The sequence below is a fragment of the Harmonia axyridis genome, chromosome 2 (genome assembly GCF_914767665.1).
Source record: "Harmonia axyridis chromosome 2, icHarAxyr1.1, whole genome shotgun sequence".
Lineage (NCBI taxonomy): Eukaryota > Metazoa > Arthropoda > Insecta > Coleoptera > Coccinellidae > Harmonia > Harmonia axyridis.
Window position 1 is genome coordinate 9,707,871 of NC_059502.1, and position 60,948 is coordinate 9,768,818.

General features: G+C 36.6%; 1 protein-coding gene across 1 annotated transcript; it reads left to right on the forward strand.

The window, feature by feature from the left end:
- Positions 1 to 8,947: 8,947 nt before the first annotated feature.
- LOC123674094 (N-acetylgalactosamine kinase) lies at positions 8,948 to 51,747 on the forward strand. The gene is made up of 8 exons (XM_045608960.1): positions 8,948 to 9,227; positions 9,662 to 9,826; positions 11,312 to 11,510; positions 14,863 to 14,971; positions 29,428 to 29,585; positions 42,834 to 43,098; positions 48,071 to 48,212; positions 51,464 to 51,747. The coding sequence occupies exons 1-8, from the start codon at positions 9,052 to 9,054 to the stop codon at positions 51,699 to 51,701; spliced, it is 1,452 nt and encodes a 483-aa protein (XP_045464916.1). The 5' UTR covers positions 8,948 to 9,051; the 3' UTR covers positions 51,702 to 51,747.
- The last annotated feature ends 9,201 nt before the right edge of the window (positions 51,748 to 60,948 follow it).

Sequence of the window (60,948 nt, forward strand, 5' to 3'; positions counted from 1 at the left end):
TAAACCAGGTATTAATACTGGGAAGAGGAATGTTCGGTGAAGTAAGTTACGAGGTGATGACCAGTTGAGTTAGTAGAGTGTTCAAGGATGTTTTCAAGTACTGTACCACAATAAAGTTCTCGTCTGCCATCCATCAGTTTTAATAATCCCAACGAAAATGCGATTCCCCAAATGTCATTTTAATGACAGTTCAGTGTACCAAATTGAAGGCGATTGCTTACAAATTGAAGCTTTGATAAAGTGTTCATAATTTAGTTTGGTAGCTGCCTAAAGCTCAAATAATTCGACTTTTTGAAAATCAAAATGCATCGTGGAGAATGATATGGCAGAAAGTGAGGAAGGCTCACCTTACTTAAATCTTTCCAAACGTGGAAAAATGGACTATTATTTGGAGCAAATCAGTTAATTGAAAGTGCCAAGAAGTGAAATCGTCATTGAGAAAACCATTACGGCATTACGATGTTTCCTAAAATACAATAATTTCCAGAGAACTGAACGGAATAGATGTGGAATATCGTAAGAGAAAGAAATGTCCAAAATATTCGCCAAATCAGTTAGCTTGGTTTTTGGAAAAACTATTACCCCAAATGTATAAATTCTTCTTTCAGAAAATCAAAATTTTGAAGACAATTACTATCTTTTGCTGAAACTTTGTATATATGATTGAATCAATACACGAGTAAGTTAGCAAACTATTCAGCGATATAGCTTTCGACCAAGTGATTGTTTGAAGAGCAATATTCAAATATTACGTTCCCTGACAACTGACATAAAATATGATTATTTTGGAAGTCACTACGCCGGATAATAGCACAATCAAGATACATGTTTATTGTGTATTGTTTGACACGAAAGACTTCTTCAGCTTCCTTAATGGCCGAGGTCGACACTATCGCATTACTTTAGTTAATGATATATAAAGAACCCTCTCCGATAGTAATCCCTGGGGTCGGAAAGTAAATAGCTCAGTGCCAAAAATCATCGTAGCGAGTAATCACGTGATATATTGCAACATCTCGTGGTTAATTCTTGGGGTCGATGAAGACAGGGGAGTATTGTATCCCTCAATTTTTTTCGAGAACACCAAACACTTTGCCGAATAACTAAAATGAAGATAAATCCTTCGAAGAACAAAAATAATTTCTCAATATTCCATGGTTCTGTAAACGCTATCAATACAAAATTTGTTGAAGCTAGAAATTATAGAAACTACTCATAATTTCAACCCGATCGGATCTGTGTGATCACAGAAATGTTAAGTTGTAGCTGTTTTTTTTTCCAATATTCTTCTCGAATATTCCTGGATACTGGTTATGAGATCGGCTCGGAATTTGAAATTAGTATTTCATAGCAATCCCAATATCTCAACTCTGTATGTTCTGTGATTACTTTATTATATGAATTCAGTTAGTATAGCTATTTGTTTTACTAGGCAGCAAAGTAGTAGATTGACTGCCGCGGCTGATATTTCATTCAAGGCAGTCAATCTATTTTGCTGCCAAGTTCAACATATAATTTTTTCTTCGATTGTTTTTAATGGTATATGTAGGATATTGTATTTGCAACTTATAACAATTCCCACAATTTTTTATTTATCCTGTAGTGATAAATTAAAATGAATTTGATAGAAATCGCATTCGTTGGAATGGTTGGTTGCTATAGAAATGTATATGTCCATGATAATTATAGTTTGACAACTTATGAAATATCTGACAGTTTCTTGGAAAAATATCAGATATATTCATATCAGGGACAGGGTCCGTATGCTTGACAAGTGATCTTTTTGACCTACACGTTTCGAAAACGAGTGGTACACATGCGAGCGGTTTTCCAAAATGGTATTCTTGACAACCGTTCGTTCCATTAAACATACACATTCAAAAACGTGTACTCCCAAGAGCCGGCATCATTGTAAAATTCTACAGATGAGATGAAAAGTCATCAAATTATGTTCCGTCAATTTAAATTGAAAGAAAATTTCGGAGAGAAATTGTTCACTAATATATTCAAACATGTTCCAGCAAATCAAAAGAAGAATTCAAATAACTGATAGCGCGGATCTTCGAAAGAGTGAATTATCTAATCAATTCACTTACAAAGATGCATAAAGAAAATGGCCAGAAATTGATAACATACTTGTATGCCTGGTGAATGTAGAGATTGGAAGAAGAGAAACAGGCTGCAGGCCTCCTATGGAAATCGAATTATCCAAAATAGAAGTGAAAATAATAGATATTTTTGAAAAATTATCTATTGAGAGACATAAAGGGACTTAATTTTTTTTTCTTTATTAAATGTTCATATTATCAGCAGAAATGTTTATGTTATGTATTTGGTTGATTCACTTGTTATTTATTAGAATGTTTTTTACATAAATTTTCATGAAAATGTGTTCATGTTTATTGGAACAAGCGGAATAGTAATAATTCATTAAGAATTTACAAGTTACATTTTAGTTAATTGTGTTTCGTATTATTACTTGTGATGTTAATCTTATATTTCCGTATTTGTTTAAGAAAAGGGCGTGTTATATATTTATATTTATGTACAGTTGACAACTCTACAACGAGTATGCCATCTGTGACAAAAGACATAGAATCAGTGAACCCCCTGTTTTGGTATTAATAATCTAGAAGGTCTATGTGTAAGTACTCGTTGTCAAGACTACTAAAATAGATGTTTTTTAGAAGTCAATAGTTCGTGCATATTTCAATATATAACATAAAAAGTTACAGTGCTTATTTCTATTAATATTCATTGAAACACATAACAATAACAATAGTACTTTTTCGTCTTACATCAACTCAGAGCAATAAATATGACTTATGAATATATCTCTATGACATTCAAATTGTCAAAGAATCAAAACGAATGCCAAAAAACGCTCGCAGTAAACATCCACACTAAAAACGTGTACGTTTTCAAGTTCACGAGTCAAGAATACCAAAATGTGTGACATTCGAAAAGTTCGTATAGGTTTTGAAACATCATTTGTCGAGAATAGTGTCCCAGACATAGTGACTTAGAAGTACTTATTCCATCCAGAATAAGGAAGTTGGCAAAAAATATTGAATGTCAGAAAATGTCGAATGTTTTATTCCCATTGAGAATAATCATTTTGCTGCCTAGGCAGGAACTGTTCTACTTTGCTGATTGATGTCTGCAAAATTAATATTTGCTGTCAATCCGGGAAAAATTGATTTACTTTCAATGGAATATGGCTTAACCTTGAGTTACTAAGGTTTTCATCTGTCAAACAAAGTGTATGTGAAAACTACATTTCAAAAAATGAGATGTTTCATGAATTCACAATTGATGAACACTTCCATGCATGTTTCTAATTTTCAATAAAAGCTAGAAATTAGAAACATGCGTGGAAGTGTCCATCAACGGTTTCTTATGTGGTATCAAAATAGTAAATGCTCAGGACAGCATGTTTGATAGAACAGATTTTCGTCAATTCCAAGCAAAATTGCAGGTTTTCTGGGGTTGCCAAATAGCGAGACTTACTCTGGGCATTCATTTAGTAGAATTTCAGCTACTAAGTTAGCCAATAGTTGAGTCAACGTCCTTCCTGTAAATCAGATACAATTGGAGAAAGTTATGTCACAGACAGTCTGTCTAACTAATAGTTGTCATAGTTAACAATAGTTTTCATACATGGGGCATAATATCAAAAATATACGAAAATTCCACATTGATGAAAGTGAAACTTACTTCCCATTGTCAAAATAGTACCCAAGTTATCTCAGTAAGTAGTACTAACTAACTTACTTCAATCAAATGAATGTCATAACATGAAACTCACTATATATATAATATCAGTGGCGGAAAAAAGGTATCTTTATCAATTTGCATTTGAAACCTGTTTTATCGAAAACAATCGTTCTGCCACATTTAGATTTTTGTTCGTCCCTATTATTTAATTTGAAATCGAATATCATCACTAGACTACAAATAGACCTGAGTAGAGGCATGAGAATGGTTCTCAGATGTGGTAGAAGAACACCAATCAGGTCAATGTTAGAGGCACTAAATTTGATGACCGTCAGACAAAGAATCTATTTCAAAACGTTAGATTTCATATACAAAATTGAACATAAAATGTTACCAGATTATTTATCTGAGAAAATTAGATATGTTTCTGAGGTTCATCAGTAGGATACCAGAAATCAAAATAGTTTTTTTGTTGATACATTCAGCACTGAATTGACAATGGGTTCCACTCTGATTAGAGGTTTGATATATGTTATATGTTATAATAAATATGTTATATTATTATAATAAATATGTTATAATAAATTGCCTTATAAGTTAAGGAACTGCAACAAATATGTAACCTTCAGGAAATTGTTGATATCTTTTGTTAAGGAGCAGTATTTTTGAGAAATGTATGTTAATTTTATTATGGAGTTATAACTAGTAATTGTTACTAAATGAAGAAATATTATTATTCTCAAAAAAAAAAAAAGAGAGAAAAAATTCAAACGGCACTTTCCTACAATTTTCTTGCTGATCCGTCTCTGGAATCGCTCTTTCTGAGACATCAGCAAAGGCAACAACACATTCCAGACTCTCACGCTGTAAAATCGCTGCGGTTTGCGCTGTAAAATTTCGGAACCACAAGCCCCAAACATCGTCTGGCAAATCGCATAAGTCAGTATTGCGTTTCCGACGTTTGACGTATGTCCCGGGGCGCAGCAAATGTCCAGTTCCGGTTTAAAAATACGCGGTGGCGATATCGAAGCCGTGGCCCCCCCGATGGTTTCGGAGCCACTGTCGTGGGTCACTTGATTTACGATGATTGGTGTGTTGTTCGCTATTTGTGGTCCAGAGCAATTGAAAGTTTATTCTATGGGAAGAACAGGATTGAATTGGTCTTATTTATGGGGTGTTTCATTATTGATTATCTAGTCGATTATTGCACCCTGTTAGGCACTTTTCATTGAAAATGAGGTTCTAAAACACCCCCAAACATGATGACCAAGCTAGAAAAAATAAATTATCTAATGAATAAGAATATCTGAAGAAAATCTGAAATGAATTTTGCTTCTGGACTTTAGTGTTAATGAGCGGACACGACTGAGCTCTATCCTTCTGCAATTTTAAATATCCGGGATTGAGAAAATGTTCCCCTTAGCCTAGAGAGAGAAAGTCGACTGCGAGGGGAGTTTTTTTTCCTACTAATTTTCGAAAAATATGATATTAAGTGTAACTGGAATATTTTCTTCATTTATTGTAGATTGGTCTAAATATCAGAGTAATATACATAGATAGGGGGAGCATATGTCATTTTCAGTAAGCAAGTTTTGTCGCCAATATGAACTATCAAATTTGACATGAAGCGCGCGGAAATGAAAACATATCAGTGATACGATATTGCACTCAATTCGCGAGTTTCTCTATAAAGAACGCACTGCTTATTTCCCATAGTGAATAAATGTCATATTAACTGAGAATATATTGAAATAAATACCTCAATGTATCAGAAATTCAGAAAACAAACTTCAAGCGTTCCAAACAACGTGAAACTACCGGTGAAACTACCGATGACACTAGGAGAGAAATAGTTGCCAAACCTTGGATTTCAGCAGGTAGATACAGAAAATAATAAATATTCTGCTTATTATAAATTCAACAATAAGGAAAAATATCGGATTCCAAATATTCAAATTTGCATATTTAATCGGGAATCACTCAAATAAATATATTTCATTCTATATGATATAGATTCATAACGATATAGTAAAATTGTGGATTTGAAAATATATCACAATCCGACAACGTAATCTTACCATGTTGGGGACATGTAAGAATTGCTTAAAGCAATTGATTACTTCAGAAAGGGCAATTTTAGTTTAGAGTTGAAAAGCTTTTGAAACAGATGTGGGAAGCGATCTCAAAAAAAAATGTAGCCGACCATTAATTGTGTGAATAGATGGAGAATAGGTAGCAGAAGTACAGGAAGGGGAACAAAGTTAGAATTTTTGGATCAAATCGGTGAAACTCTACAAAAAAATAGTAATTTACGTAACAAGTCCGGAAAATAGGGTTTTTGTGGACGAATAGATAAAATTCCTGGACAAGCGTGAGCGAGTCCTGGAAGTCTGTAAGTCCAAAAAAACCATTTTCGGGCGTGTTGCGTACAATATTTTTTCGAAAATTATGTAAAATAACACTATCGCTGCTGCTTTCCATATTTTATTGCGATTGCGATCAAAAAACATGCAAATTTTTGACAACTAATTTCATAAGAACTGTCAGCCGTTATCTCGGTTGCTATGGATTCTATGATTCTTTTCCGGCCTAGTCCGTACTTTCCGGACTAGGCCGGGAAATGCTACTTTCTCAGAGAAAAAGCGTCCGGGAAGTGAGCACTTCTCGGACGGTTGCCGAAAAAATATATTTTCCCTAAAAACAGTTATGAGCATGGAATACCTCAAATATGCATTATAGAAAGTCTAAAAATTCAAAATGAACTTCAACGAAAATATCGAAGTTAGATGAACAAAGTCATGCGAATCTTTCACAATTTAGTCCTAACTAAATTCTAGGACAAGTTAAGCCAGGATTCTGACCGACATAAAACGCTGATTCAATACCAATATTTGAATTAGGTAGCGTCGTCCGACACTCTTCAAATCCCACAAAAAAAGCCTAGAGGTATTAAATCAGGAAATCTTGTAGGCCATAGGCTCTCCGCTTCTCGAGCAAATTATCATTCAGAAAGTCTGCCCAAAACTAGGATTTCCTCAACCAGCATGCAAAAATACATTCTCGATACTGCTGAGCATTTCGGTAACGAAGCTACAGCCACGTCCCGACCCCTATCCTCCTAAATCATTCCGGAATCCGCGGAGTCATCCTGGCATAGTCCCGTAACACCGGAATATACGCTCGGCAACATCGAAAACGACGTCGAACAATACAGGCGGCAAAAATCCAATCGGGGAACGCGCGTTCCAAATCCGGACAGCTCACGCGTCGCTTGTGACGGACGGAAGGAATGACGCGTCTGGACGGGCGTGAAATATGGCGGGGAGCGACGGACGGTCGCCAAATCCAGACGTCGTTTTGACTCGGCTAAGAGAGGGGGAGGTGTTCAAAGAAAAAAATGAGAAATTCGTGAAAAATATTAGAATTTACTAGACTATTTTGGCAATGTCATTACGTCAACGATCGAACGAAAAAGTCCCTTGAGAGTGCCAAACAATACTTTTACTGATTAAATAACAAATTTTATCTACTCCTATTGAATTATATATTGATTATATTCAACTGCTTCTGAGCAATTAATAGTATCTATTAACAAACGGCGTGAGTTATAATAACTCGCTACTATAACTCACTATAATAAATCGGAAAATATGGATCTGTGCTTCTATACTTCTCTGCTCTACTTCTTCTATTCGATTGATCGAAAGGGAACATTCCATTATTGTTTTTGAGGGGAGGAATGTCCGAGGGAATGTCACAATAATTTTGACGTTCTCAAATTAAGTTGATATCTAATTATTGTGAATGTTTTGCTGAAAACGATTAATTCAGATAGTGGAGATAAAATATTATTTAGGCATACATTTCCAAAAGACAAACAGCTAATGTTACCATAAAGAATTACTTACCCGAAAAAAATATAAAGGAGTTTGAAAAAATTTTCAACATTGGTGTAGCAGTAAGGTCATTAAGTCATCGTTTACAGGGAATGTTTTTTGGTATATTTTAATGCATTTCTATAAGCAACTATTAAGGTTTTTCAATATAGTTCTATGCTCGATTCTATGCCTGTACTTTCTGTACTGGATTCGAGCTAGCCTAAGCTAGTTCGATTGTGATTGGTGACACTAAGTTTCCATCTCTCTTGTACTCGGGATCGAGCACATATGTTTATTTCCCATTTCTTCTGTCGATATTCTAAGTCTGTATTTTTTTCTTAGTATTTATTGATATAGTCGTAGATAAAGGATAGTATTCAACTTGCGGTAATGATCATAACTCACTTGATGAATTACAGCACTCGCCTGCGGCTCGTGCTGCAAAACTTCATCTGCGTGAGTTATGACCTACATTACCGCTCGTTGAATAATATACTATTGATATTCTATTTCTGATGTTTCATTTTATTAGGCCAATTGAAAAGCCCCCGGTCTGATGAACAGATGGCGGTGCTAGTATTGAACCCATATGATTTTTAGTTAGTACCAATCTTCAAACGATACGTGTCAAAATTTGACAGCAGTCCAACCATTTGTTTGTGAGATATTGCGTTGTGAGTGTAATCGACAGTCAGCTAATAAGTGGACTGCACACGAAAAACCGAACCCAAAGCGAGGGAAATCACAACAGTCATCTGGCAAGGTTATGGCAATAGTATTCTAAATTCTATGCCAAAATCAAGTTGAATATTTTGTGAAGGGAAGGGCTATGAGAAAAAACAAAATGAATCTTCAACACCCTGTATCTCGAAAACAAAGTGTTTGGACCTATGCATGTTTGTTTATAGGACTTTTTTCAAATTATCCAAGGAATCTGTCATTTCATTCTGCCCCCTCCAATTAGAAACACCCTGCACAATATACATCAAGACAATCTCAAACAGCTCAGGAATACTTGAATTTGGGATTACCTATACTCATTTTACAACATTTTCATTAAAATCATTCAATAAGTCTATACAACAGAATGATTAGGTTGAAATTAACTTTATATACAATAAATTAATAAAGAATTAATCGAATATTCATGAGGAATTTCAGAAGATGAAAATTTAGATAGATTTTGTAGTACTGCTAGGGACATCTCGCGGTTGCACTCAAATCTTTTGCCAGAGCCATCTGACGTCGAAAGATTAAACGAAACTTTTACAGATTTCTTTATTTCAATATCAAGTAGAAACCTACCGATTGACAACTTATTTTTACTCATTGACTCATAAATTTCCTACCACAATTCTAGCTACTAAAAAACTTACGATAAGATAAGTTTTTTATACGACGCCTCAAAAGTATTGTGAAGGTTGTGACGTGTCTTAAAAAATAGCATTTCTATAAAATGACGGGAAAAATTGATGACTTGAACATTTTTAGAATTAGACGGGAATTGGAGATAAATTGTCAACCCGTCGATAGATCGGATCACCAACTTGATGATCGTTGTCTCAAACTACAACAATTTTTCAAAGAAAAGTTCAACAAAAATCCCGATTTGATTGTTAGTGTACCCGGCAGGTAAGCCATGAAAATAATTTTCAATTATCTACGTACCGTACTGTCAAGACAATTTTAGTTTTCTTCAAGTAGTTCGATAAATGGCCTAACTGGCAGATTTGAATGTTTTGTATACAAAGGAGGTAAACAAAGCTGTTTACTAGTCATTTTCCAACTGAAGTGTCATTGTCGAAAATGGTAATTTCCACGTAGGAGAGCGCTGTTCACTGGTGAAGAAAACTACGTTATGAATCTCTCGAAAACGATGTTCCCCGGTAGATGGCGCTATGTATATCAAAACTCAAATTCAAAATAATTTGTTCAAATCTTAGCCAACTGATCTTTCTCATTCCAAACTGTGAACATCAGGATAACCAATACGAAGAAAATCATAAAACTTTGAATACGAAAGAACTGACTGAAATAGAGCTCCATATTATGTAAATTTTTTTCAGAGTGAATCTGATTGGAGAGCATGTTGACTATAGTGGCTATGGCGTCCTACCAATGGCCCTTGAACAAAGAGTTCTTGTTGCTATTTGTGCAAATGGTACAGATAAAACCACATTGGTGAACATGGATGAGAGCTATGAAAAAGCGGAAATTGGAAGCACTTTCAGGTAGGTGCTCTTCAATTATGAAATAATCTGCTAAATAACTTATTTGAACTGACAAATTATCGACGTAAAAAAATGAAAACGTGTTTGAAATATAGAATATAATCAAGGATCCGATATTATTATTTTTCAATTTACTGATATAAAAACTACTATTTGAAAATTAAAACCGCTGAAGGAGCCGCCTGAGGAGATTTAATTATTAATAATCGAAGTAGACTTGATTGCATTTTGAATATTAAAAATGCAATCATTTTTTGTCTTTTAATTGGACTTGGAGGCTTTTCATAATTTCTGACAAAATCCATTTTATGACATTGTATATTTTATTTTGCCTTGAATAAAAATCGAGTATTCTTTGAATTCTTAGAACATGGTCCGGCAAAATATCTCATGACATAATAGAATATAAATATTGAGTTGTTCAGTTGTTGAATAAATACAGATATTTTCATTGTGAAAGATATATTTATGATTTTTCTAGATCCCATCTCCTTCTTTTCTATTTGTTTCGGACATAGGCAAGTTTCACTTTGTTAGTAGCATTTTTAAAAAGATGTATCGAAATTGGGTCGAATCATTTTCTAAGATTGTACAACCATGAATGTTTCCTTCTGGCTTGTCCTTTTCACCTTTGGCAACATAGTTACACATATTTCGGCAACATATTCACAAATATTTTGTGAAGTTGATACATTGGGTAAATGAATAACGAAAATCACATTTTATGATCTTTCATTGGAATAGAAAAATTCATTTCTCATAACTCTACTGAATTTTATGTCAGTTGATATTCTACCTGCAATAAAAAATTATATACCTATATTTCTTTTCCTTGAATTATGTTTGGCAGAAAATTCCAATGTCATAAAAGAACATAAACAAAAATTAATTTTTCTTTACTTCTGATGATTTCTTTATTTATTCTTCACATTTTTAATTTTTTTTCTCGCTCAGTCAACATAATTATTGTTAGTTGTATTATATTATAAGTCAATGCGACAGTCTGCCTACAATGTAGAGAATGAAATCTGATGAATTGCTAAATTATTGTATGAATGATAGGCACAATATCGCACTGAACAACTGCGAAAAAAATTATAAACTTTTTTGACTCCTAGCCACCAAGTACAAGAAATTTTAATCCTTCAATTGTAGGATTTGTTAAGTTATGGAACCTCATTAGTGACTGTTTCAGGGTACACTGTGTCTCATTATTCTCTCACAAATCTACTCTGAGTTAATCGATAATTTGCCTACAGTTAAATTTGTTAATTTAGCAGAGAAGTATTTTCAAGTGAGAATATTCGCCCGACTTTAGAAGAATGAAATGATAAGTTTGTTATTTTCTGATATGAATAGAATATATAAATAATTAATAAGAAAGAGAATGTTCGACTATATGAAATGAATTGGAATTGGAAACTTCTTACCTTCCTAAGTTTTCAATTGTTTAATATTTATTTTTTACACTGCGTTACATTACAGTGGCTGCACTACCCCATCATGGTACCACTATTTTCAGTGCGGTGTTCAAGGCGCTCTGAATTATTCTGAAAGTATGAAATACAAAGGGATGAATGCAGCAGTTTGGGGGAATATTCCTCCTTGTGCTGGACTTTCCAGCAGCAGTGCCCTAGTGAGCGCAGCAGCCGTCTGCATGTTTCTCATGAACGAACCAGTTGTGGTAATTATGAACCTATATTCTTCAGCTTTCTACTCCCAACTTTAGGGTTTTTGTTTTGTCGAATGCTCCTTCTAACAAACCATAAATTTTTGATGTTCTGGTCTTGAAACCATTTTCATAAGGCAGGTTTCAAGGAGATGCCCGATGTATGGGTACCACACGAGTTAACGCAAAAAAACCTTATGAACCGAATTTTCATCTGCGAATCGTTGATGAATCGCAACAAAATCCACTCATTTTTTAAAGCAGTTGGTGACTGGTGATGAAAAGTGGATCACTTACGACAACGTCAATTAAAAACGGTCGTGGTTGAAACTCGCCAGAAGCTATGTGAGCTTGGTTGGAAGGTTATTATGATCCTCCTTATAGTGCAGACCTGATACCAAGTAGTTACCATCTGTTCCTGTCTATGGCGAATAATTTTGCTGGTGAAAAATCCACTTCAACATAGGCTTTTGGAAATCGACTGTCTCAATTTTTTGCCAATAGGGACGAGGGCTTCTTTAAGAGAGGCGTAATAGTATATAACATTACTAGCAAGGTAAGAGGGTTTTTACTGGCGAATGGAGGATATAATTGACGAGCCGCAGGCGAGTCAGTTACCTCCTTGAGCCAGTAAATCCGTTACCTTGCGTGTATTGTTTTATATTTTATTTGTTCCTCATTTGTAAAAAGGTTAGATAAATTCCAAAAAAATCTCAATAATTTGTCTCAAATGTCGTAAGCTATCATAGACATGTCTATGTAAGCTATGGAAGCGTTGCCATGAACATGTCTGTTTATTTTTCTTTACATTTGTTTTGGCGAAAGCGAGAATGAATGTACCAAAAGAAATTATTGAGGCAGCCAGTAGTGTAGCTTCAAGTTTATTACCTGCAAAATCAGCTTCAAGGTACGAGCGAGAATACGACGACTTCAAAAAGTGGCAAAACAAAAATAGTGTGATTGGGGTAACTGAAGATGTTTTGTTGGTCTACTTGAATCAACTATCAGCTAGATTCAGCCCTAATACTTTATGGGCAAAATGGTCTATACTGAAAGCTGCTTGGAAATGAAAGGAAATGCCCCTGTTCGCAGGTTTGTTTTCCTTAAAAAAATTATTGAAAAATATGACGTTTAGCTGTCATTTGCAGATTTCAAAAGGTAATAGCGTTTCTGAAACGAAAAAATGATCGTTATACGCCAAAAAAGGCCAAGTTATTAAGTAAAGAAGAGGCTGAACAATTTCTTTCACATGCTCCTGATGACCAGTGGTTGCTGGCGAAAATTGTAACAATATTTGGGATTTTTGGATGTTGTCGATCTGACGAAATTCTCTCCTTAAACATGAATGATGTAGAAGATATGGGAAAATACGTTATTGTGACATTGCGGCAAACAAAAAATTTAACAACAAGAAGATTCACCATAACCGATGATGGCTGCAGCTTCAAGCCTTGCATGTTATACAGAAAATATGTAAATCTTCGGCCTCCTGGAACAGAAAGCCTAAGATTTTTTTTGACATACCGACATGGAAAGTGCAACATATATGACGATAAAATAAAATTTTCTAATGTTAATAATACTACTAACTTGTAAAAATTTTGCAAGTTAACTGTCAGTTTTACAAGTTAGTGACTTGATAAAATAAACTTTCTTGATTAATATTGTGTTTTTGGAAACTGACGTTTACAAATGAGAAACAAATAAAGATATTATCTACCTTTCAAATTGCAACAAGTTAATAAGTTATCGAACAAAACGGCCAATAATTGACCTAGTTTTTCATGCAAAAATAATGTTTTTTTTTTACTACACTTTATATGCTTATTACTTGAGAAATCTAAACTAACAAGACGTATCGATGCGAATACTGTATTTTTGCAGACGCCATTGGCGAATTGAGATCAGATCGAACGGAGTTTCATCCGATTCTTATCAATCGCTAAGTTTTTATGACCGGGGTTGAATTTTAGGGGTGTGGTGGGGAAGGAAGAAAGTCGTTAAACGAATTCATGCTCAGGAGGAGATAATGGGAGGTTTTCGTTGGCTGAGATCGCTCGTGAATGACGTAATTAAAGTGACTAGACTGAGTTATCGCTCTTAGCTTTATGGCTGAATGGTAGCAAATCTGTCCTTTCAGTAGACATAAATGGAGGTGGTTGGTCCATTAGGGTTTTCCGGTTGTTGTTTCTGTTTATTATTTGTCGTTATAACTATGACCCCGACGAGAAGAAGCTGAAAATGATAGATATGGAATGAGAGTCGAATTGAGGTTAAAGAAGATAAAACAGGAGCTTTTGAACACAAAGTTGAAATTTTAAGGGAATATATTTTTGATAGTTTAAAATGAGAAAAGCAATGATGTAAACTCATTCATTTATGAATGTGATTACTGAATCACATCTAACATATAAATTTTTTTTAAGGGCGTAATTAAAAGACTCTTGACTTCACTTCAATGCTTCACTCATTACGAACTATCAAAAGAATATTCCCTTGAAATTTCAGCTTTGTGGAGAGTCTTTCTTCTCAACAATAAAAATAGGTTGACGTTTGTTTTTCACCCCCCAAAAATTACTTAAATAACAAGATTCTAAAATTGTTGCCTTATGTTGTGGGTTCGAAACCTTTTTTTTTTGATATTTTCCAACTTTCGAAAGTTGATGACGCATCCTTAAGATGCCTTGACAGAACAGCAGTTACTTGCTTGATCGACATATCAAAGTATTGTTTAAGAAATTTCTAGTTTCATGAGAAAAGGTTAAGTTGAATGAACTAATACTACCAATTGAACATCTGATGGCATCTTCTTGTATCGACAATAGTATATTGTGCAACAAGTGGGGAAAGTCCAACTTTTCTCGTGAGTGTGGAAGTTTGTGGCACGAGCCTGAAAGGCGAGTGCCGCAAACACTAGAGTAGAAAAGGACTTTCTCCACATGTTGCACACTATACTTTTCCTACAACTGCACAAATTTCAATAATTCAAGTAATGGACTTGATTCAAATCAAAATGGCCTTCGTTGACAGTATGTGCTAATTTATTGCGTTTCTATAGAAACGACTCAAATGCCCAATTTCATTGGTCTACCAAGCGAGGTGTGGGCAAAGTGCCGTGGGGAATAATATTTCCCACAGTATGAGCAATACATAGTTTTGGAATTGAGTAAGCTATGAAGAATACGCTACTTTTCATAGCAGTTGTAGGAAAAAAGTATTTTCCCCAACGAATTTAAGCAAAATTTGCCATTCAGCTCTCGAAAAATCAACTATCGTTCCTAAGGTTTTTGTGTGCTTTTCTTGCATTTTAATATCACCTTCGCCATGTAATTTTTGATGTTGAAGTTGTAATTTTTTTTATCTATAGACAGCTCCAAGTAAAGAAAATATGGCCAACCTATGTGCAGCAGCAGAAAATCTTATTGGAACTCAAGGAGGTGGAATGGACCAAGCCATAGCATTCTTGGCCCAAAAAGGTAAGTAGACATCTATCTGATCTACCACATTCAACTGGTTTTTTCCTTCCAATTTTCATTAATATGAAGGAAAATACAGAATGGAGTTTATTATTCTGGTGATAAACAGTTGAATTTTTGAGCGGTATGTTCCACCAATATTAATTACCAAAGTATAAATCATAAACATGGATGATGCAAATGATAGACTCCAAATATGGTTGTCATGACATGTAGTTCCTACCTTCTCACAAATACGACACAAATTTGAATCTCCAATAGCCTACTTCAAAGCCCCTTTGCAACTAAGCATCAGAAAATTGGAGGTGTATTCAGTATTCACCAAGATAAATCCCAAAACGTATGCGACACATCAGAATACATGGCAAAGTCCCTTGATATCAGAATGTCAACTGAAGCGAAAAGCGGTTATTCTCCTTTTCTACGCGGGCGAAATATCGATATCCCCGTATTCAAACCGAGTGGCTCGGAAATACTGAGATTTGAATTTTTGATTCGTCGTATAAAATACCTCAGACAACTTAGTTCGAAATTGTGTTCGTTAATATGATGGCTCAATCGAATAAATTACATCGGACAACATTGTACCCAATTTCTTTGTCTACGGAATTGTGCTGAGTTGGCACAACTGTTACTATATTCATACAGAATTTGGGATATCTATAATTTAGTTTATTCACGTCGTTACCTCATTTTACTAGATTATACCTTGTGTGATCTGCTTATTCAACAATCAGTAAAAGTATTTAATAAGAAAATTATTTCAAACTTTGCATTGCACATGTTACATAAGCCCTAAAGTGCATCGAATGAAAAACCGTGGTGAAATTCAATCGAAAGTTAATTCCTCACTTCTACAAGTTTCTCGTCCAAAGCATTTTTGCGTTGGCTAGCGATGGTGAGGCATTCCGTCACCGTCCTCCTCCCCGCAGAATCTGGACTTCGTATTCTGTTCCACTCGTGCTATTTGAGGCAGCAATGCCCTGCAAGGAATCCAGTGAGGATGTATAACACATTTTAATATCTAGATACTTCTCAGGTCCCTTAGTATCAAAGTTTCGAAGAAACTTTTTGGAATGATCCAAACCAGGAAGATTCCGCCAGAGTGTTTCTCTTTCGGTTTTTTCCTTCTCCTGAAACTCTTTCCTGTAGGTACATTGTACATTTCCCTATACAAAAGAAATGAGCTGGGCCAATGAAAAGTGTTCCTTCTCTGACAAGCTTGTTGACTCTCCATTCCCTTTTATATCTGAGTAACCTGGAATCCAGACTAAACAGTCTCTTCGGTACACCAATATCATGTTAGAATTGATGATATGTGAGCTCAATGCTTTGATTGCAGCCTAACTGTCAGAGGTTATCGCTATATCATATTACTGATAGTTCCTTACTAGGTTCATTTCGACACATCTTTCGATCTGCAAGGCATTTTGAAAGCGGCCTAACTATAGAGAGCATTTGGTACCAGCCTCGAAGTGTATAACCTTCAAGCTTGAATTTCTCGACCCCAAAATTCGCTGCCTCCTAAATCTGCCGTTCGAGGCAAGAATCCCCACTTGCCCCATCCCTAGATCAATCAATCTTATTACAAAGCTGTGTCTATCAATATTGAAATTTGAAAACTAGTTCTATCGATGTACAATATTTCAACGCTCCTTTGAACCTACTTTTAAAATCCCCCTGTTCCTTGCAAAGAAGGGTGAACCTGAAGAATGGAAATGAACCCGGAAAATTCGGTTACTGATTTGTTTACCACGCCAAGATGGACCCGAGAAGTTGATTTTACGGCATAATACGTTTTACATTTAGGATGCTGAGGATGGATCTACGTCTTTGCGATAACAAGTACGAGTGGAGGTACATAAAATTCAAATGCCATGGGAATGAACGAAGACCAATACTTTTATTCGGAGTGGTTTCCGATAATGTTTTATAGACATTCGGCGTCCAGAAGAGTGAAACCCAGAGACGTGACCGATGATGTTAATGGAAAAATTGGTCCAGACCGGGTTTTGTGGCGATTGATTGATTGCTAATCCGAAGAATAGTTCGTTGACATTAGCCAGAGAAGTATTTTAAGAGCTTTCAGCAAAATGTTGAAAAATACATGATGTATTTTTTTCTAATGTTGAGCCGTAAATTCGAAAAACACAGACATTGATGGAAGTCATCGGTTCTAAGAACTAGCGCTCAAAAACCGCATCAAATAACCCTTCTGATTTTTTTTTAATGTCTTCAGCACATTTCTTCGAAGGTCCTTTGAAATGTTAGATGTAAAGGGTGTTTTTTTAGAGCTATAGAACTTTAAATGGCAATAAAACAACGATGACATGAATTTTTTTATCCGCAAGATAATCTTGTGGCATTATATTTTAAATATGATTTCTGGCATATGACCGCCACGGCTGGCTCGGATGTAGTCCAATCTGGACGTCCAATTTTCCAATAACACGGCGAATGTTGTCTTCCAAATGGTCAAGGGTTTGTTGCTTATCCTCATAGACCAATGACTTTACATAGCCCCACAGAAAGTAGTCTAGCGGTGTTAAATCACAAGATCTTGGAGGCCAATTCACAGGTCCAAAACGTGAAATTAGGCGGTCACCAAACGTGTCTCTCAATAAATCGATTGTGGCACGAGCTGTGTGACATGTTGCGCCGTCTTGTTGGAACCACAGCTCCTGGACATCATGGTTGTTCAATTCAGGAATGAAAAAATTAGTAATCATGGCTCTATACCGATCACCATTGACTTTAACGTTTTGGCCATCATCGTTTTTGAAGAAGTACGGACCAATGATTCCACCAGCCTATAAAGCACACCAAACAGTCAGTTTTTATGGATGTAACGGTGTTGACATACACTTGAGGATTAGCTTCACTCCAAATGTGGCAGTTTTTTTTGTTGACGTAGCCATTCAAACAGAAGTGGTTGGACGTAGTGCGCGATTCGTATTCCGCGCAGAACCATTATTTTCGAAATGAAATTGCACTATTTGCAAGCGTTGTTCAGGCGTGAGTCTATTCATGATAAATTGCCAAACTAAACTGAGAATAAATCACTTAACAGCTGTTAAATCGGTCTCCATCTTGAATAGTAATGCCAACTTAAAGTTATATACCTCGAAAAAAAACACCCGTTAGTAGTAGCGTACCTAGTAGATATTGAACAGGGAAAATAACTTAGTCAATTATCGTAATACCTTTTATGCAATTTTCAATTAATGATATTGAATTCTGGTGTTTGTCATCAGTATCCAATATATTTTAGAGACGAGGTTAATATTTGCATGAGTTTCAGAGTTGCAAATATTACTTGTATTTCCGCCATCCTTCGGTAAATCGATATGGCTCAATTTGTTAGGTTGAGGAAAATACACTCCTTCAACTTCAAAGAACCCATATTCGGCGGAACTATTGGGTTATGCTGCGGTATGCGTTACCCAATACTGTTTATTGACCGTATGTCAATACGTCTGTCGAAAAAAGTTTTCAGTCTTGTTTACGCCGCGGAAAGGGATATACGTATACATAAACAATCCTCAATTTCGAGCAGGGAGAAATTTGATAGATGTTTTCGTTATCTTGCTATTCCGATTCGACAATATCATTTCGTCTTTCCAAGGTTCGTCTCTGGGTTACAGTTAACATAAACTTTTTTCTCCGCGCTTGAAATGAATGACCATCTGTCTCCTCCATTTTTTCTGGAATTGAATAGGAATTGCAAATGAATAAAAACAAAATTATTCTCTTAGACAAAATGAATAATTTCAGTAAAAATAACAGAATAACATTTTGGCAATGATAAAAATCAATGGTTACTATAGATAACATAGGCATAGAGAAGGTGGAACAATGTATATTTGGGGCATATGATTAAAAATGGAGAAGAAAATCAAATATTGGAAATTGGGAGAAGAATACGCATAGCTTGGGCAGCCTTCGGCAAACTGAGTTTCATCTTTAAGGACAAAAATATTCCTCTATACTTAAAACGCAAAACCTACGACAGCTGTATATTACCAGTGGCAACATATGGTCTAGAAACTATGTCAATAACGAAAAAAGTGGCAGAACAACTGACAGTAAGTCAAAGGTCCATGTAAAGGATTATGCTGGGTATAAGTTTGAGGGACAGAATTCCGAACACCGAAATACGAAAAAAGACCAGAGTAACTGACATCATGAGTAGAATAGCGAAACTTAAGGGCAGTGGGTGGCATATTTCACAAGGCAGAGTTCGAAGAGATGGTCTTACAAAGTAACGTTTTGGAGACCTCGAAAGGCGAAAAAAGCATAGGAAGACCGAGAAGATGGATAGACGACATAGTCGGTGAGGCCGGCAAGCAATGGATGAGAACAGCAAAAGACAGAGAAGCATGGAAAAAACTGAAAGAGGCATATGTCCGACACTGGATGAAAGAGGGCTGAAGAAGAAGAAAAAGACAGAGATATACTCGTATACATTAATGACACTGAAATTTTATGTGAGCGACATAGAAAACGATGCCGAAATGGACTGAATCGACTCGTAAGGTCATCAAAATTCGAGGAGGATGGTGCCTTCAAAAGTCGCCAGTTTTATCTCAAACTCTTCCAAGAATGAGTGGAAAAAAATTTACTCAAATCAGCATCATATACAAAAAACGCCATGAGCATCATATTCAACGATGGAAAGCTCATCTCTGGTTAAATGGCTTCGCCAATAAGCAAAATGAATTTTCTGCGAGAGAGTCGGCAATAGAATTTCAGAAAAAAAATGTTTTGATCGTTTCCACTTCTGCAATACAATTTTCCAGTTTGTTTGAGACTGTTAGATCATATTAAAATGAGGCGTTTGTTGAGTAGCTTCATCCGACAAGCCGCTAGAGACTCGCGCCATATCTTATTAAGGCTGCGGCATCAAAACATGAAATTTTAACTGGAATCGTAAGTTCCGAGAAGTTTCCGTTCGTTGAGTCCCAGTTCGCCGAGTCTATTCATAACTTCGGATAAAGGCCTACATAAATTCCTTCGGGAATAACATATAACTTTCTACCCCCTCGTTTTGCTGTTATTCCGTTCAAAATACGTTTTGCCGGCTAATAAATTGGGATCTGTGCAGATGATAAACGTAGAAATATGATAAAGATTACGTGTTGCCCTACTGTGAAATTTCAAATGGGTCGGGTATGTTTCAACTGAAATATTTGTTTTTTTTTCCATATTCTGCTTGGGGATTTTTATTTTCGAAATTTCTACGTGAATCAACGTAGTAAAACTTTATGTAGAAACTGTATTACTCTATTGCCTCATTTTTTGTCTCATAGAAACCATTAGTTCTGTTCAGAGTCATTGTTTATATTTTTGTTGAAAAAAGGTTGTTGACGTAAAAAAAAATTTTGTAAAAATACGTTGTCAGTTCTGAAACTAAAAAAGCTATTTCCTGCAAAGTCTGAGCTGTTCTGTTTGGAAGTTTTACACTTTACATGCTTGAAATTATTATTCTTTCGGATTTTACTTGGAAATCCAAGGAACTGACTGATAGGAAATATGGATTCAATAGAGAAAAAAATACTGAGAAAACTGAGATCGTTCCTACAATCGACGATGAAGTGGAACCAGCCGCTCTCTTTGTTGATTTCTCTTCGATACCACAATATGCTATGTGGATTTAGAGGATTACCGCTTGAACAACTTAAAAGTTACCGGACTAAACAAGTTGTTATTTCATGTAAAAATAGAGAAAGAATCTCCGAAAAAAGGTATTATTAGAGAAAACCTACAGGGCTCTATTCCGGGACCTATTATTTTTATAGTATACATAGATGACCTGCCGGATATTATCCAGAGTGATAAACCAATCATGATTGAGGAAGAGGATTTAATGGCACCGGAAGTTTCCTTACCAGTTGAGTTACTGACAAAGACATTACTGAAGGTAGATAAGTAGTAAAAAAAAGTAGATAGTGACACCTATTTGTATACAGATCACACCAATACTCTCATATCTTCCAAAAATGATGAAAGAGTCACCTTGAAGAATCAATGGAACTTTTGCCAGTCTGGTGTAATAGGAATGATCTTAGTTTAATACAGAAAAAAACAATACAATTTATTTCTCCAGCACAAGATCGAACATAATCTTCCCAAATAATATAAACATCAAAGATAAATAAATAGAAATACACTCAAATAAAAAGTATTTAGGATTCATAATTGATAAGAATCTCAACTGGAGATCACATTTTAGTCAACTCATATCCAGATTGAACTCAGTAGAAGTCAGCATAACTGTGATTAAGACAGTATATTACAACTTTCAATCTTTAGTAGCATATTGAAAAAGTTTTTGGAGCCGAACAATTTTCATCACAGAAAAGGTCGCTATTAGGAACATATTCAATATGAAATTTCGATTATATCGCAGAGGAACTTTTGAAAGGAACAATATTCTCACTTTACCAAGATTATAATTTGAAGGAGTCTACTATCGATCAAAACTGTAGTTTCAAAATATCGAAGAGCCATATTTACGGAAGGACCAATCGAATTTTGCCAATTAACAAACTCAACCGTGGCACTCGAGATCCGAACCTACCCTTAAGTTTCAAGGTTTTTCTGGATGATGAAATAATTGGAATTTTTCTGTGTCGATTGGTGGCATTTGCAAACGCCACTAACTGTTCTCAGGAATGATGAGAAAACTACGTGTTCACAACAACGTCCTTTCACTCGATGTGATTATAATTCATATACGAATATCCTCCCCATTTGTTGGAGGGCGAGACAGGAAGAAAAAGAGGACACTTTCCATTCCTATGGCGTTTCGTTAACATGCAGTTGGAGTCGCCATCCAATTGAGTTAGACTTCCAGTTTGGCTTTTGCATCCCAAGGATAAATTCGAGATATATTCAGGACTTAGGCTTTGACACAGTAGCCTTGAAGGGATATCCCATTTTGAGAGTTGATCCTCTGAGGAAACACTACTCCTGATTTATGGCTTCGCCTTTGTGGACTTGGCGACTTGGGGGTGAAAACAGAGTGGGATTGTAGCTTGCGAAATCCGTTTCGTACGATTTCGACGAGTAAATTATGAAATAAAGTCTGCTAGATGGTGATAGTGTTTTCTGGAAAAAATGAGCATTGACTTGAAGTCAGGAGCTTCTGAGCGATTGTCATTCATTCGTCAATTGTGTCTTTAGTGATCACATATATATACTACTCTGTGGTCTCCAAAGGCGCAATCCCAACTCGAGCAAATCTGTATTAACGGAATATTGTGTGTTTCTTTTCATCATTATTTTTTTATTCTCTATGGTGAATTTTCTATGGTGCTGATGTTTTTTCAGCTGCATAAGAAGTTTCGATGATTGTTATTACGGTTTGACAGATGAAAATGTCGAACTGTCATATTTCTGTTCAGTAAGGTTGGGCATTTCATCATGAATCATTTAATTCCAGAACAACGCTTTCAATTTGTGGAAATTAACTTTGATGAAATATAAATCTGTTCGTGAAGTTCATAGAGCCTTCATTAATTTAACGGTCAACATAATCGGCCTAGTGAGCAAGCAGTTCGTGCAGTCATTGATCGTTTTCGCACTAATTCTACTCTTCTCGATTCAAAACAATATCTATTAATTATTAGTGAAGATTTCATAGTCCTAATCTTCAATTATACTATAAAATTGTATAATAGCGTTGGTACTCTGGCAGCTGATTTTTAATGATGGAAGGGAGAAAACAGCACTGGACCTATTGAAATATATTTCAGACACACGAAAATAACTTACCGTTGCCTATAAAATTTTTAGAGTTTCCGTCGAATCTACGCTCCAGAAAAACTGAATTTTTCATTAGACTGTGACAAGTCAATTCGAAAGGAATTTTCGAACAGGAAATAAGGGAAACAGCAAGGACACCTCAATGATTAATGGTTTTTGTCGATATCCTCGTTTGTTTTCTCCAAAGTCCATTTCGTACATCAGGCTCTCTCGATCGGACATCCATAATAAATATGATTCTCGGGAACATTACACTTCGCGGAAGGGCTCTAAAAGGATAAATTGACATATATAGAAAACGACGACTATACTCGACCAGAGCTGTACCGGCCTCTCTGTAAACTCCAGAAATTACACAGGCAACGAAATGAAAATAAAGTTTATGTCAGAAATTCAAGTGATTTTGAATGTTTTCAATGTGATGTTTTCAAAACCGCCACAAGATTTTTTATCTCCTCTTTTTTTTTGAGATACAGATCAATTCATGGTAGTTCTGATACTAAACAAAAATGAAGAAACAAATATATCGTGAATGGGAAAAACAGAAATCTCCTGCTCATGATTAGAATCTAATCAGCCAAATATATACTGTGAATTATTCCTGAATCAAAAAAACCTAGTTTTCTTCAGCGAAGGACAGTTCAATACGTAGTCTTTGGGACAGAAGACCTGACAGTAAACACTGAATTTGCAAAAATTGGTCTTCAAGAAATATATTGATACAAGGAAAGTAAAATTTAATCAACGGAATTTTAGTTACTTTTTTGCATATATATTGGAATGGATGAAGCAAATTGTGAAAGCTTAAGATCAAGAAGTAAATTGTTCTGAGTACATGTTGGGTGAAATTTCTGGAATTAGCAGGGAAAAACTGAAAGCCTATATATTCGATGGCCCTCAAATAAAGCAACTTTATTGATCCATAGTTTACTACAACAATGGACGATACTGAATCTAATGCCTTACTCTGTTTAGTTGTTCCAAATGACCTGAAATACATTTTCACAGTGAAAATTGGATGGGAGAGTAAAATATTTCATCATCCAAAAAGTGAATATCGTCTATATGAGATAGACTTGGGGGCAATATTATCTTGAAGTAAGAATACGTCCCTGCCTTCTTAGTAAAGTCAGAACATCCAAAAAGTGAATATCGTCTATATGAGATAGACTTGGGGACAATATTATCTTGAAGCAAGAACACGTCCCTGCCTTCTTAGTAAAGTCAGAACATCCAAAAAGTGAATATCGTCTATATGAGATAGACTTGGGGACAATATTATCTTGAAGCAAGAACACGTCCCTGCCTTCTTAGTAAAGTCAGAACATCCAAAAAGTGAATATCGTCTATATGAGATAGACTTGGGGGCAATATTATCTTGAAGCAAGAATACGTCCCTGCCCTCTTAGTAAAGTCAGAACTTGGGGTCGGGTTCCTTATATCTTCATTCGGAATCGAATCTCCGAAATCTTTCTCAGAGCCTTTAGTCTCCATCGGAGGGGATAAATTTCCATTTCGAAAGTGGGAACTTCGGTAATGGGAATTAAAACGTACCCAACGCAACTATTTCATGCCCAACGTGAGTTTCGGTGGACCCTTCTTAACACGAATTTAATTTCAACGATATTTCTGTACACAATATCCCTCTAGTTCTTGTACTCTGGGTTCTTCACCGAAAGCGAGCTATTGCAAAATATGAAATTTGGACTAAAAATGGTACGCCTCTGTATAAATCTTCTAGGTCACCAACACTCCACTGCTCTATTCCTTTTGCATTAGACTTGCCTTATTTCCGAAATTACATTTCAGGATTGTGGTAGTATTTTACACCTGTCTGACAAAATTATGATTGTAGATATTTAAAATTTTCATGCGGAAAATTAACCCTAGCTTTCTCATTAGAATCCAAATATAACGCTTATAAGGAAGTGAAATGTAAAGAAAACGAGAAAAAAAATTATCCCGTTTGCATCTGACACTATTCCTGTCCTGTCAAAAACTGCCCCAAAAGGAATTTCCTCCCAGCTTCTCTCCAGTCGAAGTTATTTCCCAAGAATGAATGTAAAAGCTAATATCATTTTCATCCCTATATTTCTTCTTGAAGACATACCGCAACAAATTCGCTTAGATTCCTTCTTCTGATCTCTCTGCTTGGCCGACTCCTCTGGCGAAAAAAATACGGGAAGTTTGTTATGCGACAGTGACAATAATTAACGAGATACGGGTACAGAAATCTGAAGCGACGCTGCCTGCGGTTCATTCATCTTGCTCGACGTGTAGAATCTCATTTCGAGTCGAGTGGAATTGGAGATTGTAGAGCATCTGTTCTTCCTTCAGAACAGTTTAGCTTTAGGGAAGATTTTTACTCCAAGTAGTCTTATTTTGGTCTAATATTTCGGTCCTATTTTTCTAAAACTTGTTAATCGTCTTCTTTCAAAAAGTTCAGTCACTTAGACATATCTGAAGATTTTGTTATATCAGATAACATCGTTGATAATTGCTATTTTGGAAAGAGGAGACTGACTCAAATTTGATATAGTATATTCAAGGTCACTTGGAGGAAGCCAGAACGTTTCGACTATGCAAAGGTTGTAAGCAATTCATTAGAAGCCAGGGTATTTATTGCCTAACAGTACTTTTAAATAAACCCTGTTTTTATAGAGAATCGTCTCTGAAACCAGAATTAGTAGATTAGGTTTTTCCTATTGGCTAATATAGTCCACGTTCCACTGCATGTCGATTTGGTTACTTTCATTGGTTGTAGCTGTCACTTCTTTATTATATATCTAATGATTCGCACAGACCAGTCCGATCCATAAGTGGATTCATAAAATGAGCATTTGTACTCGGTTTTAGTACATTGTGTAACTGATTTTTCCTTTTTATTTGAAAAATATTTGAATATTTATAATTTTCAAGAGCCGTTAAGGAACATTTAATTGAACACCGACGAAGGATTCTACCGAGAAAATCAATCAATCAATCAATGTTATTTATTTTACCAAATTCAGTAACAATAATTTTCAAGAAATACTGTCAATTAAACCAATGGTTTGTGCCTGACAGTAACAATCATTACATCTAAACAGTTTCAAAATCAACAAATATACATGAATATACATATATATATATTTTCATTTCACTAGCTCATAATTATACACACATATTCTCCTATTTATTATTTCCTTTTTTTATTATTTTCTCCCCATTTTATTGATTCCCCCCTATTTTTGTTCCTCCCCCTATCGACAGAGATGAATGCAGCACAGTACAACTCAAGAATTAAGAATTGTGTTTTTTATTTTTCTGACAAAATGTCTGAGGTCACTTACACGCTTTATCTCCTGAGGTAAGGCGTTGTATAATCGTATACCTACGTGTGAGGCATGTTTTTGAGAAATTGTTTTCTGTATTTTCGGCGTTTTTATTTGATTTTGGGATTGACTTCTTGTGCTATAAGTATGCTCATACCTTACATAATCTACACGGTGTTTATATATCATCAACAGAGCATTTTTGTGGAATAATTGTCCAATTGTGTACACTTTAGCTTCATTGAATAGAGAGTGAGAGGGGTATAAACGATCTTTTTTCATTATTATCCTCAGAATGAATTTCTGAGTGGTTTCCAAACTTTCGAGATGAGTTCTATAAGCTGCCCCCCAACCAACTATACCATATTCCAAAATTGACTGCGCTAACGCAAAATAAATTGTAAATATTGTTCGTTGTGATAATATATTGACTAACAGTTTGAATTTTGGTAATGTACACCTAAGTAATTTTACTATATGTTTAATATGCTCATCCCATCGTAGCAATCGGTCTATGTACACGCCCAAGTATTTTATCTTACTGGCTTCTTCGATAAAATTCCGACAATCGCAATTATGGTCACAGTTCTTTTTCTTATGTATTTTAATGGTTTTTTTATTTGGATAAGTAGACTCCGTCAACGTAAAAGTGATAAATTTCGTTTTCTGAATATTTAAAGTTAACAAAATATTTTCCATTTCCCTACAAATAACTGCCAACCCCTCCTCAGCTTTTTTAGTGACTGATTCCCACGTATCATCCACGAATATATATGAGGTATCATCTGCATAGGCCACAACTTTGGTATCCGAATCAAATTTTAACGTTAGTATTTCATTAATATATATATTGAATAACAAGGGTCCCAGGACTGTACCCTGAGGAACACCGTAGTTGATTATCTTTGCATTACTCTTCACATTATTGACTTTTACTATCTGAGTTCGATCTTTCAAATATGTTCTGATTAGGTCAGCAGCTATACCTCTAACACCGTACTGCTCAAGTTTCTCAAGTAAAATGTCGTGAGAGACCGTATCGAATGCCTTTTCCAAGTCTACAAACATTGCGATTACCTTCTTGTTTCTATCGATAGACTCGTATACAGTTTTTGTGACTTCGAAGATGGCATCACTGGTACTAACTCCAGTCCTGAACCCGAATTGTCTATCTGATAGTATTTTATGTTTATCAAAGAATTCAGTAATCCTTGTTTTTTTTTTTATAATAACTAATATTTGATCTCATTGTAGGCATTCCTCTCAAAAATGGCACCCTCTAATGAATCCCAAACGTTGACCCCAGGATCCACTGCTGCTGGTACTATAAAATCAAGAACTGTATATTCCCCAAGAGGTACAAGGCAAGATGAAGAACATGAACATCAGTGGGAGCATATAAAGTTTCTAGAGACAGACCTTTGGAATAAGACTTATCCGATTGCTTATTCCGCAAGGAAGGCATTAATAAGAGATGAGCAGCTTATATTCATCGCAGCTGAGTCTCCCCACTATCTCTTTGCCGAAAGGACAGTTAAGTTCTTCTACCAATGTCAAATAGGAAAAGACGGCATAACCCTAGAGTATGCGGTGTCCAAAGATCAATTATTGGACCTCTCCTCCGACATAAGATCTTTTACACTTGCAGCCAAATGTCCTCTCATCATAGCAGGAAGAACTCGTCTGTGTCAAGCCCTCATCTCTGTCAGACCAGACACATTTGACCCTAGGGCAAAAGATATTGCAGAAACTTCTGATACCCTAATAGACTCATCCGGAAAGAGGTTTTCAATAGTTTCGACGATGATAATCCGCAAATTCTGTGACTTATGTTAAAAAACTGAAGATGAATATTTTGCAATAAAATCTTTTCCTCCTGTTACTCTCAAAGTCGCTAATGATACGTCAAGTTCTGAAGAAAATGATTTCGCATCCTAAGGACTATAATACCACAGAAAAAAAAGATTTTTAGTGGAATACGAAAAGCACTAGGTGAGATTGACCAATAAAATTTGCACATTTTCTGATAAATTTCATCAAAATTATTACTAGTTTTCCTTAACTTCAGACAGAACATGCCTAAGTTCACTTTCGTGGGCTTATAATTTGATGCAATGATCATGGTCATCATAGTTGATAATGCTCCTTGCTAGTATACTAAACGTCGAAAATATGGAATAATGAAATTTTAACACAGAGAATAACATAGTAGTATTGATGTTGTGATAAAAAAACTATTCACCTAGCAAATTACATCTGACAGAATAGACATCAGAATTTGATTTGATTGCCTAAATATTATTTTCAACTTAAGGGTTTGAAAACCTGGGCCAATTGTGGCGATATGACATCATATGGAAACTGGCCAAGAGTCTGTCAAGCAAGATCAGAAGAACTTTACCAAAGTAATCCAGAAGATATTATTGAAGAGAATGATATTTGGGAGTTGATGTTTCGGTTAGGTTATTTTTGTTACTTAGTAACCTTTTAAATACGGCTTGTTTTATAATCTTCTATGAAAATCCAATATATTGGTTTCGATGGTTAAAATATTGCAAAACTTGTTTTTTCTTGATAGAATCTTGATTGTTTAATATCTCGAATGATTTTCTCCCAATGAATAATTTGATCGAACGAAGAAATTGTTTGAATTATGAGGTTCGGAATTATATCCCCTCATATCTAGAAATCTGGTTCAATACCGGAAATGAATTCTGGGCGAAGTCCGGGAATCTGAAATTAAAATAAAGCGGCTTCTCTGCCCTTCCACAGGGGTAAATTGGGGAGAATTGCCAGCAGGTGAAAACACGTGCGCCCCTTTATTGGACTGTCGTGATGACAACCTAGAATACAGTGGTGGCCGTTGCAGAGGAGAACATTTATTAGCCTCCCTACAAATGAATAATCTATGTACGGTAGTCCTTCAAATCATATAATTTCCATTTTATCGATGCCCTACATAATGACACAAAATGCCAGCAAAATATGACGAATGGTTTTTGAGAAGTAGATTTTTTTTTAATCGTAGGATAATTTTGGGAGTTGTTCTCGGGGTGCGCCCACTCCCAGGGGTTTTGGGTTTCGACCCGAGAGCTGGTAGACTCATCAGTTAGGATCTCTCCCTAAGACACACCTTCACACACCATCGTGGAGAAGTGACTCTGTTGCAACGCGGCGATCCCTCTAAATCCGCCGGGGCCGAAGTAGTGTGGCGCGCAGAGCCATAGCGCCATCTGCGGGTAGACAGAGTCACTACATACGATTCCTTGCTCTCACTACGTGCACTCTACAATTATTACACTATTGTGGTTATCCCACCAAATTCCATAATATGATGTGTAAAATTCTAGTTATTAATTCACTTTAATTTTTCAGGGATAGCCAAATATATCCAGTTCAATCCTCTACAATGTACCGATGTTATATTACCCTCCAATGCAGTATTTGTGATCGCACATAGTTTGGTTGAGAAAAATAAGGCAGCCTCCAATGATTTCAACATTAGAGTTGTCGAGTGTCGTTTGGCAGCGCAGGTGAGTGAATTTGAATAATTTATTTAGAAAGTAAATTTTCCATTCTAGATCTACTGGCAAATCGGAATATATCATGCGATACTGCTAGAGCTTGATTAAATATTACTAGGATAAGCTAAAAGGCCTTCGAACGTCCTGAATATTTAAACGCATCCTACTGAAGGATAACAATTTATTGTTGATTTTGAAGTGAAACACGTTGCATATTTTATACGGGTTTAATATCATGGATTTATTAATGAAGTTATCTAAGGAATCTGCTGATTCATGTTTTGACGATGTTTTGTTGATAACTTCTTAATTTTTTTCTCTGATATTAAGTTGACGATTAAGTTTTCAATTTATTCAACTCTTTTTTCAACTGCTTCATTGTAACAAATAGTTTTCGAATTATCAATACAAAAAGTTCTCGAATTCAAAAAATATCATCGTAGGATGATTCGAAAAAGAAAATTGTGAAAAAAATTCGATCATAACCTTCATTATTGAATATAGAATTATGGTTTTTATAATTGAAAGAAATCCATCTGGCAATGATGCTAGAAAATATTTCATTACGTAATGGCACTGCTAATAGTGCATTATTTCATAGGGAGGATAAGTGTCACTTTTCATGGTGAGCCTGTGTTTATCCGCCGATATTAGTATAACTTTCCGATGATCCTGTCAGTCAAAATATGAAGATGTTATTATGCGTTTGAAAAAAATATATTTTTCCACCAAACCTATTACCTTCGACAAACCGCCACTGTGTTCAAAAATGAGCACATTCCTCCCGTATTCCCCATCCCATCATCTTCTTTCATCGTAACTGCAGTGTCCTTTTCCGGCAGCAGAATATCTCGCGTTGAAATTCGAAAGCAACCCATTTTCATATTTCCACCGGTATAAAAATGGGTCAAGAACGTGCCATTTCGCATTTTTAGCGATGTTTCCTGCTGCCGACACACATCCCATACGTCCTCAGAATTTGTCCAGCCCAATTCCTGCTGCCAGCAGGAAACTCCTGCTCGATTCCTGCTGCCAGCAGGAAAATAGCGTAGCGAAGAGAGCAACGTCCTCGGGGTACGCCATTTGTTACAGGTCTTACGCCCGAATTGGCCAATAAATTCGACACTATTTACTTACGGCGTATTCTGGGTTTGGGTTTTCCAATCGAGGAATATAGCAGAGTCGGGAAAACTTCCCTTGTTGACGAGAGCTCTTTCTTGAGCTCGAAGATGTATGTAGGGGGTTTGTTCAGTTCGGACGAGGGGAGAATTTATGAACGGATAGGTTTTCGCAAACTCGACTAAAAAGTAGTGCGTTCAGTCTAGTCAATTTCGATGTAGAGTTATCATCTGTCCATTGAATCAGTAGATCTGTCCAACTTTATTTCATCAATTGTTCGATGAGATTTTTATTGCACTTTACCTATTCAATTTGGTTTCTTAGATACGCCTAAGATGTCTAAAAACATGGTGAATGCAATGATTAGATTTTGTTCTGTACAATTTTCTTATAACGAGAAGAAAATAAAATACATATTACAAACTTTTATTTTACATAGGAAACTGATCCTTGGAGTTCATCTGTTGATTTGATACTTGATACATCAATCAAATGTAAATCAAAATCAATGGAAAAAAGATAGAAATGACAAGTATGGAATTGCGGCGCCGCCACACTGAGAGAAATTCATATTTTTTATTAATAAAGCACTTATTTGGAGGTTCTCTATTCACTATTACAGCAGATTTATATTTGATACATTCATTAATAGTTGAATTATGCATCCAAAAAAGTTCATTAATATAGATTTGTTTACAAGGTATTTGATAATATTTAATATATTCCGGTGATAAATAATTTATATGAACTTACGTTAAATCCACAAATAACATAGATTCATTGTCAACAAATTTTCAAATGGTAGTTAACGAACATTTCTATTTATGAACTTTTCCTTTGATTTGAATTTCCTTTTTAAACATAAAATTTGTGTTACTATGGGCTTATTGAACGCCGCATAGCACATCTGTACTGAATTTTGGGTCTAGATCGTTTGTACCTGCTGAGTTATTAATGATGTTTGCAGTGCTTAAAATGAACAGATGCAATCAAGGTGACTAGGGTTCAAACCCGGATACCCTCAATATGAACTCAAAAAAATTACCTAGTTTGGCAAACGGTTCGTCTCAGACCCTAACAATCAGATAATAGAAACAACCAAAATAATTATCTAAGATATACGTTAACCATTACTGAATTGAAATATTATTTTTATTCAGCATGGATACCTACATATTACATATAAATATTATCCATTTCTTCAGCATTATTAATATAAGTTATGCGTAAATAAATGAAGTGTAATAATAAATGATGATTATTGGTGGGATTTCAAATAAATTATTTATTTCCATGAAACAAATATTTGTTTGTCCATATATCCAATAAATGATTCATTAACTATAATGCATTTTCGATAATATCAAATAAACACTTCTCTCAGTGCACGAAATAAAACTAATATTCTCAATTTGGCCCAATGTGCATACACCATGTTTTAAAACATCTTAGATACGCCTAATATACTTCTGAATTGTTGTTGACAAGTTCATATGACAGTTCATTGAATTGGTAAATTATGAATGGTTGTGAAACGAAGGGAACTTTAACTTGAAAGTTATTCCAGGATACTGAATCAAAATCGATACCAAAAAAAATTGTTCGCCTTTAGAAATCCGTAAGATATAAGTACTGAATCGTTCAATGTACAATGTTCATTATTATTCCGGAAAAAGAAAATATATAAAAAAAAAGTTAATACCACCATTAAATCGTTCACCACACAAGATCTTTGCACATCAAAAATATATACAAATCGTGAGACCCCTTTGCGAGATACTTGAAGCGTTCTATACTTTTTTTCTTGTGAAGATTAATCAATAATGAATTAAGATAAATTAATTTTATGTTCTTAAATTCAAAAAATAAATTGTTATACTAGTTATAAATTTATTTCATTAGAAACAACCTCTCATATTCTCAAACTGAAACATACATGATTCTGATACTGGAAATGTACTTACTTATGACTCATTGATATTGTTAATCGACCTTCAAAAAGTTCCGATTCAACACCTTCATATCATTTATCTTCCGGAATGTTTTCGCCAGTCTAATCTATCGAGAAACGCCTCCTAACAAACTCATCGCAATAAGGATCTGAGTATCTCACAAATCACCGTTCTTTCTTGTAGAAAGGATGTAGATCTGGAGTGCAGGAAATAAACGGACAGTGACTAATGAAATTGCGGGTATATCGCTTGATTCCGAAGACAAATGGAGGTTGTGGAGGGACTAATAGCCGTGTCTGCAGAACTATTACGCCAAATACCTGACCACGATAGCAGTAACGGATGTCCCAATCAGGTCACCCCTGTTTCAGATCGAGCAGGAATCGGTCAGTTTGAATAGAATGGATTGGTGGCCCTTGCATAAACTGGACAAGGGTAACGGATAGCTTTCATTAGATGCCTGACCCCAGAAGAAATCTTTAGGACGGAAGGGATGTTTGTAAAAGATATGGGTGGAATTGATTGGATGGGTAGGGAGAACCTGAAGAACAGAAGGAGTTTTAATCAGTGCCTTTGCGCTTTTGGTTCATTAAATATCATCAGAATAGGAAGTCTTTTGTCGTATCAACTAATAACTGCTCTCTTAAGTTGTTGATTAGAAAAGCAGTGCATCATCAATTCCTTCATAATGTAGGCTTGGTTAATCGAACGTCTTTTGAATTATTTACATCTATTTACAAAGCCACACTTATACAGTACAAACTCAGTATTGAGAAGATCTTAATTACGTCTTAATTACAAGTTTCTCACTACGGTACTGAATTTCGTCTTACTTGAGTGTTAATTACTCGAAACGTCTTCGAATATTACGTCTTCGTCCCCAATTTTAGTTTGGGTCGTCTCGTATTTAACTCGTTCGCGACTCGTCTTAATCTAGTCCGCGAACCGTCTTTACGTCGTACGTCTTAAGTTGACCGACCGAACTTGCTCTTAACTCGCCTTAGACTTGACTTGAACTGTCTACTGGGCCTGGCTGGAACTTACTGTCTACCCGCTGGAACTTACTTCGACTTCCCCTGAATATCGACTACCCTTCTTCCGGCTTAGCCACACCCTTTGCACCACTTTGCCCGAAACAGACTGGATCCTACAATAATATGATTTCCTTGATCTCTTTTTCAATATGTCAATAATTTCAGTTATGGAATAATTGTATTAGATGTACAACTTTGCTTCCGCCGTTTTGCGGTAAGTGGTAGTCGAAATAAATAGATCGCAGACGTCATACAATAAGTTCATGGTTTTGTAAACATAACGCCATCGAAATATTAGTCGATTTGTGTCTGCATCATAAAGTTATTCGCGATTAAACATGTCAGCTTACGATCCAAATTCTCGTCATTGGTGGGAGGTTGAAATTTTCTGCTTTAATATGAAGAAATCTGCGGCTGAGGCTCATCGAATGCTCTTAAATATGTATGGCGAGGCCACTATTAGTGAAAGAATGTGCCGGGAGTGGTTTCAACGACGTCGAAGACCAGCATAGCGATGGAAGAGAGAAGGTTTTCGAAGATGCAGAATTGGAGGCATTACTTGATCAGGACTCGTGTTAAATGCAACAATAATTGGCAGGATCATTGGGAGTGACGCAAGAAGCCGTTTCAAAACGCCTGAAGGTAATGGAAACGATTCAGAAACAAGGCAATTGGATGCCGAACGATTTGAAACCGAGAGATGTTGAACGGCGTTTGTTTGCTTGTGAACAGCTGCTTGCAAGGCGAAGACGAAAGGGATTTCTGCATCGCATTGTGACTGGAGACGAAAAATGGGTTCTTTACGATCACCCCAAGCACAGAAAAGACATACTTGGAAACGTTGAAATGGGAAGTCCTATACCAGCCGCCGTATTCTCCAGACGTTGCTCCTTCAGACTGTCAATTGTTTCGATCAATGGCATACACCCTGGCTGACTAATAGTTCCGGTCTTATAAAGAAGTAAAAAATTGGATCGATTCGTAGATCGCTTCAAAAGATGACCAGTTTTTTCAACGCGGGATTCGTTGGCTGCCCGAAATATGAGAGAAAGTAGTGGCCAACGACGGACGATACTTTGAATCATAACTGTATAACCAGTTTTTTGTAATAAAACCTCGAATTTCGGAAAAAAACGGAGGAAGCAAAGTTGCACGCCCATGTATATCGCACAAAGTTCATTGCTTACTCCCAGTAATTCCGATGGTTACATTAAATATGCAATTTCAATGTTTGAAAACCTCCTCGACCTGAATCACGTCCAATAACAGCAAAACAAACATATCCCAGTGCTCCGCACTAAGCGCGAGGCAGAGCGAACTGCGATATAACACCGGCAGTTCCCGGACAAATGATGCAAGCCGAATAATAAAAGTTTGTGTGGAAAAACCGGGATTTATTAACGGCAATGATGCACTGCCCGATCGGTCGGTTATTACGACGCGGATAATAAAAATTCAAATCGAATAGACAATTTGAAATTGGTTATTTGTGGCATGGAATTGATGAGACCAATAAAATCAGATAATAAAGTGCTACGAGGGGAGGTGTAACGACCTCCTACGCCAGGCGTTAAACTCCGCATGTCTGTTTTGAATCGAGGATTCATAGGGGGAGATCTGACATCTTGAAGGTTTTAGGGGAAAATTCAATTTCGTTCACTTCAAAAAATAACGAATGTCTTCCTAGGGTAACAACGAAGAAATTGTTCTTTAATCGATATCGAGATCACTGAAATTGTTGAAAGAGTCATCTTCACCAGTAAAGAATCTGTCTAGTTCGATTCAGTAACTCATGAATTTCCATACCAAAAACTGAAAATAATTAAGTGGGTGAGTTGGAAAAACTATCTGAAAATACTATATAGTAAAGCATATCCAAAGTCACTTGTAAGCCAGAATATTTCGACAATACTAGGGTGGTCCCAGTTCCCAGAAATTCCTTTGGGGGTGAATTTGTTGCCTTACAATACTTCAAAATAAACCCCAGTATTTAGCGGATTACGGGATGCACTTCAAAAAGACATCTGGTCAAGTATTTTTATGGAAGAGTTCAAGTTTGGAAGTACTATACTAATTGAACTATCGAATTCATTTGATCTTAGTTCTTGTAATTCACCGGTCTTGCAGTTATGTATAATCTAGAGAGAACTAAGAATTAAAGCAAATGAAGAGACCGATCATCTGAATGATCTGCATGCACTCACGAACTGAATTAGGGAACTAGGAGTGGAATCTAAAGGGAATAAATTCTGTGCTGATAATCTGAATGTAATAACAAACTATCTGAAATGGCAAATAAGAATGAGATCGAACTAATCCAGATAAGGAAGAACAAGTTTTTGAGACGAAGCTATCAGGCAAAGAGTTTTCCGAAAAAAAAGATTTATTTTGAATAGCCTGCTATCTGGGCAGCTATCACTTTTGAAGCCAAAAAGTAAAACCTACACCATTACTAAAAGATTAACGATACAAGCTCCAACAACGCATTGAAATTGTTAAAATTCACTACAAAAATGGTGATAATTTTGTGCCACCGTTCGCAAAACCAAAGCACTTTTGGATCGTCGTGAAGCACCTTCTTGGCCGGCAATAGGGAAACTGGTGGAAAAATTTGAGCTATTGGGGTAAGTTAGTGGTGTGAAGGATCGTCAAGAGCAATTTACCATATTGCTGCTGTAGCCGGTAATCCTAACGAAAAACCAGGCTTTTGAAGTTCATAAATTAAAACTCAATTGGGTAAATCACCAGCAACTTCGTATCTTCTCTGATTATATTCATGAATCAAAATGATCCGGATTTTCATCGAAGAATCATCTTTAGTGATGAGGCCCATTTTCACCTCAGAGGATAAGGAAATAAGCAGAACAGGGGTTCAGAAAATCCAAGAATGATTGTTGAAAAGTCTCTCAATCTTCAGCGTGTCATTGTTCGGTGCGGTTTTTGGGCTGGTGGTGTGACTGGACCTTACTTATTCGAAAATGAGGGTGGTGCAACTGTTACGGTGAATGGAATGCGCTACCGACCTACGATTAATGATTTTTCAATGGTCAGAATTGATGTGGGTATTGATGTGAACGACTTTTATTTTCATTAAGACAGCGCTATGTACCACAGGAAACAATGGCATTTCTACAAAAAATGTTGTATGGCTGTTGTGTTATTTCTCGAAGAGGTGAATACAATTGGCCACCGAGATTTTGTGAAATAATGGATCTATTGGATGATGTTGAACAAATAGATTAGAGAAGGTTTAGACAGCGTGGAGACGCATTCAATGATTTCAATGGGAAAAAAATTCCTTTGAATGTTTCTGGATATCCTCAAAGAACATGGATGATGACACCTCTGGAAAATGAACAATTATTTAGATGAAGAGAAAAATTTAGAATTTGATGGTATTTACTTGGAAGAAATTAGGGAAGGAGCAAATACTCATCAATCTACCTCTACTAGCACAAGCTCGGAGCAAAGTTTAGAAATTAATTGACAATAAGCCAGCACAATTAGAATCACAAAATTTGCACAGATTGCAAATGAATTTATAAAAGGAAAATTTACTGGCAGAAATTTGAATGCAAACGGATTGAGGATTCTAATAAAGAGTGGGAACGTTTTCAAATCAATGAGAAAAAACAGAAAATTATTATTATCATTATTTTAACTGGGGTCGTTGTGGCTCAGTGAGCCTTCCGGGAACTGCGACCATGTAGATCTTTTGTTCTCTACCCTATTCATTCATACCCAAGGAGATCGTCAATGACGTTAATAAAACTGACAGCCTCCTTAAGGGCCTTGGCCGTTACCTCTCTGGTATCCAGGACCGGCTTACCCATATAGATGGTTCTTGAGCCAGCCAACTCTGGACATTTGCATACCATGTGTTCGGCTGTTTCTACTTCCGATCCACAGAGCCTGCAAATCTCATCTGCTGACTTTCCCATGCGGTACAAATGATGTTTGTACCGACAGTGCCCCGTCAGCAGTCCCACCATCACCCGAAGCTCGGCTCGTGACAACTACAAGAGTTTTCTGGCGTAGGTAGGTGATATCGTCACGAATTTCTTTGCCTGAGCTAGTCCAGGGGTGTTAGTCCAGTGGATTATTCCGTTATTCAACTCCCATAGCTGGACCGCAGCTTTATATTGGTCATTTCCAAGCCCACAGAAAGGCTCAGGCCAGCAGGTTACAGCAGCAGTTGGTGCACTTTTTGCAAGTTCATCAGCTTTTTCATTTCCTTCAACCCCACAGTGCCCATAGTAGAGTCACTTTATTGCCTCTGGCCAGTTGCTTTATGGTGTTACGGCACTCCCAAGTCAACAGAGACCCCTGGCAGTACGATTCCAGGGATCTCAGCGTGGTCTGGATGTCCGTGGTGATGTAGATATGCGCCCCCTTGCGGTTCATCTTAAGACACTCCTGAACGCATACATACACAGCCAGTGTCTCGGTCTGTAGAATCGAGGGCTCACTTCCCAGGGCTTTAGAGATCCTCAGTTTAGGTCCATATATCCCAATGCTAGTACCTCTCTCTGATTTTGATCGATCGGTGAACCATATGGATGACTTTTTGTCCAAACGATTTACGAAACTTATTGCAATGGCACGGTCATTTATAACCGTTTCAAAGGGCGTTTCAAAATCGAAAGTGGTCGGCGTAACATCCGATGTTTTTGCCAAGAGGTTTGAATCAAGTTGAATAAAGAGTATGAACGTTTTCAAATCAATGAGGACAAACAGAAAATTAAAATTTTAAAAGATTTTGTTTGTAACTCTATGTTTATATCCAAATTTTCATTGTGTACACTTTTCAATTTGCATTTCTCTCATCCCTCTCAGAATATGCAACAAACTGTCGATACCGTAGTCTGGCGCCCGCAACTCTGTATCAAATTTCCGCAATATCAACGGGAATATTTTCGGAACCGCTTCTCATGGGCCGGAGCCTCGTAAACAGCCACTTAGGACCCCGCAAGACCCGGAGTAATCGTTTCGAAATTTCGCGGTTCTGATTTAACGGCCAGCAGTAAAAACGTCCGCCTTGGAAATTGAGTATTTTGCATTTTGATAATACCGCCGTTCTACATAAATATTGCCCTTCGGTTTTGATGTCCCATAAATTTTATCGTGGCGGCCAGATGCGGGAGCGGTTTAGGGCGCCGTTTGAGCGACGCCTTATTGCACCTGATCGAAAAAAAATGCGGTCGGGACGTCCTTCAAAGATGTTCAAAGACAGCGGGTGGGAGGCTGTGTGCGGTTTCATCTCGTGAAATTTTCACGTATCGGGGTTTTCCATGCATTAAATTATCGTAAACAAGGGATGTGTGGGCGTCGATAGAGGCTAGTGAACTTTTGATAGGAAATATATCTGGCCGCAACATATTTTTAACACGTTTTCGCAAAATGGAAAATTGAAGAGGAAAAATAATTTTAGAGAAGTACTAACGCTGTTTGGAGTAATTGAATAAATAAACAATAAAAACAATTATACTAACTGACAAAGAAACTGCAACACCCAGAAAGAGCTGTTCGAATTTTAATTGTTTTTTTGGCAAAACATGAATAGTATTGTAAGAAGTAAATGATTGAATTTGGAGAAAAGAATCGTGAAGGTTTTTTCATGTAAACAATTTTTGTCACTTAAATATTGTAGTCTTTTTTGCAAGTTTTTCCAATTTTACAAACCAGCTGTTTGGGGAGATCCAAAGTCGATGCTTTGTTGTTGTTAAAATGCCTAGAGCACATGTACGCGGAATTTATCGCCAGCTAAGTTAATTTGAAAGAGGTCAAATTATTGGTCTACAGGAGGCGGGGGTTTTCATTTCGAGAAATCGCTAACCGTACGATCAGAAATCCAACTACTGTTATGAGATATTGTCAAGCGTGGTTTGATAATGCCCAAAATCGAAGAGTAGGCACTGGACGTCGAACGGGCACAAATTAAGTACAAGATCGACGTCTGCGATTTATGGCCATCAGAGACCAATTTGCGACAACTCGATCTTTGGCTAATGAATGGTTAGGGAAACAAGGCCATCCTGCAACTGTCCAAACGGTTTAACGCCGGATAAAGTCATCTTGTGTTAACTCCGACGGTTGTTCATCGCCGGCAACGATTAGATACAATGGTGCAGAGAACGTCAACATTGGAATGTGGAATGACATCAGTTCGTCTTTTCTGATGAATCTCGATTCTCCTTGGGTGCACATGATAGCCGAAGGGTTAGAAGACGTCGGGGAGAAAGACGTGAACTTCAGTTTGATGTTGAGCGTCTTGTACACCGGACAGTAGGCGTTATGGTAAGGGGTGCTATTGCACATGCAAGTAGGTAACCGTCAGTCTCAATTCGAGGTAACATGGCAGCGCTGCGTCACCTTCAAGAAAAAGTGGAACCATATGTTCTCCTTTACCTTAACCGGGTCGAGAATCCAATATTTCAGCAGGATAATGCCCGACCTCATGTTTCCAGAGTTAGTTTAAATTTTTTCGAAGCGACCCATGTGAATCTTTTGCCATGGCCGCTCAGATACCCCGATCTTTCGCCCATAGAGCATGTTTGGGACATCATGGGTTAGAAGGCTTGAAAATTTTCCACAGCCCCCACGGACTTTGGCGGCTTTGCGACATGTACACGTACAGGTAGCTTGGGATCCCATGTCAGCATAGATCGCTGGCTATATCATTTCAGGTACCTCAGCGTAGACTGCCTATTCGATATGAATATGACGTTTCTTTCAGGACACTTTTGAGCGTACATATAGTCACTTAGTTTGTAAAATGAATGGCTCAACAGCTGAGGTGATTAATGGTAATTGGTAATTATGTAATGATTCAGATAAATTGTATAGTATTTCATTTTCAACCCGAATACTATTTAAAAGATGAAGAAAATAAGTAGAAGACTTTTTCAACAACATAGTGTACGAACTATATATTCCTATTCAAATATGAGTGTTTGGGGCTGCCGCGCAAAGGAATGGAATAATGATATGATGATGGTTTTTATAAAAGAAATTGGTCTCTTTGAGACAAAATTGACGAGTGTAACCAATTTTTCAAAATCTATACTTCCTAGCCGAAACGATCTCTGTTTGAGACGAGCGCTCAAAGAGATTTTATTTCAGAACCTCTGATATTTACAACGCACATTTCTTGCACTGCAAAAAAATAGCGCAATAGTCCAAAATAAAATTTATTTCAGTTCACGACGTGTAAAAGCTAAAAATCAATGCACTTCATAAGCAAACCCCATCAACTTAAACATCCAAACCAAACGGACTTACCGACGCGTTCGTGCCAATAACCGAAGGTTGTAGAATCCGAAACTTTCGACGTCCGCAAACACAGTCGTCGCCGTTTCCGGTACGACTCCCAACCCGCCCCAAAATCGAAGTCCCCTCCATCCCAGTCCGGGACAATAAAAGTTTATCGCCCAAGAAACCGGACTCCGTGAGTCTTTGAAGTTCGCCGCCCCGGACGCGTTCTATAAGTGTTTTATGCCGCTGTTCCAGTCCGGCCACCCCTTTTTTCGGGGGATTGTCGCGCGATTCCGGGCCATAACTCCGGGGGACGAGGGGTGGGTGCGCCGCCCCCGGATTTATAAAGCGATGATTTGCCGGAAGTGAAATATCACTCTAATATTTCTCGCGCCGTGGCCCTTTCCTTTCCCAAAAACACTCCGTCGCCGAGATAATCAGGGAGGCGGTGAGAGATTTAGGATCGCGGCGGTTTTTTTTTCCCGCCTTTTCCAACTCTTGGCGGCAACTTTTCGCATTAGTTCGGACGGGGCGATGGGTGGGTCTTTTAAGGGATTTCTGTCGGTTTATTTGACAGGAGGAGATGTTCGATTGATTCAAAGTTTATGTGAAAGACATACATTTTTTATGAGAATAAAACTAGACAGAAAGACTCTAACACATAAGGAGAAATTGTAACTAAATGCACTTTGCTTTGTATTTTCCTTCAAAAGAAATATGAAATGGAAAGACTATTGATACTATAGTGCAAGGATTTCAAGAAGACGCTGGAATCTCGATACGTCGCCGTTCTCAACTTGTTGGCCTTTGTCCTTCGACTACGAGGATAATTTTAAGTGAGGATCAAGGCTTACGTGCCCATAAAATACAGCTCGCGCAAAAGTTGAAGCCAAATGACCATTGTTCACATCGCATTCTTGCTGAATGGGCAAATATGAAACTGGCCGAAGATATGTGTTTAGTGATGAAACTCATTCCTGTTAAATCTCTTCGTCACTAAGCAAAATTGCCATATAAGGAGAAAAGACAATCCTCAAATCATTAACGACTCACCGTTATGTGCATATCCATTAAAATTGACTGTTTGGTGCAGTTTACATGCTGGCGGCATCATCGGTCCTTATTTCTTTCGAAATGAGGAAGGAGCTATGGTTACGGCGGGTGATTTTTTGTTTTCAAAAATTAATCAGCTAAACATCGACGACATTTAGTTCCAAGAATTCGGCGCAACTTACCATACAGCGCGCTTAACCACCAATTTATTGCAAAATCAATTTGGTAACAACTTTATTTCCAGAAGTGGTCCCTTGCTGGCCCCCTCGTTCGTGCGATTCAACGCCTTTCGATTACTTTTTATGGGGGCTTTGTTAAGGCAATGGTTTATGCCAGTAACTCTTGAAGCATTGAAGTCAATATTCAAACCACCGTTGACGCCATACTGCCAGATTTATTGGAGAAAGTAGTGAAAAGAAAAACCACATTTAGAAAGTAATGAAAGCATGACATTAGTTACCAAATTATATTAAAAAAAGTTCTGTTTTGAATTATTATTTAATTCTCAAGCTCTCAAGTCAGGTTATAGTGACATTATTTACAAGCAAAGAACGGCTCGACTGAACTGAGGTTTTGGTCTTTGATTTGTTGGATTTTTTCCGCCCTATAGAGCAGAAAACAAATGAATCGTCAGAAAGAGAAATTAAAGGTCTTAATATTCATGCTTCTTACTAGAGCCAATAGTGTGTCACATAACAAGAACCATGTGTGTGTCACAAACTTGGGAAGTTTACTATTGACTAGTAACTTTTATAGTTATTCTTCCATTTGATTTCGTTTCACCTCTTGCACCTTAAACTTTTATCCATACTTTTAACGAAAGCGATATTCCATTTTAATTACAGGTGATGGCCAAAAAGAAAGGTCTAGAATGGCGCAATTTCAGGACACTGAAAAAACTACAAGACAAGCTGGCTCCAAGTATGCTCATCGATAATAATATAGTACCTTTATGCGAATCTCTTCTTGAAGATCGAGCCTACAACAAGAAAGAGATTGCAGAACTATTGGAAGTAAGTGTGGAGGAATTGGTTGACATTTCCATGTCTCCTGATACTAAGAATGTCGATGTCTTCTATTTGAGGAAGAGAGCTTGTCATGTTTTCAACGGTGAGTTGATGAATATTTCAGTTTATATGTTTTTTGTGGAAACTCAACAAAAACAAGAAAATTGTTATTTATGATTCTCGCTGAGAGCAATGAACCAAATGGAATGAATTGACTAACATGTCAACATTCAATTACGGTCTATAATTAAGAATTCTCCTGTAGATTCTCGTTATAAATAGCAGTTCAGCAATATTCGAATATTTCCATTCAAGTTCAAAGGGAGCAAGAATTCGGACAACATATTTCATTATAGAAGGAGATGGGAAATGCAGAAGGAAAAAACACAAAGGCCTTCTCGTTCCCTGGAATCCCGAAACCTCAGAGAAAGAGATTAATTCCCTGTTTGTTTCTAGATGAAGAAGACAGTTCTATCACAAGGTCGAGAATTTTTGTTCCTTTTTGATTGATACGACTCTTTCAGGTCTTCAGATGAAAATTCCTTTCATATCCAGACATCCAGACATTCTAACCGAGTTATTTTTCAGGTGGATAATCCATCATAAGAATTGGGTTTCGGTAAAGGCCATCCCTGAGGAAATTCTGCCTTTATTGGAACTTAATAGTATTTTTGATGGAATCCATTCTGATTTAGATTCATAGATTTTCGTGTATGTGAATTCAAATGAGATATTTGAAAAAAACACAGCAAGCATTAAGTCTGTTTCAATTTGAAAATATATTCTGCGAGTCATTGGGGAACCTCACTGGACCATGGTTCAGTGAGGTTCCATAGAGAGACTATAGCTACCTGCGTGACATCCGAATCCAAGAAAAACAACAATGTGGAATGGCTTACTTGGAAAATTGATCATTAAACAAAGAAAAAGGGAATAAGGACAGTCCCTCAAAGAGAAGTGCTTTCTTTAGACACGTATGTCGGGCTTTCAGCAATCAGCAATACGATAAAAAAGTGTTATAATAAGCAACTCTTGAATGAAATAACAAACAAACGAAATCAACAACAGAAGTCAGCCCTCTGCAATACGATAAAAAAGTGTTAAAATGAGCAACACTTGAAGGAAATAACAAACAAACAAACAGAAGTCAGCCGTTCATTTGTGGTTACTGCAGCAACTGACCTTACCACGTGGAAAGCTATAGCTACCTGCGTGACATCCGAGTCCATAAAAAACCACAATGTGGAATGGCTTACTCAGAGAATTGTTCATTAAACAAAGAGAAAGGGTCTAGTCTAGAGAGGCAAGTCTGGTTAATTTTGAGCACAAAATTAACCAGACTTGCCTGAATACAATCTTGAATAACCGTTGTGCATGTTTCTGTACCAATTTCGATAATTCATGTCCCCATCCGCCGTATTTCTCAGATATTGTGCCGTTAGATTATTACTACGGTCGATGTTACATGATCTGGCTCATCAGCAGTTCCACTCATATGAAGACATTAAAAAATGGCTTGATTCGTGGATGGCCTCTGAAGATGAACACTTTAACCGTAATCGTATTCGAGCAGTAAGTTGGAAAAAAGTTGTAGCTAACAATGAGCAACACATTTGTAATCAGTTTTTCACAAACAACTTGTTATTCCATCAAAAAAAAAAAGAAAAAAGCGGGAATTTAGTTGCGCACCTTATAGATATTCTATAGGTTAATATTGGACCATGGTGTAAAAATTTCCGTGTTTTGTTCTTCAGGTTTATCTGTGAGGAAACTTAAACCTTTGCTTAAAACTTACACTGTCCTTCCTTCCAAAAAAAAGCCCAAATATTTATCAAACGAAAGAAACTTTGTCAACTGCGTTTCGGCAAGAAGGAACAACGGCAATTACCGTGAATCACGTGACATCACATAAGGAAGACGGAAATGCCCTTAACAGCGTCGTTCCCGCCGCTCAGAATTCCATCATAGCGATTCTCTCGTATTGTTTTCAGTCAACATTCAGTTATTGTCTCATCGTTTGGACACATTAGAGAGCCGTGTTTATCCCCAAGGCAACTCCGCAACGCAACCCGTAATTTAGACAACAAAAACAACCCTGGCAAACAGAACTTTGAGGGGTGAACGGGGAAGGTGGATTTATGTTGTTGTTCCTGTAAGGGAAGAAGCGAATTGAATTGAAACGTGATACTCTGTTTTACTGCTGTGGTCCAAACAGCAAGCTAGTTCTTTAAAATGTTATAAGAACTAGTTCTTTGATAGAGTAGACCTCTTTAAAACCATACTATCAGATATTTCCGTGTGGGTTTTTTCTTCAAAAGTTAAGATAGAACAATAATCAAGGTAATCTGCTATGTCTTCTTCTATATTCATCATACACAGCCGACCTCCAACTGGTTTTCTCCAGCAATATAAGCAGATGACACTGCTATCATACTCAAGTCATAATTCCACCGATAAGCAACCAAATACCTCCAAAATGACATCTGGAAGAATGATCCAGCAACTGGCTAATTAAAGTGAGAAAATACTTCTTCTTACACTCATTCGATGGAGATAAAGGGGAAGAATAATAAAGAAAAAAATGTGGTTACTAATGGAAAAGATAATCTAGAGAAGAATGGAGTAACAGAAATCAATTCAAACGAGATGTTTGAAGAATTTTCTGAGAGAGACGTCAGAATAAAAAATTGGAATAAGAAGTCAATTTGATAAAAAAAAGCAATAGTGTAAAATTGAGGGGAATTGAATATATAACAATATAAAAAGGAACTGGAAGCAGAAGAATATTATAAGTTTGATAGAAGTCAGAACAAAGAAAATGAAATTTAGAAAATCTATATATCGGAATTTTTGAAGGAAGATTCAACTTATTCAAAAGGACATCGAATAAAAAATAATATAAGAAAGGCTTAGATGAGTAATTAGTTAGTGACTAGAACCCAGCCCAATACATAAAATTTATAAAAGAACTGATAGATATTCATATCAGTATATGGCTTTTGTGATTAAGATTAAAGTTATTATTTTTTTCAACCTTAGTTCGTCATTTCACGATCAATTCAACTCTCAGTTTCTTTGGAAACAAGTTTTTATATGCAATTCGAAATTTTGTGCACTGAATCTAGATTGTCAGACAAAAATGGGACAAATTGTATGTCATGGAGGTAAGATAATTCTATCTAAATCCTGGGCTATTCTAGAACTGGTATTGTGAGAATGATCATCAAAATTTCGTGTATTAAAGACCCAATGACAGAATTGGTTCAAAATTCTGTAATCAATTGAATAGTATGAAGTTAAACTATGTTAGTTCATTCAGTGTCAAATAATCAAGCTCAAAACATTCAAATTAGTTTTCCACAAAAATTCAATCGGTATTGATTGCCAATAATTGTGTTTCAAAAGTTAATTATACGAATAGAAACCTACATATACGAGCTATTGAAAGCCAACAACGAATATAAACGGTTTGTTTTGACGGCCACCAATACATCTCTTGATTGGCACCATACCAATAATAGGTTATAATGACGTAATAAGCCCATTCTACACACAGCGGCATCTTGCGCATGTAATATTGCAATCGATATTGACTGCACGTTTACAATTAATTGGGATTATTGTGTCATAACAATCAACAGATGAGCTTCCTTGGTCGGATAAAAAAATAAGTGCAAGACATATATCATAATATATGCCTTTGTAATAATTTGTCACTGCTATTTCATTATGGTTGTTAGGTTATCACAGAAGAAACAGAAGAAGAATACTGATGTGATATTAGGTTAGGTTGGGTATTAGGTGTTTATTAGTAACTGCATAATCTTAAAACGTTATTTCTTCTGAAATGAAAGAAATAGGCCTTTTGAAAAGGTATTTCCATCATGCCTTATCGAAAACGCAGTAAATTCCTGTGATATACGTTTTATTATTGCATTCTTACAAACAGAAGATTCATATCACAGTCTCGGATTAACTTGCAGCTGAAAAGACTCAATGTAGCAATCGCTGTTAGCAATATTGTAAACTTCCAGAAATTAAAGAGTGGAAAAGACGAATAAATTCTCCTTTAAATCAGGGAATATTGCATTCAGGAAGTTTATGTCGAGAATATTACTTGCAGTCTACGTATTTTTCGTGGAACTTCGTAAAAAAAAAACAAATTACTCTGGGCTTTATTTAGCTCTTGAAGGTCTGAACTAAGCCATATTCATTCAAGTTTATCTCCTTATGGGTGGGCGCACTACAACAGTTGTTCTTTCATATTGCGAAAGTTTTTTTGGACGTATCTTTGCTTCTGACCCACGTAATCACACACAGAACGATTTCCGCTGTCTGAATTTCGAGTTATTTGAAGGGATATAGATATCACAACATTGCAATAAATTATAAAAAACTTAATATCAACTTTGAAAAGATCTGAAACTCCATTCATGCAAGATATAAGCGTTGCACGTTTGTGGCATCATGATTAGCACGACCATATTAGATGCCTGCCATAGAACATGAAACAAATTTTTCCAATAATATTATATCGTGAAATTTCCGAGATATAAAACTGTGAATTCTATTCTTTAATGGTAGGCCTATGAAATTGAAAACTATAGAACCTAAAGGAGTAAAATTTGCAAAATGATACAATTAATATGTTTTTCTACCCCCCCTACAGAATATGACGATAATCATGCTCGCCAACTATGTAACTGTCTATTCAAGCACTGTGCATGTGCGATATACTTTACCGTAAACAGAGAGCACGATCAACAAACAATACGGTAGCATCTATAAAGTAAATCCGATGAACAATGAACCGTTCATTCAGTCAAATTCTACTCGAATTTGCTATAATTCTGATGAAACGCTTAACACAAAGCTTGAATATTTGAGTTCGACCACGAATTCGTCACCAGTAAGTCGAACATTATCATTTGACACCATTCTCGGATTCGAAAAATACAGACCTTGTGACAAAATGATCTAAGTATTCAGCTCCCAAAAACTATGCAAATCCCAAGTATATCAAGAAAGAGAAAACAAGTCCAACTTTTCAAGTTGGTTTTTCTTTATTATTTCAGAAGCTGCAAGAGTACTAAGGTTCAAGTTTTGCTGCGATGAGTTTCCAGAAGAAGAATGTTTGGAGGCCATAGGAGAATTGATGAACAAGAGCCATAAGAGTTTGAAGGAATTGTATGAGTGTAGCCATCCTCAGTTGGATAAGTATGTAATTATTTCTACGATATAAAATTAATAGTCTAAGGTTTATGTCAAGCTAACGTATAATTGTCTCCTTGCAAATTTAGCAGCTGTGAGTTTCTGAATGAGGCAAAATCGTAGGAAAACACTTACTGGTTTACAATAAAGAAGTTAGCATTTTCAGAAAATTTATATACATATATATCACATTGTATAATCTTTTGTTATAATACCTACAGGTTGTAGTCCTCATTTTCATTATTCATTTCATTTCAATATTCGACAAAAAATCTGTTGTGCCTAATCTTAGAGATGAATGCTACTCAAGTTTTCACATAAACAATACATGCTTCTGAGGGATGTTACAAAGAAGTAACAAATAAATATATCCAAATTCACCAGACAATTCAGAAGGAATCTACTAGAGACACTCATAGCAACGTTTCCAGTAGGAGTTTTCAATTTGAATTCGATTGATATTCAAAATTAGGAAAAATCAAATGAAACACGTTGGAAAACGTCGTAACTTGCATTCGCCTTCGCAACTTGCTGCACAAATAACTATTCCTCAATTGAATCAATTCGATCGTATACTAGCATCTCGATATTGAAAAGATAAAATTAGGTCATTATTTCACCCATGAAGAAATACTTCCAGAGAAAACTTTGGAATGTTCCATCTCAGAATTTTTTTCGGAATGCTAATTATCAATGACAGTTGGCTCCAATTGAATCTTTCTCTCTTGCACTCCCCCGCCCTCTCATTAATTCCATTTCTAGATGTACCTTACCCTACCTTTTTACTCTGCCTTATAATTGGGGTCCTTGGCACTGAAGAGTTTTGGCTCTATTCGGGAATTTCTGGAGATGTTTGAATGGAGCCGAATTTCACCTCAATATAGGCTCCTTCATTCAAACCTTTCAGATGTGCCATTATGTGATTTCCAATTAACATGGGCTTCGCTTAAATATCAGCCTCACTTTTTTGATCAGCTACAGCAATCCGTACAAGAGCCTTCTCTTGTAAAGGGTGTCTTAATAAGGGTTCAAAATTAGAATATGATGGTTCTTTGGCTTACTACTACACTCAATAAGTTCCTAGCCATAACAATTTCGAGTTTTTTGTTAGTACCAAGCTTTAAACGAAGCGTGTCAAAGTTTCAGAACATGGAGTTAAGCCTGGATTGAGATATTGAATGAAAAATGATTGAGTGGGATAAAATAGAAATGGTCTGCTCCATCGACAACAATGATTGAAAGACAAATTCAACAGATGTTGCAAAAACACCAAAAATGTTCTCGAAATGGTTTTTAGCGATCGTAAATAGAAGTTCCGTGATACAGCGGTGGAAGTGAAGATATCAGAAGGCAGTGTATTCACTATTTTAAGTAACCATTTGGTCCCAAAAGAGCTCTGCCCGAACTTTGCCCAGGACTTGACTCAGAGAAACGTTATTAAATTCGAATTATAAGAATGCCCAATCGAATTAAAGTAAATTTATGAGTGTCTGACGGTGAATGAAGAATGTTAACGTATTATGATGAACTAGGCCCAAAAAGTGATATTTTACAGGATATGGACAATAAAACAATAAGACCAACCAATGGACTTAAGCTTCTAGGGGTCAATATCAGTCCAAATGCAACCTGGCATGAGCACGTCTGCTCAGTTGCCAAGTCAGCTGCACAGAAGCTTAGCTATCTATTTCGTGCGAGGAAATTGTTCACTCCAAAGCAGCTTTTATTACTTTATAAGGCTCAAGTGCGTTCAGCTATGGAATATTGCTCTCATGCTTGGGGTTCAGCTCCTAAGCACTCGTTACTCCTACTTGATTCCATTCAAAAAAGAGCAGTGCGCCTAATAGACGATCCAACGTTAACTGCCAACCTTCATAGTCTCGATCACCGTAGGAAGGTTGGAGACTTATGCCTTTTTTACAGATACTACCACGGAAGGTGTTCTGCTGCCATTGCCTCCATGATTCCACCAGGGGCTCAATTTGATCGACGAACAAGGCTAGCCGATAATAGTCACCAGTTTGTCGTGCATCTTTCTACAGCTAGGACATCGGTGCATCAGAATGCTTTTGTTTACCGAACTGCAAGGCTATGGAATACCCTACCTCAAGATGTATTCCTCCTTGGTTACAACTTACAGCAGTTTAAGACACGCACAAACCGATTTCTTCTAAATTTATCTCGGGGCGCTTGAAAGGGCGTTATAAGCTCAGTCTTTTCCCGAGAGATGCGTATAAAAAAAAATACCACTGTTCGAGGATTACCTAAAAAATCATGAGGTTGATTGAAGAACTATACCTTATCCACCTTATTCTCTCGAATCAAGTTATTACCATCTGTTTTGTCTCTAGATAGAAAGAAGGTAGATATATCACTCAGCAATAATTTTTTCAATTCATATTTGTGCAGACTCGGAAAATTGGTTCTAGTTAAGGAAATTTTCACTGAGTGCGATGGTGATAGTAGTGTACCTCAATGAATTCGTATATTGTCATCACATTCTTTTTTGATAGTCTAATATGAGAGAGATCATGAAATTCTCTGTTCATCCTATAACCTCACTGCTTCCAGAGGGAGCACAACAACATTTCCATCAGTAAACAAGCAAACATCAGGAGGCCACTCTATACTAGTCCAAGTAAATCTCTGGACGTAATCTCGATTTCCCCTTTCTTGTGACCCATTCCAGACAACACCTCCTTTCTTATTTCACTCTGTTTACCTTCGGAGAACCCATTTGTTTATTCGATTCTTCCACGAAATTCTATTTTGTATTTGCGGACTTTTCAATTGGTGGTTAGTAAATAACAAATGCACATATTGGATGAAAATTGCATTTCAAAGTACTTGGTAACGCAATAGAAGAAATACTGCTTTTTTGTATGAGGACTTGAATGCATTTGAAATTCTATAGAATTATTTGATCTAACTTATGAACAACATGTTGTTTCAACAAAAATAGAAGGGCTGAAATGGACTAGTTTTTTTCTAATGCTCAAATCAGTCACTATCCAAAATAACTCTTCCATTTTTTCATATTAAAAAATAGAGATTTATTTTTTGGCAAGAGGTTTTTCAACCAATATCTTTGGTGCGCTCCCTCTTGAGGAATTGCGTTGTTTCATCTCGAGACCTATCCAGTGTTTCTCTTTGAATGCTATTGTGCTTCGCCCAAAGTGGCATCTACATATTCTCAAATCATTGGTTACCTGATACAATATACGAGTAATCAAATTCCCTCAATCTTTTTGTTGCAGACTTGTGGAGATATCGAATCCATATACTTATGGTTCAAGATTGACTGGAGCTGGTTGGGGAGGATGCATAGTGGCTTTGGCCAAGGAGAATAAGGTGGAGGACTTGATAACCGCTCTGAAGAAGGATTATTATTCCAAGTTGGGAATTGGGGACGAAGATCTTGGAAATTACGTGTTTGTCACAAAACCTAATAGCGGAGCTTGCATTTATCCTCTGAATATTGACCAAAAACCTTGAACTTGCAGATTTCATATATTTTTAAAATAAATTGTGTCAAACTGGATATTTGGTCATCATTATTTTACCATTTACAACAACAAAAACTACTTTCCCAACAAGTGAGTGCTTCTTTTTTTCTTTGATCCCAATCCCTATGCCAAATTTCATCGAAACCGGACGAGTAGAAAGCCAGAAATAGAGGACCGTTAAATTTATCTTTTGCGCAAGAGCAATACGTAACTTACTGGTTACCCATACAAATTCCATTAAAATCGAACTAGAACACACGATATTAAGGCACAATTAATTTTACGTGTGCTTGACATATGTGCGTCGGATATTCAGAGGAAAAAAAACTTGTGGCATCAACTATGGCTTAAACAGGATGAACTGAATTGGGGCTCTTGTTAGTTGGAGCTGTAAATGGTTTTAGGAAGTCAGAGGAGAACAAGTGGGATCTTCGCTATTATTAAAGCTGAAAGGAGATATTCTATCTCATCTTCTCCCTCTTGTTGAATCATTCAATGCTCCTAATACCACATGCCAATCAAAATCACAGACAGAGGATAGTTTATTTCTGGATGAGTTGTATAAATCCAGCCCCATTTATAATTATGTGGCTGAAACACGTGACTTATCAATATGAATGCTGGTAAGTAGGTGAATGGAACAGAATTATTCAGAAGATAAATATATTATTAGAACAGGATCCAAATCGGGCATATTGTATAACCTGGATGAAGGGATACGCCGGTTACAGACAAATATAGGTTAGTATTCACATACACTGAGAAGATCAATAAAGATACACGAAGCTTCCTCAAGCCAAGTATAATTTGAATAGTGTCTAATGTCTTATCATATTTTATGAATCGGAAAATGATTTTCATGAATGGAAAACACTGGAAATTTCACACCTTTATTCATTATTTCCGTAGAATACACACATCGTCAAAAGTCTTGGCGCCTTAGGTTTCTCAAGAAATACACACACACAACCTGTGTGCTCTAGAAATGAGATGAATATTTTTCTCTAGAATGTTTTGAACCCTTTGTATGTAGTGTGGTGGGGCGTTATCATCCTGATAATTAATAATTGGTTCAATGATATTTTGTACGTAGATGGTACCAATCATTGTTCCTTCAACGATAATAAGAGGGGTACGGCGACCGAACATTAGACCCTCTCCAGAACATTATTGATTCCGCCTTGAAAGGGCACAACTACCCGGGCGAAATTGAGTCGCTCTAGTCTGCTTGGCCTTGGACCTCTCCAAACCATCTCTCATCGACTATCACTTTGTAAACCGAATCGTTACTCGTCCGAAAAAAGTACTCTGCTCCTTTGTGGTGAGAGCCACTCTTGGTGATTTTTTACCCATCGCCGATGGGAAAATCTATGTCTAAGTGATAGCCAAGGTACTCTTGAAGGTCTTCTTGCCCTTGAATTTGAGGAATGCAGTCGTCTCCTCATGGTACTGGTATCGAATATCCGTCTATAGGTTCTCAAAAAATGACTTCGAAAGGCTATTAAAGATACCGTTCGATTCCTTAGAACAAAATTTGCGATATATTGGTCTTCCCTTGCAGAAGTTACTCTGGGTCGACCAGGCATCGGTTTCCGGGAAATGCTGCCGGTTTTCAGGAAGAGGGCCACTATGCGGCCTACTGAAGTACTTGGAATATTCAAACGTTGCGAAATCTGGTGGTTCGAACAAACTTTCTTGATGTAGGGATACTATTCTTGCCCGGTCAAACTAAAAAATGGGATGTCCGGCATTTTCCACGGAATATTCTCAATATTACAACTTTAGATATTCGCTGAAAACTGATTAACTTCGAATACACCTGAATTCTCCCAAACAAGACATTTTTTGCTGGTTTATTGTTTTCATTTAAGTGGTAAGATAGTGAAACATTTGTCATGTTGCATTCAATAAGTTGGGAGTTGATAGGAGAGGCCAAGACTTTTGACGATGTCTGTATATCAAATCACCAAGCAAAATCGTCTTTTTTCACCACAAAAGAGACCATAAAGCATAATCTACCTTTGGCAGAAATAATCCTTGAAATACTGATATAGACAATGTCAAAGCAACAATATAGTCATTTCTAAATAACAAACATAGCATCGAACTCATAAGCACAACGAGCGCAAAAATGGGTGATCCATAGTTATTAATTAAGACAGATGCATCCTAAATGCATATGTCAAGTTCACCTCGGTTGATTATTCGTAATATTATGGCACGAACATGAAACTCGCGCAATAGAGCTTCTCGATCGAATAGGACAATCAATTTATTTAATGCGGTAATTACATTAATCTGGGCAACAGGCACATCTCTGACGATGTCAACATATTTGTCAGTATGAATTAATTACGAATATATTAGCTATTTTATCGCTTGTCAATATGTAACTAGCTAGGTCTGCAAGCTTCATGTGACGACCTTATCTGTGGGTAAATATAGACGGGTTGTATTTCCAGACGATTATCATTTTATTTCCGATTGATCGAGCCGATTATTGAAGGTCATCGAAACCGACTGGTGAATGATATAATCAAATATTCTACAAAATTTTTGTTTTTATAGGAAATATAGTTTTTTTCGGCAACCGTCCGGGAAGTGCTCACTTCCCGGACACTTTTTCTCTGAGGAAGTAGCATTTCCCGGCCTAGTCCGGAAAGTACGTACTTCCCGGACTAGGCCGGAAAAGCATCATAGAATCCATAGCAACCGAGATAAAGGCTGACAGTTCATATGAAATTAGTTGTCAAAAATTTGCATGTTTTTTTATCGCAATCGCAATAAAATAAGGAAAGCAGCAGCGATAGTGTTATTTTACATGGTTGCCGAAAAAATATTGTACGCAACACGCCCGAAAATGGTTTTTTTGGACTCACAGACTTCCAGGACTCGCTTACGCTCGTCCTGGAATTTTGTCTATTCGCCCAAAAAAACCCTATTTTCCGGACTTGTTACGTAAATTACTATTTTTCGACAACCTTCCGGAAAGTGCTCACTTCCCGGACGCTTCTTCTCTGCAAAAGTAGCATTTCCCGGACTAGTCCGGAAAGTACGTACTTCCCGGACTAGGCCGGAAAAGAATCATAGAATCCATATCAAGCGAGATAACGGCTGACAGTTCATATGATATTAGTTGTCAAAAATTTGCATGTTTTTTGATCGCAATCGCAATATAATATGGAAAGCAGCAGCGATAGTGTTATTTTACATGGTTGCCGAAAAAATATTGTACGCAACACGCCCGAAAATGGTTTTTTTGGACTCACAGACTTCCAGGACTCGCTTACGCTTATCCTGGAATTTTGTCTATTCGTCCAAAAAAACCATATTTTCCGGACGTAAATAACTATTTTCGACAACCTTCCGGGAAGTACTCACTTCCCGGACGCTTTTTCTCTGAGAAAGTAGCATTTCCCGGCCTAGTCCGGAAAGTACGTACTTCCCGGACTAGGTCGGAAAAGAATCACGTCGTTTGTGTCATTGTGAATATGAAAATCTTGGTAGGTATTTTTTTAATGAATGCAGTTGATCATTACCATAGCAACCGAGAAAACGGCTGACAATTCATATGGAATTAGTAGTCAACAATTTGCATGTTTTTTGATCGCAATCGCAATAAAATAAGGAAAGCAGCAGCGAGAGTGGCAATGAAAATGTGCCTTGGGAAATTTCCAATATAGCAGCCGCTGCTACAGCAAAATTATTTTCCGAAAAATCAAAATCAAGGTACGAAAAGGCTTATGATTTGTTATTCTACACGGTTGCCGAAAAAACCTTGTACGAAACACGCCCGAAAATGATATTTTTTTGACTCACAGACTCCCAGGACGAGCGTAAGCTTAAGAATATTCGTCAAAAAAAACCTATATTCCGGATTTGTTACGTAAATTACTATTACATTAGTATTGTAATATTCTGTGGAACCTCTGCTTACGTCATAGTATAAAAGCTAGAATTAACTGAAAGCAATGTCATCATTCTGCGCATTCATTCGTGAATCATTCGGCATATAGTGCATAAAATTGGGACCAAATTACATCATAAGCATAGGAGCTGATATTCAGATATTACTCTGAAAATTGTCAAAAGACCAAATGTTATTTGGTCTTGTGGTGCTTAGTGATGAGCGATATAGTGATTTGAAAATCACGTTGTGTATCGTGACTGTGATTTTTCAATATCAGTGATTTGAAACCGTGATGTGATATCACGGATTCAAAATAATTTCTGATACACCTATCTAAGGTGTTGGTTTTAGAGATTGATGAAAGTCGAAGGAATTTTTGATTGGTTTCATCTGTATTCTGTATTAATGATGAACATAAATAAGTTCAAAAGTTGTAGAACAAATACCCTAACGATGAATAGGATGGAGAATTCAATTTTGCATAAATTACAGGTCGCAGAATTTCCATCAACCTGTCAAGTTATGCCTTGGGTACACTCGAAAAAACTGCTGATAGGTGCTGTCATACAGGTTTTCCATCTAGAAACCATTTGTAATTCAAAATTGAGCGTTTGCGATTGGTGGAAATTAAGACGAGAGAAATAGTCGTTGGAAAGCCAACTTGTTGCCGGCTTGCATGGTTTATCTCTGTGAAATGAACTCTGCTATGGGAACTTTTTTACTTGAATGTAAGGAGTGAAATATACAGATTATAATAATTTTCGAAAAGTAGATTTCATTTTTGGGTTGATGCGGACTCCAATAGAATTTTGTTCATTTCAAATTATAAAATTCAAATGAGCCCTTTAAAATTGGAATGCTTATTAGGCCAATTGAAAAGTCCCCGATCTGATGCACAGATAGCGGAGCTAGTATCATATCTATATAGTTTTCAGTTAGTACCAACCTTCGAACGATACGTGTCAAAATTTGACAGCAGTCTGACCATTAGTTTGTCAGATATTGCGTTGTGAGTGTAGCTACTTTTGTTATTTGAAAAAAAGATTGAAGCGAAATCTTGGCTTAATGAAGAGTTTCCGGGGTCTGCACCAGGAAAAGCAATAATCATTGATTGGTATGCTAAGTTTAAAGGTGGTGAAATGATCACCAAAGACAGCGAACGCAGTGGACGTCCAAAAGGGGCTGTCACCGAGGAAAAAATCAAAAAACTCCAAAAAATAATTTTGAATAACCGTAATTATTCACGAATATTTGTACATGTGTGAAATGGGTGCCGCGCGAGCTTACAATCGATCAAAAGCAACAACGTGTTAATGATTCTGAGCAGTGTTTGAAGCTGTTTAAGTGCAATAAACCTGAATTTTTGCGTCGATATGAGACAATGGATGAAACATGGCTCCATCATTCCACTCCGGAGTCCAATCGGCAGTCAGCTGAGTGGACTGCACACGATGAACCAAATCCAAAGCGAGGCAAAACACAACAGTCAGCTGGCAAGGTTATGGCATCAGTATTCGGAGATGCGCAAGGTATAATATTCATTGATTACCTCCAAAAGGGCCAGACCATGAACAGCGATTATTATATCGCGTTATTGAATCGTTTAAAGGATGAAATCGATCGACACGGCCCATTTGATGATAAAAAGGTGCGTTTCATCAAGAAAATGCGCTGTGTCACGAATCAATGACAAAACTGCATGAATTGGGCTTCGAAGTGCTTCTGCATCCACCGTATTCGCCAGATCTGGCCCCAGCGACTTTTTCCTGTTCTCAGACCTCAAAAGAATGCTCGCTGGAATGAAATTTAGCGCCAATGAAGAAGTAATCGGCGAAACTGAGGCCTTTTTTGAAACGAAAGACAAATCGTACTACAAAAATGGTATCGAAAAGTTGGAAGACCGCTGTATCGCTCTCGAAGGCAATTATGTTGAATAATAAAAACGAATTTTGCCAAAAAAAGTGTTTTACTATGGTAGACCGGGGACTTTTCAATTGGCCTGTAATATTTACATCGCTTTTCCAAATTTTGGAGACAAAGGATGAAATTGTTGGTTTCGAATGTCTTGTTCAATTGCAGCACCGTGCACAAATTCGCAGTATCGAAGAGAGTCATCATGTTGGCGATTGAACATGCGATTTTATTGATTCGTTAATTGAATTCACGGAGCCATTTACCGGCTAAAATCGAATTTACGAGTGGAACTTCACTTCAATCACGTCAGCTCTAATCAATATTTACTCCCGTGTTATCAATCAGGGTCAGTTAGGGATAATTGAGTTTTTTTTTGCAGATCGCGGCAGTCTCGATGGCAATGACGAGACGTTATGCAATCAATCACAACGTAGTCAATTATTGAATGTTGTCCGTTAATTGAAATGAGTTGATTGGGAGGGGTGCGGAATATTGGGGCTCGAGTTGTGATTCCTTGTTTTTCATTTCTGTTTTCAATTTTTCGAAATGGATTTAATTCTATCGAAATATTTTTTCTGGAATCGTTCAAGGATGCCTACTTCTAGTAGCATATTCATACTACAAAATGGGCAACTCCAGTATTGTGATAGATAATACGGGCTGTTTTCAGTCCGGAAAACTTACTTTTCCAGCATAGGTCATCAACATTTATTCCTTCTAGTGTTTTTAAGGTACACTTTGGAAAGTAGGTAATTTAAGCTCTTAAAACTTACATGAAGAACTTAGATTTATAGAAAATTGTTAGAATGTTGTATTTTTTTTGTTTGTCAATTATTCATATGCTGTTTAATGTTTCGTGGATAAAGCTGTTTAGGAATGTATTCTGTTTATTTCATAAATGTTCAAAGAAATTTGATTTTCATCCAAAAATGCCGTTGTGGAGCTCTTTCTTCGATACCGTTTTTCTTTTTTAAAAAATCCATTACATTAATAATCTCCTACAAAATTATTCCTTTCTCATAAAAATACATTGATGGCTCTCAAAATGAAACGAATGTCTGCGCTGTTCAAAAGTTTTATTCAATTTTCCCTAATATTCCATGAAAATTGAAAGAAATGTAATAAAACGAATACTGGAATGGTGAAACACCTAATAACTTTATGCCCATACTATGGAGATGCACGCCGACGATATGGTATCAAAGAGCACCTGCATGATGTACTAAGTTCACCCACCCAGATCGAAGCAACCATACGATTTCTTAAAGATAATGAACTGTACTCTATTATTTAAACCTTTTTTGATGTAATATTGACTACTTTCAATGTGAACTTGTGTCAATGACCATAGCTGTCGAGACACGTTAATTTTAATAAATAAATAAATAAATGAATACTGGAATGAAAAATGGAGGTTTTTACTTTTATATTCAGTGTGCATAGAATAGTTGAAAAAAAAAAATAAGCCGGGCATGTTGATTGATATCTCGGAGTAATAAACATAGAAAGAGGGAGCATATGCCTTTTTCAGTAAGCAAATTTTGTCCCCAACATGAACTATCAAATTAGGCATGAAGCGCGAAACAAAAACATATCAGTGATACGATATTTCACACAGTTCGCGAGGTTCTCCACAAAGAACGTACTTCTTATGTCGCGTAGTGAATCAACGTTTAATATTCACTCAAGATATATTGAAATGAAAACCTGAATATATCAGAAATTCAGAAAACAATATTCAGGCGCGCCAAACGACGTGAAACAACCGATGACACTAAGAGAGCAAAAGTTGCCAAACCTTGGAATTCAGCAGGTAGATACAGAAAATAATAAATCTTCTTTTTATAAATTCGACAATTAGGAAAAATATCGGATATTCAAATTTGCATATTTGATCGGGAATCACTCAAATATATTTCATTCAATATAATATACATTCATAATGATATAGTAAAATTGTGGATTTGAAAATATACCACAATGCGACATTGTAATCCAACCATGTTGCGGAAATTACGTATGTGGATCTGCTGGCAATGTGAATCTATGGGCAATGTGAATCTATGGGCAATGTGAATTTATGGGCAATGTGTTTCTAGGGGCAATGCAGATCTATAGGCTATGTGGAACTACCTTGAAGGTAGATCAACAGGCGTACTAGCAATAGTACTAAAAGTCAAATCAACTCTGTCCACCCGTTCGGTCCAGCCAACGCGAAAAATCTCGAACGGAAAAGCTTAGATACTTGAAATATTCAATATAAGTTTAGAATTTTGTTTTTCTGATATTTTCATAACAACGAATTCAATCGAATAGAAATTCTGTTTACAGGTTCAATTCGTTCAAATAATTGAATAAAGATCTTCCAAGAAAATGATTCTCACTTCGTAAAAATCACCTGTAAGCTCCTATCCTTTTTGCAGGAACCAGAACGCAGCTTTATCTATACAACCTTTCCAAACAGAAAGCAATATCGTATATAAACTGATTGAAGCGTTTGCCAATACCATCTTTATGATAATCACCGTCCTCCTATATTCAGAACTTGATGACCTAGCACGGGAAATTGGTACAGATTGCAGATGGCTCTCCGGATAACCATTATATGTGCGGTCATGATCAGACTGAATTCTATGAAATCGACGATTCGAACCTGGTCCTGATTGAATTCTACAGTGTGCCCCAACAAAGAGTCGACGGGTTGAAAATGCCTTTTCTCTATTTCAGTATCTTAATGAGTTCATTACACTTCTGAAAACAGTGCTGTAATGAACTCTTTACAGCATTTTTTTTCAGTTATATTTTTCGTTTTGTGGTCGTCTACACAGACTTCCAATCCTATCAAAATTCAAAACACGTCAAATTGTCGTTTTCGAATTTTGCATTCGTGTTGGAATAGGAGCCCATTCTGCTACTTGTTTCAGAATATACTATTATTTGACAACTAGTTGTCAAAGAATTGTTAAATAATTATGATTATCATTACACGTTTCGCTGCACCCATAGACTCACACAGTGTTTATCAAAGTATATGCTCCATTTAGGTTGACAGTGCCATGACTTCATTGAAGATATATATTAAGATATTAGGATAACTTGTTGGCTCAAGTCCGAGAATTATCTTATAAGGGGCTTGATATGAGGGCTGTCCAAACATTTATATTGACAAGAGCTGCTAAAAGTAGTCCCATCGATGTTTCAGACCTTGTGATATGTGGTTTGATGTTAAGCAACAATCATCGACTATAAACCTTTTTTCACAAAATATGAAGTACAATCGAATGTTACGAATGCTACACCTATAGGCAACAATCCAATAATAACGTTGTCCAAGATAGTAGTGACCTTTTTTGACTTGGCTTTGACATTAATAACGTTGTCCAGGATAGTAGCGGCCTTTCCTGACTTGGCT

Excerpts from the sequence above, each read along its gene's own strand:
- LOC123674094 (XM_045608960.1), top strand. The coding sequence starts at position 9,052 with ATGACGGGAAAAATTGATGACTTGAACATTTTTAGAATTAGACGGGAA. Across the intron at positions 9,228-9,661 it reads ATTGTTAGTGTACCCGGCAG|AGTGAATCTGATTGGAGAGC; the intron begins GTAAGCCATGAA and ends AATTTTTTTCAG. Across the intron at positions 9,827-11,311 it reads GAAATTGGAAGCACTTTCAG|TGGCTGCACTACCCCATCAT; the intron begins GTAGGTGCTCTT and ends GTTACATTACAG.